The sequence below is a fragment of the Natrix helvetica genome (genome assembly GCF_964273705.1).
Source record: "Natrix helvetica genome assembly, chromosome: 2".
Taxonomy (NCBI): Eukaryota; Metazoa; Chordata; class Lepidosauria; order Squamata; family Natricidae; genus Natrix; species Natrix helvetica.
Window position 1 is genome coordinate 173,867,996 of NC_138552.1, and position 72,089 is coordinate 173,940,084.

The following is a 72,089-nucleotide window of genomic DNA, read 5'->3' on the forward strand; positions in this document are numbered from 1 at the left end:
CTGGTTATGAGTAGAAAGCAGCTAGCAAAGCAAGATCTGAGGCAAAAGCGCACGTAATCATAGATATCAATATATGACCAACTCCCTCCCCCTAGTAACCCCAACCCCCAGTCCAATCCGCACACCCAACAGGTGTCATGTGGGCTGCAGCTTCAAGACCCATCATCAGGTTGGTATGCCGGACGGTTGGCCTTGGCGGCAATTCCACTATCTGCAGCATACGCAGTAGATGGTGAGAAAATCACTCCCTTCTTCATTCACTCCTGTGCTTAAGCTTCCCCTCCCAAATACCATATTATCTCCCCCACCTCCCTGTTTCAATGGCAGCCGAAAGCAAGCAGCAAAGCAGAGGCTGACAAAGAGAGACACAGAGAAGGAGTATTAAAACATCCAAACCTTCCTTTCAAAGGTTAAAAGCGGACAACGTTTCAGAAGTGCTTTAAATACAAACTAAAACGTTTAGATACAAATTAAAAATTTAGCTTGCTAAGCATTATCACTGGATTTTTTTTCCTTCAAACCGGTATCTGTTTCAAGCTGCAAAGAAAGTTGAACATCTTGGAATGATCCCTCACAGCCTGTTGGAGATCACGGTTACTATGTCCTTCAAACATATTTCAGATACCAGTCTATGTAAAAGCAGTTGGATTTGCAGGCTCCTGTCCTGAAGATAATGGTTTATATTAGATTGGTTGCATGCAGACCAAGAAATGTGTCCTATGCACCCACTGAGAGATAAAACCCTCATTTGCTGCAGTTTATACTGTGGGAGTTTTGACACTGAGGATACAGACCTACGTATTCTTGTAAGTCACAGATATACTAAATGCTAAAGGGCAGTCCTCTTATCTGTGGGGGTGAGGGGTGAGTGGGACTTTAACTCAAAACTGCATTTTGCCACATAGGTTACCTAAGATCAAGGACATAATAAAAACGAACTTTAAAGAGGAGTGTTTTGGTTTCCAAAATTCTTGTTGTGACATAGGAACATCCTTCTCAGAGCCATGGAAACTTTTCCTGGGAGATGCTTTTTGAGACTGCTGGAAGTTTCCAGAGGCATGCTCGTGGGCTCATCCTCCTCTTGGGACAACAATACAATTCAGATTAATAACAATTGTGGGTTTATGTTTAAGCCATATGAAGTGTAAAAGGAAACTGTCTCAGTTTTCTACAGGAGTGAATTCATATGAGGCTCTAAAATTGACGAGTCGTGTAATGACAATTCTGTCATTTTGCAGTAAATTTGGGATATATAATTTAATTTAATTCAGACATTTTACTCTCTGAAAATAGACACTTATTTAGAAAAAATGAATGCCAAGAAAGGCATATACATTAGGGATACCTGGAATAGCTGAATATTAAATAACTTTAAGGGGACAGATACATTAAAATAAAGACATTAGGAAAATTTGCATTATTGACATCATCTTTTGGGAAGTGATCTGTGTTTCTCCAAGGCAGCTCAGTGCAATGTGGGTGAGGTGGGGATGTTCTTATTTCAAGCTCAATGGAAAGGCACAGCATGGCCAAAGTAAAGTTATACAGGTGTTTGAAACATTCTCCTATTCGATTAGAATAATCCATTCTCCTGGGTTTGCAGAGTAGCTGGTCACTCCTAGGGAAATAAATATTTGAGGAATATGGTAACAGGATGCAATAACCTAGTTGCTTCCAGTCATCAGCTCCTTAATCTAAATACATATTTTTCTTGGACTGCACAGTTATCACTAAGTCCAGGGGTAACACCAATTTTGAGAAAGCAACAGGTGGCACAGATGCACTCATACTCCCTCCATAGCATCCTTCTACTAGAGAAATGGCTGCATGTAGAAATGGCTGCCTAGCCATAATTTAGAACAATCTGCACACCCTTAGGAAGAATCTGATGGTTGTGAATGGTATAGGATGTTCCCAAAATAATTCCTACGAGATTCTTTATCTCCAGAAGTTTCCTGTTAAAAATTAAAGTACATTTTTCTTCTGCCTGGTTACAATTACATTCCAGAACTTGCAATTTCTAGTAACAGCTTTAACCCAGATTTCTTGCTGTGCATGGAATTGACATGCACTCTTTCTAGCACACCAGCAAGGCTTTTTCGAAAGGTTTGTTCTGGTAAGAGAATAGGCAGGCTCACACCTTTTTCATTACCTTTTTCTTCGAGTATCTTGAATGTATGGAACAGCCATTTCCTTTTGCAGATGTACCGGTCAGATGGATTTACTGCAATAAAAGCAATAAAAATAATGAGAGAAAAAGACAGAGACAAAGAAACTTTTCTTTGTACCAACTCAAACTTGACTAGAGAACTAAGGTGTGATTCAACAGTTAGATTCTCAACTCAAATGTAACTGAGGTTAACTAACCAAATGCTGAATGCCATATGAACCATCGTGTTTCTTAGGATAGCAAGCCAGTAAATATTTTTGTGCCTCTTTTCCACAGACTTCCGGGCCCTAGCAGTGAGCTGGGAATATATCCAAATCACTGCAGCAAGTAAACCTAAATTGGTTCCTTTGTATGTCTCCATCTGTTGCCAGTATTGCATGAAATGAAAGTAAGCACTTAAATCCATAATCTTTCACAAAGGGATTGTCAGACAAAAACATCCATTGTGCTGTTTTTAGGCCCACTTCCCAAATTTATGTGTGCCAAATATGATGGAGGGGGAAAAAATCCATGGAGAGCACTAAATAATTTTGGGGATTTCATGCATTTCAGGGGGTTTTTTGTCCAGCACTTCAAGTGAGAGAAGTTTATCGGGATTGAATCTCATACAAAAGACAGTCAAGCATTAATCAGCTGTTGCTCTGCCTACACCAGAGAAGAGGGAAATTGCCATAGGAATAACAGCCCCGCTTCAAAGAATATGTAGATATTACTCAACCTGTGTTGGTTGCTGTATTTTGATGGTGGCCAAGGAGAATTATGGCATTCCTCTTAAGAATGATGCCTGGGGCATAATTTATCTCAGGATTTGGCTGCTTTCATACATCTTATACACCTCATGACACCATCTTCTATGAGATCAGTTGGATCATTCTGCGGCCTAAATATTTCTGGGGGGGGGGATTTATATTAATTATTAATCTTCAGGGGCAAGGGAAATCTAAAATAGTCATGAGGGCAGAATAACTTTGCATAATAAATAAATGCCTAAGCATTACTAAGGGGTGGGGAGAGTAATCTTGATGAGTATTCCTTTTTCTAATTTGAAGTGAAATGTTCCATGTAAACAACAGGAGGCCAAATTCTATTCAAAATACTTTTTTTTTCCCCTGAGGGCTTTTATGTGATGACATTCTTAAGGAAAAGGGAGATGTGTGCATATTTCTTTCTCATGAATTACTCTGCTATCCTAACTGGTAGGGTCCAGGACAAAAATTGCAGCTCCTGAGTATTGAGTCAACTCCATATTCATAGACATATCTATAAACGCACACACAAATGGTCACCTTCTGGTCCAGTTAGGTAGAATGAAGCAGAAGCTTTGGACAATAGGTGTTCAAAATAATACAACATATTTATCACTATATTTGTGACCATAATTTTTCTATCGTGGCGTCAAAGTAACATTTGACATCTGTGTATGTCAGTGGGATGGCATCAGGGGTGAAATTCAGCAGGTTCTGACAGGTTCTGGAGAATTGGTAGCGGAAATTTTGAGTAGTTTGGAGAACTGGCAAATATCACCTCTGGCTGGCCCCCGAGTGGGGAGGGAATGGAGATTTTGCAGTATCCTTCTCCTGCCATACCCACCAAGCCACGCCCACAGAACTGGTAGTAAAAAAAAATGAATTTCACCGCCTCAGTCAGCAAATGTTATTGGGGGTGGGGCGATGAGGGCCCTGTTCTGTAGGTTTATTTGCTTTTAATCGGGAGCCTATAGCCCATTAGAGGTCTTTAGTATCAGCTTCCTTTAGCCTGTGAAGTCCATCAAGTCCGAGCCACTAAAATCAGGCACCAAACATCTGGAAATGGGTGGTGTAATTTTTTTTAAAGAAAACATTTAAATAAATAAATTTAAATAAATATATATTAAGAATCTGAGAGGCTTCAAGGCCTTTAAAAACCATCCTGAAATCCCAAAAGCCCAAAAAGTATGCCATTCCTTCTCTAAGCCTTTCTGCTTTCAGACGTCAACCAACCATCCCCCCTGTTTTTTTTAAATACACCCTGCAGTCACGAAGTATCCTCTGCTCCTGCTGTATAATTTCTGCTTTCCCTTTCTGATTCAAAACCGCATCTCAGTGGCAGATTACAGTTAAAATAGCAGACTTTGTATACCCATTAGTGTTACACTGTACTATGAGGAAAAACTAGAACACAAGGGCAGAGATTTTGGGGGAGAATTTTGAGGAGAAAGCTGTTCGCCCTGCTGTTCCTGACTATTTATTGAAACATGTTCGGCAATTCTTGTGTTAGCAGGCATTTTTTCACACCTGTCAGAGTGATCCGTGTAAAACAAATCAAATTAGATGATCCTGCTGCTTACACGCAGCAGTCTTCCCCGACATGGTGTTCTCCGAAGGTCTTGGATTACAACCACCAAAATTCAAGACTTTCATACTGGGGCCCCGTTCAGCAAGAAAACTCTTCATGCACGCTGCCCTTCATAACAAAATGTTCCCAGGATGGATTACAGCACAAATGTAGATGTTCTCTTGGATACAGCTATCAGCACTCTGAATGAAAAGCAGGCTTCTGTATAAGTAGCTTTACTTGGAAGGATTGCTATAACCTCACTCAAGGAAATGTCCATTTCCAGGGTTGTGTACAAAAGTGAAAAGTGAAAATGCTGAACTATGGAGAAGATAAATAGTGACTTTAGTCCCCACCAGATGGCTGATATTAGTTGCTTCTAAAGTAGACTTCATAGGCACATCTGTAACAGCTGGATCACAGGGATGAAACATATGCATAGCACCTACATAAGTATGTCCATGTAGACTCCTGATTGGTATTTGTGTTTGCGTGTGTGTTAGCCAACATAGACTGTTGTAATTTGAGGGGATTTATATGTTTAAGTTAATTCATCACTTGCTTCAGTTTGTCTGCTCATCTTTTTACCTAAGACTCTCAGTGATTTACAACAGACCAAGATAGGTAGGGCTAAAATATTCAAAAACCATAAAGCACAAAACATTCCATCCAAACGAATATAATATCATTTAAGTGCAGCAGCATTATACTCATCACTAAGCACTTGTCCCAAAGACAAAGTTTTTGTGTGTGTCTGAAAACAAAGTACTGTGAGGAAGGAATTATCTGGCTTCACAAGGATGCTGCTGCAAGGAGAGGGGCCATCACCCAGAAGGCATTGTTTCAGTGGTAGGACCCTCGATCAAGCTGCATCTCCTTGGCCTCACTGGATGGGTAGACTTATCCAGACCCTGAGCCATGTAGGGTTTTCAAGCACCTTGAATTTTACTCAACAGCTGCCCAATAATTGGGTGTCAATGCAGCTCCCAAAATAATGATTTTACCTGGCCAAACCTCACTGTACTCATAACTATAAGCAAAACAATATCTCTTCCCTCCCATCCCATGGATAAAAGCCAGATGAACTGTTAGTCAAATCTTTCTCCAACATGGAGAGTACACTATTGTAATATTTCCATCATCCTTGAAGGCAGCCGGCTTCAAGGGTATAACCGTTGTCTGCTAGAACCTTGATGATGTTTCCTCTCAGTATTTGCTGTCTGAGGCAACTGCCTCATTTTGCCTAATGATGCAATCATCTTTGACTTTGATAGTGGATCGGGCAGCATAAGTATACCCAATTCAGAGACTATTATGGATCCTGATGTTTCCGGTTCAAAACTTTAGCTGGGACCAATCACTTTGTCCAAATTTCTGCATTCCAATCTAATGTTTGGGTAATTTCCAAGGTGCAACTGTTATTTCATGCAAAGCCCTTGAAACACTTGAAAAATGCTCCAAAGTATCTGATACTATTACTGTTGACCAATATGGTAGGTTGATCAATATTGCTACTGGAGATGATTTTCAAATCTTTCAGTTATAAAAAATTATTATAAAAATGGATTTAGAGGAGATGAACAGGTTGAGCCAAAATGAGGGGTCAAATGTGTCATAAATCATGAGATCCTGCTTTCCTGCAAGAGATTTAAGTCCAGACCACTTTAAATGATTCTCTTATCTCCCGCACATTTCCCTTTGTGTTTAGTTGGCCAGATTCTTGTAGAAAACGTAAGCTTGCAATAAATCTTTATACTCATTTGAACTGCCTTTAACTCCCAATTTCCGGGGAGGGGGGGAATTGACAGGATTAAAATAAACCATTGTTTGGTGGTTAAGAGTTGACAATGATTTGATGGAAAATAATCAACTGGAAAATTAGGCCTATTTAAGAACAAATGAGGAGAAGAAGGTGGTTTTACAAAAGCATAGAATCCCTGAAACAGCTAAAGGCAAATATTGCTTTTCAGCACTGCTAGATCTCTGAGCTAAAATGATAATTAAAACAGTGGATGAAGTAGCCTCTCAAGTCAAATGATCTGTGACAACTCTTATTACAAACTTGGCCCATTTTGTATTTATGCAGTTGTCACCCGTAAGATTGCTTCAAATCTGACTTTGCTTTGGATCAATGCCTGACAATAATTCTTCACAGCATCCCAAGTTTAAATTAGTTTTCCCTATATGAGTGTCTAAACTGTAGAGGATTTCTGCCCTTTTCAAGTTCATATTTTATGTTCTTGACTAGCAGACAAACATAACAGCTGTCGATATGGATGGCAAAGAATTATTGTGACTTTGGATATATTAAAAGGATATTCTACAGAGGGAAGAGGGAAAGGTGCACTTTTCTATCTGCATGAAGATCATGCAGTTTTGCTAATGGAAGAATGAAATCTACTCTGGAATAACTTCTGCAAAATTTAATATCCAGCTCATAACAATAGGCTCAATAGAGCAGGGGTCTCAAACCCTCGATCCATGGATTGGTACCGGGCTGCAGCATGCCAGAAACTGGGCTGCAGAAACAAGAGAAGCCCTATCTGCAAGATGTAGGCAGCACCCGAAACCATGCCTCCTCTGGTCCTGGAAAAAATTATCTCCACGGAACTGGTCCCTGGTATCCCAAAGATTGGAGGCCGCTACAATAGATTAACCTAGAGATTTGGCTCTCCTCAAATAGGGCCACAAAATCTGAACTGCAAGTAGTTGCATGGCCACTAGATGGCAGCAGAAAGGAATAGAAAACTTCTTTGCTGCCATCTAGTTGCAGTCTAGACAATACATTTGTAGGATCATGCTACTTTCACCATTTGCCATGAAACTGTGCTACAAAATTTTGGGTGTACCTACAACCTCTAGACACATGGAGAAAAGGGGCAGGGCTTGAGCTGCAATGCCACAATGCCGCTTTCATCCGTCTGACTCCTTTGTTAATCCCTACCCGTGGATAGTGGTTGTTCAATTGCTTCTGACTCCTTGTAACTTGATATTGCACCAAGAAGTATGTTGTTATACATTGAATTGGTAGAATAAAAATCCAATAAATAGTCATTAAATACGTCTTTATGTTTTTATGAATTCATGCTAATTATCAATGATAGTATCACGCCACCTGATCTTTTGTTGATTTGCTTTTCAATCATCTTTGATTTTTCCAAATATCTGTAATGCCTTCACCTGGCACATGTAAAGTAGCTAAGCTTTGGCTTCATGATGAGGTGAACAAGTTTTGCATAATCTATGCATTGGATTATTTGCTCTTTAGCCTAGCTCAGTGGTCGGCAAGCCACGGCTCGTGAGCCACATGCGGCTCTTTACACACTTTAATGTGGCTCTTCTGTGTGCTGGGCGCCCGCTCCCCTCCCTCCTCTCGGGCACTTCAAAACAAGCACCTCTTTCCCTTTTTTCTTTTCGACCCACAATGATTAGGGAGGATCCTGAAGTCGGGCGGGGACGAGAAGCGAGGAGGCAGAAAAAGAAACGGAGGCTAAGGAGCTTCCCCCCGCCTCCTCCCAGCAAAAATCTAACCGGGGAGCCGGGCGGGCAGTAGCAAATTAGCCGATCACGCCGCATGATCAGCTAATTTGCTACTGCCCGCCGGCTCCCTGATAAGATTTTTGCGGGGGGGGGGGGAGAAGCTGCTTGGCCTCCGTCTCTTTTTCTCCCTCCTCGCTTCCTGGGGCTCCACCAATGGGGGAGCAAGGCCCGCCCAGCGCCAGGCTTTGGGCTAACACAGAGGTCTGCAAAGTTGGCTGTTTTAAGACTGGTGGACTTCAATTCTCAGAATTCTGGGAGTTGAAGTCCACCAGTCTTAAGAGCCAATTTTGCAGATCCCTGCCTGGGCTAATATGATTGATGCCCTTGGTAGACTTCAACTCTCAGAATTCTGGGAGTTGAAGTCCACCAGTCTTAAGAGCCAATTTTGCAGATCCCTGCCTGGGCTAATATGATTGATGCCCTTGGTGGACTTCAATTCTCAGAATTCAGGGAGTTGAAGTCCACAAGTCTTAAAGCTGTCAGGTTTGAAGACCCCTTGGGGTTTTTTCCCTAAAGGGTTAGGGATGCAAGGATCTTGTAACTTGACAGCTTTAAGACTTGTGTGCTTCAAATGCCAGAGTTTATTGAAACTAAAAACAGTGTACCATCCTATGTATTTTCGGTTTTAAAAATGTGGCTCTCAAAATAAATTTCAATCGTGGTTTTGGCGAGATTTGGCTCAGTTGAAAAAAAAGGTTGCCCACCACTGGCCTAGCTAAGAAGAAATCTTGAAAATCTCAATTTCTTAATTTTCCTCATTTCCACTCTAACGGATGTTTTCCCGATATTTTTTGAGCTGATAAAATTGTGTCGTAACTTACACAAATATATAACGTATATAAGCTATTTCCCTTATGTCCACAAGGTACAAAAGTATTAATACAAGAATATCTAACTGTTATTTATAAATACAGATCAAACTGTTGCTTTTCCTCAACATATACATTTCCCCGATGGTGGTTCTTCAAATCTACATGCCTTAATATAAGATCTCTTTTTAAAAATAGTTAGAAATCTTTAACAAGAAAAAATGAATCGCATTGTTTGGTTTGTTTGCAGATTTATATTGCAGAAAGACAAATCATAGTAGTCAGTAGTCTGTTCACTGAAACGTTTTGTGAAAGCAGAACAACTAAATTTGTTTGAAATGGAAATAAGTATTAATATATCTTTTGACAAAACTTTGGCTTCATCCTGGAAATTGAGTGGGTGGAGGGGAGAAGGGAGGGAGGAAGGAAGGGAGAGAGGAAGGAAGGAAGGAGAAAAAGAAAATTGACACAAAAGTTATCTTCTTGGAAATATACACAGATAATAATCACAACTATTGTTTCATTCAGAAACAAACTGCTAAAACCAAACATTAAAATGATACTATTCAGCCAGGAATTCCTTGGCATATCTACCTTCTCCATTGTCTTTCCCTGTGATTCACACTAAAAAAAAAATGATGGCAGAAGAAGGGAAGAAGAGAGCTGCTTACATAAGTTTCTAATTCTAGTCACGAGGTTCTCCAGCTCAGTGAACTCTCTTGCTCAGCTGGCTAAGAAGCCCATCACAAATCAGGCCAGCTATTTATTTTTATTTATTTATCAAATTTCAATGACTGCCCATCATCTCACAAGAAATGACTCCGGGCAGTGTACAGCAAAAAAGTGCAAAAGCAATAAACACATCAAACACATTCATATTTTTTTTAAAAGGAAAGAAAAAAAAAGAAAAGCACACACAGGAAATTTGATCAGCAACGGAGCCGCCTCAAGCTATGCCTGGAGTTTTCAGCAAATGTCAACGTGCTTGAAGGATGGCAGGGAGAAACATTACTGGGACCTCTCCGTAGGCAGGCACAGAGCATTCTCATCAGGAACACGAACCTGATCTCTCCCCTTAAGTTTGATGTGTTGCTGGCAAATACAAACATTAGCAGAGAGAGAAAGAGAGAGAAGGAGGGAGGGAGAGGGGGAGAAGCTGCAAATATGGTCCAATATTTCCAAAGTTCTAGATATTTAATGTTAATACATGTTTTATCTCAATCACGTTTCCAAACGATTCCAAGAGATTCCAAAAGAGCTGTCAAAACAACATCTGAATTTTAAAAGGTCCAAAGGATGCCATTGCATTTCAATTATATCTATAAACTGGAGCCTTCTGGCTTGCACACATAGTTTGGTTTTGCGTTCACTGCTTTAGATTATAAGGAAGTGTGCCTCTGATTACCTTGTGCAAACTATCCTGGAAGTTAAAAAGTCTGACCAATATCTTTTTAAATACACTGCTTAAGAAATTGTAGCTTGATACTCTCCCCCCCACTCCCCACAAGTGGGTCAGGAAACAAGCTCTGTTTCCAGAGAACTTTGGATGGGAAGACTACTTAAGCAGTGGAATAGTAACAGTTGTTATACATTACACAAACACAGTACATAATCTTTCGAAGGCCTGAACATTCAGGAATACAGGTGCTGTACGCTCAACGTACAACCCATTCATCTAGTGATTGTTCGAAGTTACAATGGCATTGAAAAAGTGACATGGCCATTTCTTATGCATATGGCCGTTGCATTATCCCCACGGTCCCCGCGATAGAAATTCAGCCATTTGGCAACTGACTCATATTTATGACAGTTGCAGGGTCCCAGGACCTTCTGACAAGCAAAGTCAATGGGGAAGCCCGAGTGTCTCAACAACTGTCTTACTACTAACTTAACAAGTGCAGTGATTCACTTAACAGCTGTGACAAGCAAGGTCGTAAAATGGGGCAAAACTTTGACACTTTGACAACTGTCTCTGTTGAGTAACAGAAAGTTTGGGCTCAACTGTGGTCCTGAGTCAAGGATTACCTATGATATGTTAGCAGTGCGTAACACTGATTTTGGCCTAGCTGACTTGCTACATGGGAATATGCCAGGACAGAGCACATGCTTCAAACTGAAGGTAACACAAGGAGGATAATAAAATACCTCATAGCCCCAGTGAAGTCTTCCCTAAATTTAATTCCTGGACATCCAATGGTGCAGTGCCTGGATTCTGTCTAATTATCTGCCTGCTGAGAAATCCTTTATTGCTGCCAAACAGCCCTTTGTGGCTAACAGCTGTTTGCTTTTTCTTTCTCCCCTGCTTCCCCCCACCCTCCCCCTCATGTGGAAGTGTTGTTATCTCTTTAGCAGACTTTAGGGATCCTGTCTGTCATTTCAACAGCTCTGCTTTCTTGTGCTTGTCAGATGGGAAATGGGGTTTTCCTTTTGTTGCAAACTCTGGAACAAGGCCAATCCATTTCTTATTTAAGTCTCACCTCTCGATTGGCATTTGAGATGTAGATATACGTACATTCTGTTCACTCATCTTTACCATTTTCAAGTGTACCAAAGTTTTTTTCGATATGATTCACACCGTTGATGTAATCTCACATGTCTATGGCAATGTGGTTTGGATGCTTCTGGTGAATGATTATTGTGAAAACAATGGACAACAGTTGGAACAGGCTTTCAATATATTCAATAAAATTTAGTTTCATCTCCTTCCTTGCAGCCTGACATTCTGCTTGAAAATCACTATTAAAGGTAAAGGTTCCCCTCGCACATATGTGCTAGTCATTCCCGACTCTAGGGGGAGGTGCTCATCTCCATTTCAAAGCGGAAGACCCTGAAGATGTCTCCGTGGTCATGTGGCCGGCATGACTAAATGCCGAAGGTGCACGGAACGCTGTGACCTTCCCACCAAAGGTGTTTCCTATTTTTCTACTTGCATTTTTACATGCTCTCGAACTGCTAGGTTGGCAGAAGTTGGGACAAGTAACAGGAGCTCACTCCGTTACGAAGCGCTAGGGATTTGAACCGCCAAACTGCTGACCTTTCTGATCGACAAGCTCAGCGTCTTAGCCACTGAGCCACCGCGTCGCTGAAAATCACTATTAAGGGCCCTCAATTTTGTGGAATAGATTTGTCTAGATAAAGGACTGCAGGACGGAGGAGAATTGTCTTCCCTATCCATCCTGCTCTTGAGAGTATAGGTAGTCCTCGACTTATGACTACAATTTCTGTTGCTCAGTGAGACATTTGTTGAGTTTTGCTTCATTTTACCACTTTTTTTTGCCACAATTGTTAAGGTGAATTGCTGTAATTGTAAAGTTGGTAACATGACTGTTAAGTAAATCTGGTTTTCCCATTCACTTTGTTTGTCAGAAGCTCACCAAAGATGATCACATGACCCCAGGACACTGCCACCATCATAAATATGAACCAGTTGCCAAGCATCTGAATTGTCAAGAAAACCAGAAGGCACATATGTAGTTTGCCGAAAACCACAAACGTCTGATTATAAACACACCATTTATTCATTTAAGTAGATATGTAGTAAATTTCAATTTGTCCATCGGTGGTTTTAAAAAGGGTATTTGTCATAGCTCTCTCACTTTTATATTCAGTTGTGACTGAGAATTAGTTGAAGTCTTAATTTGCTCATACAGATCAGCAGTGGTCTTTTCTTTCAGGGTCATACAGATGATCCGATTTCTACCACTGAGAATACAGACACTTTCTCTCTCGCGCGCTCTCTCTCTCTCCCTCCCTCCCTCCCTCTCTCTCTCTCTCTCTCTCTCTCTCACACACACACACACACACACACACTGTAAAAGACAAATATAAATGTGATGCACATGCAGTTTGGTTTGAAGCTCTGCTCTTGGGAGAAAATTAACATGCTCACCCTGCATGGTTTTCCAAATCCAGACTAATTTCCTACAATACTGTATAATGTGTTTCCAGTTTTACAGATGATGACTTCATCCGCAAATTGCCGATGGCAATAAACCTTCACAGTTAATTTTAAGTATAAAGAAGAGGTAGGAGAAGGTGACAAGAGTTCTTAACCTTGCCCTAGTAAGCGATATTCTATGATATCCTTTAAAATGCTTCAGATATTAAATGCTGATATACTATAGGTCTGCCTCCAAGCTTATGGGAAAGGGTTGCATGTTATAACTAGCAGGTCTGTCTGTCTGCTTAATCTTCCAATTTCTTTTTAGGAGCTCAAAGGATATTTCCATTTTTTGAAAATCCCATGGACTGTGAGCCTTCCAGGCCTGAAAATAGACATAGACCTGTCCGGCATCAATACAACACTGCAGGTATTTTCCAATATTTTGTTAGTCAGGATTTGATTGCTGTTGCTATTGATGTATTTTTCTGAACTAAAATAATTTTGCATCTCTGAGACCAACCAGACCAAGAAATGAACCTCACAGAAGACTAAAGATTACTTAATTTAGATGGACTGTAGTAACATAATATTGCAAATCTGATTGTGCTTCCTCTCTTTCTCTTTCTATAATCATGTGAATCAGAGGGGTCTGAGATGTTTGCTCGTGCTTTCTAGGTGTCCTGGGATTAATCTACGTTTTTCTTCTTGACTCTGTGATAACAGTTTGCTGTTTCTTCCTGAAGGCCATCATCCTCTTTAATCTCCACAGACCTGACAGATTGCAAATATAGTTTAAGCATGTTTACTGCAACTGATGAGGAACATGGCTGACTTCAGTAGGAATGGAATGAGACATCTCTGCTTGCTTGAATGTAAAATCTGCTACATATCATCTTTTCCTGGTACACTGGACTATGGAATTCATTGTTGAATAAACTGCACCTGGTCAGATTCATGTTCTAATTCAGTGAACCAGGAAAGGATTTACCAGAAATTTTGATTCAGATATTTCTGTTTCCTTGAACTGTAACATAATCAAGCAAAGATGTTACAAACTTCTTCTCGGGAAAATATTCAAGAACTATTTTGGATATGATTTTGTATAAATCTACACAAATGTCTGGGCTTTACTTTTTTGCATTTTAACTTGAGGTTGAGCTTCACTTTCAATTTCATTATTTGCCTGCTGCATTCATTCTGAATACCAAAATACCTTGACTGCTGTTGTTTTTTTAAATCAATGTGGCCTTGGGAAACCATGAAGTGCAATATTTGTGTTGTTATTGATTGTTATTGAACAAGATAGGTTTCAGTGGAAAATGAAAGCATAGCAGCAGTGGAAGCTAGGACATATGTTATGAAATTTCTATTTATTCAAAACAGAGTTGGGGCACATCTTTGAAAGGCTCCCACCACCACCAATACACAAAACTTCAAAGAAATGAATTCTGGCATGACTAGCAAAAAATGTCAGCAAAGCCAATAGGGAACAGACTACAGGGACAGTGTAAGTCATTCAAGTACAAGGGTTTCAATTGGCCTCCATTGGTGGAGCAACATATGGCTGACAGCATGCTCTGGAAAAGCTCCAGGGGAGTTTCAGATTTCAGTTGTCATTTTGATTGTTGAAGAAGCACCCATGCAACATGCCACTTGCATATGCAAAACAGCTCATTTAATTGAACTTTCACTATTCACTAGAGAAAAATCCACTGATTGGGTTGTTTCTGCATCTGCTAAGTAGAATATTAGACACTGATTGACCCACAATTAGGGTAAGTAAGAGAAAATCTCTTGCTGGATTTCCTAAATGAGGAAATCATTCCTCATATACCGTAACACATACTGTTACAGTATAAATGTAATAACTTATTTGAGGCTAAAAGAATGCAATGTTTATCTATATTTACCTTCCTTCCAAATTAAACTCATCCAGGGAATCATTTACATTGTATATTGTGATGCATTCTTTTTCTTCTCTGTGGAAGAAAAAGATTATTTTAGTATTGAAAATGAACTGAAAACTTATTATGAATTGTATATGCACATCTATAATTCATCTTGATATTATCTTCACAAAGCAAGTGGCCAGTTAAGAACAGTTGAACCCTAACCCTAGACAATTGAATTTTCAAGATAACAGCTTATAATATTTATTTATTTGATTTATATTATTACCTGTTTTAAATGCATGACTCTGGGTACTTTACAACAAATAAAATCTGCAAACAGACGAAAGTTTTGAAAGATATAAATAGCACAAATATAAATTAAATAACAGAATCCACCGCTGGTCTGAAAAACAATTTACCATTAACAGAACCATTGTATGCGTTCTACCTGTATCTGGGTAGTTTCTCACCAGAGGCATTGTGCTGTGTACCCATGTTGCAATTATATGAATAAATCCTATGTGTGGGTTTGTTTTAGTGGAGAACGGATGTGCCACACACAGTTATGCAGCCTGCTTCTCTGCTATTCAGCTCTATAAACAGCAATTGTGCACATCTGTATCCTACCTTGTGGGCATATCTACATATGTTTGTACACCTTTGAGTAGTTAAAATTGCACATGGGCCAGAACATTTATATGGGCTGCTGTGCATTGCTGTGTAAACAGTTGTGAGCAGTCATTGCATATTAACACTTTATAAGTAAATGTTTGTTGCCTGGTTTTGTATAATCTGGTACAAATGCTTGTTAAGGCAGACATTGTGCTTTGTGGGCAGTTACAGATATATCTGTGTACCTTTTTATGCATTGTTGTGTGTGTTTTTGCAAGCTGCTCTGAAGGGCATAGCTACAAAAACAACAGTAGTCTTGAATTTTCTGTTATTAGGTGAAGTTTGTGTATTTATACTGTCAGCTACAGTACATAGCTGTGCTTTCTATGGACAATTGCGAATTTGAATTTGTGAATTTGAAAAACAAAAATCCAGTGTGCAGTGGAAAGCTATTCCCTGGGCCAGTGGCCAGGGTCATTAAACAATTGTAACATGGGCTAAATGGTATAAGCCCTTAACTGAAATAAAGATGCAATATAAATCAATGAACTAAATTAATAATAATAATAATTTGAATTTATTAGTCGCTCCCTTTCCAAGTAGGACTCGGGGCGGCGTACAATGGAGCATATAAAACATAGAAGATGTATAAAAACACATAGACATACATACATACAAAACACACATACACATACACGGACACAGACACGGAGGAGGTAACAAATTACATCATATAGACAGTTAAAAATCAGCATTAAAATACCCCAATTGTAAGCACCCAATATGCAATTAAGAATTTAACGTTTAAAAGACAATTTAAAAAACAGTTAGGAGGAATAAGAGAAATTACGATTGAGCCAGGCCAGATAATTGAAAGAGGTGGGTCTTCAGCTGTACACGGAAGGAGCGGAGATCGGAAGTAATCCTGATGTCACGGGGGAGGTCATTCCACAGGGCTGGGCCCATCACAGAGAAGGCTCTGCTCCTGGGTGTCGCCCCCCGGCACTGTTTGGCGGACGGCACCCGGAGAAGTCCCTCTCTGTGTGAGCGAATTGGTCGTAGGGATGTGTGGGGCAGGATGCGATCCTGCATGTAACTAGGCCCTATGCCATGAAGCGCTTTAAAGATCATAATCAAAACCTTGAAACGCACTCGGTAGACCACAGGAAGCCAGTGCAGCTCACGCAGGAGAGGTGTTACAGGGGAGTATCTAGTCCTCCCCATAATCACCCGCGCGGCCGCGTTCTGGACCAACTGTAGTCTCCGAGTGCATCTCAAGGGAAGCCCCATGTAGAGAGCATTGCAGTAATCCAGGCGAGACGTCACTAGCGCATGGGTGACTGTGCGTAGGGCATCCCGGTCCAATAAGGGGCGCAATTGGCGCATCAGGCGGACCTGATGGAACGCCCCCCTTGCCACGGCTGTTACATGGTCATCCATGGACAGCCGGGCATCTAGGAGGACGCCCAAATTGCGCACCTGTTCCATGGGGGCTAGTTGGACGCCCCCAATGGCCAGAGATGGAAGCACCTGGTTGAACCGGGAGGCCGGAAGCCACAGCCACTCCGTCTTGGAAGGGTTGAGTTTTAGTCGGTTGCCATCCATCCAGACCCGTACGGCCTCCAGACACCGGGACAAATTACTAGCCAATTCTGTCCTTGATAAATTATTAGTCCTGCCACTCATTATTATTGTTCTTAAAAAGTAGTTTGCTGTCTTGCTGGATATGATTATTTATTTTAATAAAGTGCCTAAATATTGTAATAAACAAAAAAAACTTATAAAAATGCATAAATCAGCGCTTAAAATAGGTGAACAAGATACAACATAAAAAAAAATAATAAGTATGTGTCATAAACACTTTAGTTCTATATATTCTAATGCAAACATGCAAATGTGTTTGTATACATGTATGTATCTATGGGTATAAGTCTTCAGTCTATTGAGCCTATGCTGCCATACATGTATCTTTTTTTTAAAAGAATTTTATTGGTTTTTACAAATATTTATAGGAAGGGGTAGATAGGTACAAAAATTTTTGATAGCTACATCGTGCGAAACGTAGAAATTCCCCCAAATCTCACAACTTTTACAGAAAAAAATAAAGATCAAAAATTAAGAGATAAACATTGGCAGCTTTTTGTTTTACATTGTATCAACAATATATTCAATCATCTTATATGTCACTTCCAACAATTACATTATAGCAACAGTTGCAATAATGTTTCAGACTTGTTTTTGTGACATGTATCTTTTCAATGCTGCAATATTACTCTTTTATTTATTGTGAGGGCATGGAGCATTCATTTATGTTGTCCAGTGGTTAAATTCCATGTCACTAGGTATATAATTCAAGAGAACATTATCCTCAGAAAATTATTTTTTCCAGGACATATATACAGTAAATGACATCAGGTTTCTCCGCATTGTGTTTATGTATGATTTAATTAGATGACAGGATAGGAGGAGACCTTTATGTTATAATGATCCTTTACAGAGGTGGGTTCCTTCTGGTTTGGACCCCTTTTCCTGAACTGGTAGTGTGTCTTCCAACAGAGAGTGAACCGGTTCTCTGTTTTTGTTAAAATAAGGTCCTCCTCCTGGGTTATACGTACCTTTATTCAACCTTCCAAAGCCTAGCTCAGTGATGGCGAACCTATGGCACGCGTGCCACAAGTGGCACGTGGAGCCATTTGTCAGGGCACATGAGGCGCTGCCCTGTCAGCTGGCCAGAGCGCATGCGCGCGCTGGCCAGCTGAGTTCACCTTTTTAAAAGCCATTTTTCGCCCTCCCCAGGCTCCAGAGGCTTTATAGGAGCCTGGAGAGGGCGAAAAGAGCCTCCTCCACCCCCCCGGAGGCCCTCCGGAGGCTTCAGGGACCGTCCGGAGGCTTCCCTGATGCCTTCGGAGTGCTTAAAATGACCCTCCGAGCAAACCGGAAGTGACTTCCGCTTTGTTCAGAGGGTGGTTTTAAGCGTTCCGAAGGCTTCAGGGACAGTCCGGAGGCTTCCCTGATGCCTTCGGAGCGATTAAAACGACCCTCCGAGCAAACCGGAAGTCACTTCCGGTTTGTTCGGAGGGTGGTTTTAAGCATTCAGAAGGCTTTAGGGACCGTCGGAGGCTTCCCTGACGCCTTCGGAGCGCTTAAAACGACCCTCTGAGCAAACTCGGAGGGTGGTTTTAAGCGTTCCGAAGGCTTCAGGGACCGTCCAGAGACGCCTTCGGAGCGCTTAAAATGACCCTCCGAGCAAACCGGAAGTGACTCCAGTTTGCTCGGAGGGTCGTTTTAAGCGTTCCGAAGGTTTCAGGGAAGTCTCCGGACGGTCCCTGAAGCCTCCAGAGGGCCTCTGGGGGGGGGAGGCTCTTTTCGCCCTCCTCAGGCTCCTATAAACCTCTGGAGCCTGGGGAGGGCGAAAAAAGCATGTAAAAATGAGGGGTCACACGTTGCGCGCGCATGCACACTGGGGGGTGCACATTGCATTATGGGTGCGGCACGCCTGCACATGACCCCCCTGTGCTCCCCCCACTTGTGGCACGTGAGCCAAAAAATGTTCGCCATCGCTGGCCTAGCTGATCCAGGGCGGCAGTCGAATTCCCTCTCCTCAGCTGTTTTCCCTTTTTTCTGACCAATTTTTGTTCAGCTATGTCCGCATGTGCATGCTCAGCAAAACAGTAGTAAATCGGTTAGGAACTCACCACTGATTCTCTAGGATGAATCCACAGTTTAAACTTCAAAGATGCCAAATAACAACTTTCGAAATAAGGCTCAAGAGCAGCTATTAAGCAGAGCTATAAGATTACAGACTGCTGTAAAGGATACAGTTGTCCAACATTTTCTGTGCTGCATCCTCCATTTTGTGGCAGAACTTTTAGATATTTTGTTTAGTTGGAGGTGCGGTGGGGTACAGAAAGCTGCAGAAAGATTTTCCTCTCCTTGCTTGCTTGGTTCTGTTTTTGTCAGCCTGGAGTTCAAGCTAGGTGGAGAACAATGATGGGTTTCAAAAATTTTTAGAACCTCTTCTGTAGGTGTGGCCTGCTTTGTGGGAGTGGCTTGTCAGCCATGTGACTGGGTGGGTGTGGCCAACTTGTAAAATATGGTGAAACTCACTTAACAACGTTCTTGCTTAGCAACCAAAAGGTTGGCTCAGAAACTCTAGCATTTGAAGCACACAAGTCTTAAAGCTGTCAAGTTACAAGACCCTTGCACCCCTAACCCTTTAGAAAAAAAAACCCCAGGGTGTTCAAACTTAACAGCTTTAAGATTTGTGGACTTCAACTCCCAGAATTCCTCCTCTCGCTCTTTATCTTGATGATGTGCGGACTGGCGGGGGGAGGGAGCTGGAACCAGTTCTAAACGGCACTGTAGATTTGTGGAACCTCTTCTATAGAGATTAGAACTGGCAGGAACTCACCCCTGGTGGAGAACCTATGGCCCATGTGCCAGAGGTGGCACGCAGAGCCCTCTCTGTGAGCACAGTCGTCCCAGCTCTGTTTCAGGTCTTTGCCATGCATGCACACACATCTCCCACTGGCCAGCTGATCTTAAGGTTTCTGTGATGCATGCGCTGGGCATGAATGCTCCTGCGCTCACGCCTTGCAGTTTCGGCATGCACATACACTTTGGGCACTTGGTGCCTAAGAGGTTTGCCATCACTGAGCTAGGGTTTTTAAAGGGAATAGAGATTGGAGAGCAGAGAGAGAGTTTAGTTTTATCACCTAATTGGGGCAGGGAGAGGAAAGATCAACAAGTGTGTCCCTCTCAGCTGGCTGGGGAAGGGGGGAGAGGGAAGGTGTTTTAAGCAAGAGAAGGGTTTTGGAAAATCCATCCCTAAAACTGCCTTTTATTCAAAGGACCGGTTTTCCAAAGCCTTGAGAGGCAGGAAAGCTTTTCAACCTCCTGCTTGCCAGCTGATTGGGGTGCAAAAAGCAGAGAAAGCAGTCACCATTTTAAGGGTGTTAAAAATGGCGGCTGCTTCCAGGAGGAGCAGGCCTAAGTGCTGCAGGGATCCCATCTGAGCGGGATGGGGGGAAATAGGAGGGGCATTGCAGCATCCCCGTGGTCTGTTCTAAGATTAAATGACTGCAGGGGTACTGTCTATCATAACTTTGAAACAGAGTCATATGCAGTTTTGGGATGCTAGTGGTTAAGAGGCTAATGGTTTCTCAAGGACTACCTGTATTGATATCTTTTTAGTTTAGTTCCTTTAGGAAGGATAAACAGCTTTCTTTTCTCTCACCTTGAGGAGACAACATTTCAAAATGTAGAAATGTCTTCTGAAGTACATTTATTTATTAATAAATAAATAAACCCATTTTACTATCCAGAGTTTTGGGATGGGTGTGGGGTTAGGGTTACCGTATGCATTTTTCTCTAAACTTTTTTGCATTTTTTTTGCAAGAAGCACTGCGGGCCGGTCCTTTGATATTTCCAGGCCAGCCCCTGAGCCGGATTTAAGCACCCTGGGGGGCCGCATCCAGCCCACGGGCCTTGAGTTTGACACCCGACATAAACTATTCATCAAACATATGGAGAGACAATTCTGTATCAGGAAATTAGGCCTAAATATAGGAAAACTACACATTATTTTTAAGCAATTGATTTAAAAAAAAATCTCTCTCCTTTAGTTTGTGTTCAATTCTTGGACAAGTCCATGCCGTTTTCTTGTCAAGGTTGGAAGTGGTCTGCCATTGCCCCCTCCCTAGGGTTGAGAGACTGTGATTGGCCCAAGATCACCCAGCTGCTTTGTGACAAAAGCAGACTAGAGCTTAACACTCTACTGTTTTCTTGCTTGATGCTTCAGGAGAGGGCGCGGCTTAGAAATAAATATTCTATTCTATTCTATTCTAACCACTATACCAACTGGCACTCTTTATCAATGCAATTTAAATAATAAGAGTTTGGGCTGTTCTGCATGACCAGTTTCTCTCAGCAGCACTATAGGCTACTGATAACTTCTTGAAGGCAGGATTGTCTTTACCAGCCATGAGTTTCATTGCCATGTATTTGTTGGCATTTGAACAACACCCATCCAACAACTTTAACATTGGTTTCCAATGGAAAGCCAAATGGATCATTAAATACCCAGACCAGGGTCAGCAACCTGTGGCTCTGGAGCCGCATGTGGCTCTTTCATCCCTCTGCTGTGGCTCCCTGTCGCTGGTCGGCTCCACAATTGATAGGGCTTTCAATTAGGACAGTTAGAGGAAAAAGGATGTCACACTAGGAGGAGACTCTATGGCGGGGGAACTGACTTCCGGTCGGCTCCAGAATTGAATGGGGGGCTTCCGGTTAGGACCTTTGTGGTTCTTTGAGTGTTTAAGATTGCCGACCCCTGGCCCAGACATATTCAGACATATAAATGACCCCACACAAAAAGGGGTGCGTGAACTATCACGCCAGAAATAGGGAATCCTGAATAGGATTCACACCTCATATGGAGTCTGCTGGGACTCACTGTATAAATTTGGCATAGTATCCTCTCCTCAGTATGACTGCAGGGTCCCATGTCAAATTGTAGATCACATTTTGACCAGCAGTAAGCTGAGAGCACATATAGAAGTCCAGTATCTGATATTTTTTTCATGTAGATGATGCTTCGCTTCAATGGGTAGGCGGTCAAGACATTGGTATTTTAATATAGATCTTTTTAACATTTATATTTTATTGTGTTTTAGCAATCTAGGTGAAATGTTAATATATATTGCTAATCCATGTATATACCATATGCTAATTAAAGGCCATCAAGAAGGGAACCCTTTTTCTGCTATGTTAAAATATAGTGTTTCATTTCATTCATATTTACTATATTCACTATATTCATATTTTTCAATATTCATATTTTTCTTTGAAGATTTGAGGGGTTAATAATTAAAAAAATTAATATACTTAAACTATTTCTCTGATTATTTCTCTAGATTTATTAAATAAATCCGCAGTATCTGGTTGCAAGAATTTCCCCCAGCAGAGAAGGGTTATAAAGAAGATGTTGTGCACGAAAATTGGAAACACTTAATAGAGAAAATCCTATTTCAACTAAGTTTGAACTGGGAAAAAATCTATGGGAAAAGAGAAAAAAATAAACAGAATAAAGTACATATCAGAAATCTGAAGTTGTAGCTGGTGATTGACCACATAAAAGCATACAATAATATAAGAGGAAGGATAAAAGTATTTTTTATGAAAGTAACCCACAGGATTCCATGAAAATCTAAGAGATAAGGGAAAAATTAGACTAAAATATGCTTAAAATACATTCTAAGAGATATGTTAATAATGACATAATTCAAAACATGAAAGTAGAATAGATCAATGTGTTTGTTTATAGTGCTGGGAGACAAAGAAGAAAAATGACTGCAACAATCATTTACTGCAAAATCTAAACAGGATGAAACACAGGATGAATAATCAGAGACTTTCTCCCATTTGCTGAAGGCCTAATCTCTGAAGAAAGAACATTTGGAACAGAGAAATAGGGGTACACTAGATTTAAGCGGTCAAGATAAGTAATAATCTTTGAAGGAAAAAGAACAGAAGACAATAGAGGAGATATACATCAGAGATAAGAGGAGTGAACCAAACCAAAAAGATGGGATTAAAGAAAAAAGCGTTGTGAAGGAGACAAAACAAAGTTAAAACGCAGAAGTATGAAACAGGAAAGATTAATGGATTTTAGTAATATTATGAAAGAATTGTGCAACTATCTGAAACATAAAAAAGGCCATGGTGATTAAATGAACATGCATCTTGCGAATAAATACTAGAAGCAAAAAAATAAAATTAGAGCTAATTAATGCTCAAAAAACCCAGCATTGTGAGAGATATGCAGATGTACTTCTATTACATGGATACCTAATTTGATTTTGTCTGATGTTTTGGGATTACTGATGCTTTTCATCACAAAAGTTAAAATGTTTAGGAACAGCCTGGTAGAATGAAGATTCTTGGTTGTTCCCATAGAAATTGCCAGCTGAAATGTCCCTACATCATTTTTAAAAGCCACTTCTATACCCAACTGTGGTAGGACCTCTTTTTAAATCTATCTTGTAACACTTGCATTGTAGTTATAGTATTGTAGTAACTACACACACTGGAGGGGAAAGACTAAGTGAAACAAACATGCATAAGCGTTAATTTTCTAGTTTGAACTGATAGACAGGTTTCATCCTATCATCACATCTTTTGGAATGAGTTCAGACATGTGGCAAATAGCAGGGATCTGTTGGGAGCTAGTGCAGCCCTGCAAGCCATTCATTCCTGTGCTCCAAATAAAAACCTTGCTGATTGGCTGTCAACATTTGGCTCTTCATATGCCCAACATTCATCATAGACTTCACCTTCAAATGACAACAGGGGACAGATAGCAACAGGTTTAAACATATTAAGAAAACCACTTATTTCTCATTTGTGTCTGATACTCTTCCAAACTGAAATGTCTCCAAGTATCATTCAAATCAGGTGCTGTTTTTTTTTAATTTCAGCATCTTTTATTCCTAAAAAAACAGAAAAGGGCTGGGATGGACATTGAAACAAAAGATACCAGTAACCTCAACCTGAAAGGTTCTTTTCTGATGCTGGATTGCCTTGCCTCTTTGCAACTATCCCCTGGTCCTATCTCCAATCCCTGTAATTTACAGCTGGCTGCATTTATATCCTAAAATAGCAGCATATTGACATCAAATAAGTCTTTACTTTCTCTCCATAGCATATTAAGAGATTCTATGAAAACAATTCAAAGAGTCTTATTCCCAGCTGGGCTTTTATCTTTTAGTACTTGTAAATTCCTTCAAAGAGTTTTATTGATGTTAATATTAAATATTTAAATAATTTACATTCTAATATAAACTTCTCTAAGAAAAGGTGGCATACAGATATTGAGTGAATAATTTGTCTAATTGTCCATGTTTTTTCTCTCTCCCTCTTTAAATACACAGTACTAGAAACCTGGTTGCAGGCTGTTGAACATCAAATTACTTAGTATTGTAGAATCCCAGAGGACAGAAATGTGCATGAAGACACTGCACATTTGATGCCAAATATATTTCTAAATGAAATGTCTATTTCAAACCTTCACCATGCCAGATATAACGGAGAAGTTATGCTGGTATACAGTAAATGCAACACATAAACATAAATGATATTTTGATGACATTACCATGAATGTATTTTTCTAACAGTATTTTATTTTAAAAATTTAATAAAAGTGTTTTAGATATATGCTTTAATACTCATTCTGTAGCTTTAAAAAAGAAAAAAATACAGCAATATGAAATTATAGATATGCTGCTTATTTGACATTGCATTCCATAAAATTGGACTTTATAATCATGTAACGATATTTTAACTACAACAGGAATTGCATTATTTTAAAAAGCTGTTTTAATACAATACAAACTTTTCTATATTTGAGAAACTACTGCTAGGCAGGATAATGAAAATCCAAGAGTTACTGTTATCATCAATTAATATAACCTCAGCAAGTTCAGATGTATCACATTTTATACTACTTGGCAGTATGATTGCAAGACCTCATTTGCTGAAATAGTGGCTTTTCACCTGAAATGTCCCTTAATATAAGAACATAAAACCTGTCTGTTTTAATTATATTAATTCTAAGCTTTTCCAAATTGATTCAAATTTTCACTTCATTAAGATCTTTTACAAATTATTCATCAATATCTCTTAGACAGTTGTTGAAAACTTTTAACTTCCAAATCAGTTAAAAGGATGAGAAAACACACCAACATTTTCAGCATTAGATCCAGAAGCCCCAAATTTTTACTGAAAGAATTTTTTGTTGTTGACAATATTAGGTTTGCTATGTTGTGTTTATGATTCTAAGTAATGGCATTAACACTTGTTTTATAGCAGCATATTATAGCCCTGATGCTTCAGAGGAATCCCACTGAAATAAAAACAGTACAGAAAGGGAACAAGCCAAATTGTTCATTTCGTTGTTTTACAGTGTTGCACTCTTTGATAATTCCTAGATTTACAATCAAGCGGGCAAAAGAATAGATTTTCTAACATAAGAAGCGAACTTTTCCAAACAATTATGTAATATTCGGGTAGAGTGTGCACAATACCGGCCGATAGCTATCGTGATTTTTAAAAATTTGTAAATACTTTGCATTTTCAATATTTCAGCATAAATATGACATAAAACATGAGCTGCTGTCTGAATGAGTCCTACAACTATGTAAAGGGAACAAATGTGTCAAAAACCTTATCCTTGTTCATTTGAGAAAAATGATCCCAAACTATGTATTTATGTGCATAAATAGGTGAATCTTTGCTTTCAGTAACTGATGTGCCACCACCCCACTCACCCTTTGAGGCAGCAATAACTGCAACAAAACATTTCCAGTAACTCCTGGTAAGTCCTACACATCAGCTTAGAATAATTTTAGCCATTCCTCCTTATAGGACAGCTTCAATTCAGGGACACTGATGAACTTCTTTATATGAATTACCCATTTCATGTCCTTTCACATTTCTATTGGCTTACGGTCAGGGCTTTAATTTAGCCATTCCAAAACATTAACTTCTTCTGCCTTAAGCATTCTTTGTCATACAATTGCATATTTTGGTTTTTTGTATTCCTGCATGAACTGCTTCCTCTTGAGCTTCAATTCGTGACGGATAGAATCATTTTCCTGTATAATTGCTGTTACAATTCTATTTCAGTCAATGGCAAGGCGTCCTAGTCCAGAGGCAGCAAAGCAGGCCCATGATACTGCCACCATGTTTCACAGATGGGATAAGGTTTTATGCTGGAATTTCACCACACTTTTTATGTAAGGCACGAAGTTCTTGTTCAATTTCATCTATCCATAGAACATTCTTCCAATAATCTTCTGGCTTATCCACATGGCCTTTTGCAAATTGTAGATAAATAACAACATTCTTTTGGAGAGCAGTGATTTCTCCTAGCGACCATGCTATGGACACCATTATTCAGTATTCTCTTGATGCTCTTTATGGTCTCATAGACATTGACGTTTATCTATGCTAAAGAGGTCTTTAGTCCTTGGATGTTACCCTGAATTTCTATGACACCAAGAATATTACAAGCCCTGCTCTTACTGAGATTCTGATTGACCATTTCTGGAGAAGGTGAAAATGGTGTTGAATTGCCTCCATTTATACACAATCTGCCCAACACTGGACTTGTGGAATCCAAACACTCTAGAAATAAGTAACACTTTCCAGCCTAGTGAACAACTTGTTTTTGAAAGGTCCACAGAAATCTCCTTTCAAGCCATAGAGCTGTGATGAAAAGATCAGACTTTAACAGTGAATACCCAGATTTCTGTTCTTTAAGCAAGGCACGACCTCCCACTCACACCAGTAACATCCCATTGATTGAAACACCTGACCCTAACTCCCTCATCAAATAAACTGATAATTCTAGAAGTTCACAATTCCTGTTATCCAATAATATGTAGCTTGGTATCATTTTGCTCAATAAATAAATAAATGAACAAGTATCATGGTTTTGACTTTTTTGTTTAATTTGGGTTTTCTTTGGATTTCTATGAAAAACAGGTCACATTTAGCTCACATTTTTGCAGAAATATTGGAAATTCAAGAATGTTTACAAACTTTGAAGCATCACTGTGTATAGGACTCCATATAAGTTCCACCACAAACTCCATTGTAGTTTGTTTATATTTCATATTTCTAAATAGCCCATCTCCCTCAAAGAGGGGCTCTAGATGCCTCCCATTCATCAAAAAGTCATTCTTGAACACCAATATATAGTTCAAAGTGGGATAGAAGTATGTAAAGAAACACTGAAAAACAAAACTTTTGACAAACCTATGTTCATATAGAAATCAAGGACAATATGTTGGACCTGAATCTGTATAGCAGACTGTGTCCTGAGAATTCAAATGACTGTAGTTGGAGTTTGGAAATTGGATTCAAAATAAAGAACCTTTATTTTGCAAGTACAAACTGAAATATTGGAGAACTGATACAAATGGCCATTCATTGTACCTATTGGCTCAGATTAGGTCTCTATGTTCTGTGTATAGTATACTGGTAAACAAAAACATAATCATCTTGGATTTTCCCTTGATTTTCTCCAAAATTGTAAGGATTGCTTTTTGGAACATCTGTACTCTGGTCTTTTATTAATAATTATAATCATTCAAATAAATATTTCAGAAAAAAATAAAACCAAGTTTGTTTATACAATGCAATCTAATTCAATCTAATAAAGTTATATTTAGGGGTAAAAATGTTAAGAATTTGCACATTGACGGAGTAGAAAACTTAATGCCGGGGAGTTTTAAATTTGATTTCAAAAAGTGCTTCCAAACACATAGGGGCATGAACTAAGCCCATCTGCAACAATTTAAAAGAACTACATCTCTTTCTGGGATCATATAGCAACTGTATGGTCCTAGAAAAATATACAGATACTTTAAATAGCTGCTGAAATATACATTTACTACATGCCACTTACACATCTTGAAGAATCTTTTTGGAATTATATCTCTAGTAGGACACGTTCTTAATATAAAAATGTTGACAGGTTGGTGAATGGAAGAACTACTAGTAATAACAATGGAGAAAAAATGGACATATTGCAATTACTTTGCTTCACAATATTGTAATTTCAAAGGTCGTGTACATAATTTTTAGGAACTACCACTGAGGTGTGCAGCTTTTTGTATTATACCTGATTTTAATATGTCAGTCCAAATTTGGAAACAATTTATTAATTCAGTGCAAGATGTTGTAACTGGAATAAAGTTCAGATGATCAACAATTATTAAACACCATGTTTTGCTTTTGGTAAATTCAAAAGAAGTTAGTATTCAAGTTTAATCACTTACACTGGGAGAAAATCATGTGAGACTTTTTTTGCAAAAATGGTGTGAAAATATATTTACTGCCTTATTATCTTGAAACATTATCCTCAACAAGAAAGATATAAAAAGATTTAGAAATCTTGCCTTGTTGTGTTTGTAGTACTGTGTTCAATAATTAACAAATAGAAAATCTATATAGAAAATCTTTATACTCTCTTCACATGGAATAAGTGTCCTTTAAATTTATTTTGTACAAAACATTACATATTGCCCTTTTCACTCTATAATTTAGCTTGTCACCACTACATCTGCAATTTGATGCAAAGCCAGCAGATAGTCCTATGTTAGCAATGCATAAGGACAAGAACACAGCACAGAATCAACTGGTACATCATCAAAGCTGAGAAAGAAAATGATTCTGTCTCTTTGTTTTGAAAGCACGATGCAGCTAGATGTCTAGATTAAGTCTAATGAAGGCACACATGTTGGTTATCTCTCTTACAACAGAGAAGTAATGTACGCATTATGACACTGGCTCACTGTATTCAGAATAGTTTGTACACAAACATATAATACGCAAGTACAACATATACATGGTGAAGTGTTTTTTTGTTTCATCTACATCAGAGTTGAGTGTTGTTTTGTTCCTTAAAGAAGGAAACATGTGGGAAAGAGTGCTGGAGGAAATCCTGCTTAATTTGTTGCATATGGCCAAACGTGTTATAAAATGAAGTGCATGCTACTCAGAAACTAAATGGACTATTCTGATAACGAAATCATATTAACTCAGATGCCAGAATCTGTCCAAAAGTTTGCCCACAAGCAAATCAAAAGATTCAATCTAATTTCCTTTGTTGTTATTCATACAATTACCTTACAAGTCATATTAATCACCTTGGCATTATTCAAAAAAAGGGGGGAGGGTATATTGTAAAAAGAAATGCACTGTACTTTTATTTTAGAAGTATTTATCAAACCATATGTGCAGATACTTGAGATGATGACAGTGTTAAGCTTCCTAGGGTCCTAGAGTCAAAGAAATTTTGCTGCCCCCCACTGCTAAGTAAGTGCACTCCTTCTACAGGGGGCAACATCTGTCGATCTGTCATGGTTCCACTTGGTGATGACCCCAAGAAAGTTCCTTGGGAAGAAACAATTTTCTCAGGACTTGCAGCCAGTTTGGGGGAGGTGGAGAAGTTGTATCCATACAGAGCACAAGGACTATGTAGCCTGAAAGTGTTGTAAGAGTTCGGATGGGTCTGATTTGTTGGAAAGGCATTGCCAGATGGAGGAGGTATAATGTACTGGAGTTGTGGAGACATCCCTGAAATTTGCATTGATAATCCTGCCTGCGGACAACTGAATGCATCACCGTCACTACCTGCCACAGGCATATTCACTGCTGAACCATTTGATACGCCAACGTAAGAGGGAGTTGCTGGGGTTGCAAAGGTCTCACTGGTTTGATTTGTAAGCCTGTTGTAGGTTTCAGTCAACGAAGTACTGTACCTGTTAAGGGTTAGACCTGAGCGAGCACAGGCTGTATAGTCAGCTGAAGCAAGGCTGCAGAACTGGTTAGTATTGGGAGTGAGGTGAAAAGCAGGAGGCGAACAAGGTGACCCAGGAAGGAGATGTGGATGAGTAGATGGTACCCCATTGGTAGATCCCTGGAGCAAACTGCAAGAACCAGTGTTTCCTGAAAGGAAATATCAGAATATTACAGAAAGGCATTTAACTATTACTGTTGCATTTTGCCCTAAAGTTCCCGGGTATAAGATTATACCAGGTTAGCACAAAAATGGCTTTTTTTTGTTGCTACCATTATAAAAAAATGAACAGACTAGTAGTTCAATTACTTCAAGAGTGCAAGATAGCATCTACTGCCATATCTCAGGACAGCAAGCCAACATTAAATGCAAGAATGTAACTCTTCCTTCAATAGGAAGTAACAACAGGGCAAAATGGAGAGGGAAGACTTCTCCTGCCCCTTTTATACTCCTCAGCTTTAGCCATCTTACAACAGTTTATAGGTTACATTAAAAAGCAAATAATTGTTTGAGATTGTTAATTAAAGACAGTTCTAAAGAAAGAATGTTCTTTATATTATATATTATAGCTCAAAATTTTATTTATCGTGGGAATTAATTTCCTGTTGGACCACCCCTTGTATTTTATAGAATAATCTTCAAAAAGCATTACAAATAGAAAGGGGAAGAAGTAATGAAACATAACCTGAACTCTATAAACAATATAACAGGTGAGACGGGTAGTGTAGAAATAAATAAAAAAATCTAGAAAATGAGAGCTGGGAATTAAATAAATACAACATTCATATTGGATCATTTAATTAGAAGGAAGGTTAAACTGCCCACCTGTTGCTAAATACAGAGAGCAGTTGGACTTGTGCTTATATTAGCTGAAGTCTTCACACTAATATAACTACTGTGTATTTATAGAACCAAGCACCTATTATTTATCATTAGTGGATCAAACATTTGCTTCACTGTGGAAAGGCATGCACTACTGTAGTTTAACAGCTAGGTGTGTGGCTTGTACAAAAAATCTTCCTCAATCTTAGATCAAAGATTGAAAGAACCCAGATTATAATCTGTTAACTATACAATAACTGTGGGTGATTTATAATATGCATGGTATAGTTTGTAGTGATATGTTGAAGAGCATACTGAAGAAGGGACAGAAAAAAAGTAAAGAAGTCCTGGAAAAAGCTAGAATGCAGTTGGTAATGTCAAAAAATGTATTCCTTTTTTTAAAATGTAGCAAATGTGGATGGGAGGGAAGGAATTTTAATGATTTAATGCTTATTGATGTGGCAACTGTTATTATTATTGTAATTATAAATCATCATAATTACAAGCAAGATCTGCCCACATTTACTTTTGGCTAGCTGTTATACATTAATTATACAAATCACATAAAACGTTTAAACCTAACTATGTTGAACATGTTTTTTTTGTTAAATTCTCTATCTGGACTGGTGTTCTGTCCCATAATATGTACCAAAAGTTTTTCTCTTTTCCTATAGAATCAGTATAGGACTTCATTATCTTTAAAATTGGATTTTAGCTTCAGAACTTACTTCTTCACAAATATTTCCTACACACAACAGTTTTATGTTATTCTGCATAAACTGAAACAACTCTTAAATTTTGTTGCTGGTACTCTTAATTTCAGGAACTTCTGGTAGAAATGAATCTAAATATTTGTATTAAATCATGTTAAAAGAAAAAAGGTACTGCTTTTCTAATCAGTAAATGTATTGGAAGATTCAATCTGGTGGATGACAGTTAAGTACTTTTTATTTTTGGGCTAGAGAATCTACAGGAGGTCTGATAGCAAGGAAAAGTCTGATTCTTAAATAATTGCAATGAAGGAAACTTCTGATTGCTCTCAGATCACTTTTGTTGGGCTGTATTTTTTCATCTTTTTCAGTATCTGACAAAATGGGGTGCTGTATATTTACTAATAATTATTTTTTCCTTAATACCCCTTGCTGAAATTTCTAATATATTTTTATTAGATTTGTTTGATTTTGTTATTAATAGAAAAAATGGATTGAGTCTATCAGTATAACTTTTAAAACAAACACAAGATTTTATAGCGAAATATTTAAGTGAACAAAAGTTATTACCTAAATGAGGGAAACAACACATAGATTATATTTAGTATAATTCAATCCATAAACAAGTTACCTTGTTTTGCAATCCCAGGTATATCTTCAAATGTAAGTGTTCTCAGTGAAGGTCTCCAGAATGCATAAGATTCTACTAAAGCTTCCAGTCCCATCCTAGACAACGTAACAAGAATATTTTGTGAGTTGAATTACCTAAAAGTTGTTCACATTTTCAGCACGGTACACTGTAATTTCACTAAATATGATTCACAGATAAAGCTGAAGTGCACTGCAGCAAATATGGAGAAATGTATATGCTATTAGCCAGCAAAGGAGTGTACATTTTTGTAAACATTGGAATTAGGTTTTCCCAGAACATCCCATCTCATCCTAAAAAATGGGGAATAAGGTTGTACTTTTTTTTAGTTTTGTTTATAACTTTCCAGGGATTTAATATTTTTCCTTCCTTTTTGTCATCTTCATAATTAATTTTGAAGTTATACGATTTTGTTAATGATATATGTATCATTACACTTCTGTCAACCTTTTAAGCATTTTTTAAAAAAATGTTAAAATGCATGAGCTTCTGCAAGCTCAAAGCTTTGAACTTTGAACTCGAGCAATTCTTCTGTACAGTAGGAAGAAACCATGACCCAGTTTTAATTTTTTTTAATTCATGATTTGTCATTCTGTCCCAATGAAAATCATACTTTAAATAGTTGTAGTTTGTTTTGTTTAAAAAGTTAGAGTTTGTATTAAAACAGAGTGTGCAAATCACACTTTCCAAATGTTGTGGAACTATACTGTAATGCTAATTATTTGTTACCAACAGCCATGTTGAGAGTTAGCTGGTAGACCAGATGTTGTATATCTCTATTTTAAACTATGATGATTCCACAGAACATCTTACCCAACAAGGACTTGGAGAAAGCTGTGTCATCTACCAAACAAATAACATTCTCAACTTTGAAGTCTTATTCAGGTTTGAAGAATTTCATGCATAGTCTAATGTTACACGATAACTTATTTTCCTGATTATTTATGTATTTGTAGTATGATGTTCCTATTATAATAATCATATCCACCAGAATAATAATACCAAGACAGCAACCAAGCTTTGGTTCTTTGGACCTCGAAGTCATTTCTGGAGAACGTGCTTGTGACCCATAAAAATGCCAAAGATAAAGGATGTTGGTTTTTCTCTTTGTGACTGCTACTAAATAAAACATTTTAAAAACTAAAAATACATTAAATGCCTCCCAACTATTGATTTTCAGTGTGAACTGTTTCTGCAATTGCTGAAATGTTAATTTGCTTTAAAAAATTTACTGCTTAAATGTATGTAACTCAATAGAATAACACAGTCATGCAAGTAAGTGGGTCAGGGATTGTATTTTGGGATGGACTTGCATGATAACAATTATCAGCATATTCCTGAGATACAGATATATTTTCTCTTAAACTACATATTCTTACCAAAGACATAACACTTAAGCCTACATATAATCATGATTTCATTACTCTGTTCATCTCATAGAACTAAAAAAAAAAATCACAAATGCAAAAGGTATAGAAAATTGCAACCAAAATTATCCCTGAGAAAATACTAAAATAGCTAGGTCCTTTTAATTGAGAAAAAAATGGACTAGCAGTTTGCAAAATGATAAGTGATATGCAGAAAAATACATTTTTTAGTTTGCTTCATACCACTAGAACTTGAAGTCAGCCAATTAAATTGATTGGCAATAGAGTCTGGAGAGAAAAGACAAAGTACTTCTTTTGTATAATACATAATTAACGTATGGAATTCACTTTCTTTGGAGACACAATCAAACCAGAATTGCAATTTAGCTTAGCAATTTGAAACAACCAGTATTCTCCCGTGACATTGCTTCTCTAAGAAAGTGGTGCCAGACGGATCCCAAAAACACTGGTGGAAAGAATTATGAAATAGCATGATATGTGAATTTCAAAAATAGCCTTAATTTTTTTATCCCTGTGGTAATAGGAGCTTTTTTCATTTTTCGCTAAAGTACAGATAAAGCCCATCTCCTGAAGAAATGAAGCCAATGTGATAATTTATACAAGATGCTTTTGAGGATTGTCCTACTTGTTATCACCATCGTAATTTATACATCCAAATGGCCAATTTTATTAACTTATATTTTTTCTAAGTAAGGGAGAAAATATGTTTTACCTCCTGGAGTAAATATTTTTATAATATTCTTTTCCAAAGTCTGTCCAAAGAATTCTATTTTCAGTCATACACAGTATACTTCCCCCACACAAATCTCCTGATTTTTACATACAATGTCTGTAAATAATATGAGCAAAAAAAAAAGGACATTTTTTTTCACTAAATGGTTTTGCTAAGCATCCCAAAAGAAAAACTACAGGAAGTTAAAAGAAAGCGAAATATGTTCAGAAAGGGGCAATAAATCTGACCTAGAAAGTAGTAATCAAGTTCTATGGCTGAAGATTTTCATATTAAATATTAAACAAATTGAGTGGGGATATGAGACTACTCTTCAAATACCTGAAAGGCTATCACATAGGAGACAATCAAGGATTGTTTTCTATTGTTCCAGAATACAGGACACACGTGACACAACTGACAGGAAGGCAGATTCTGAGAGGAAGGCAGATACCAAATTTTAATTCCTAAATGAAACACAACTTAGATATGCTACTTTTGCTCCAAATATTTGTGCATTTTCATGAATAACTTACAGTTTTACTATAAATATCAAAACGTTTACCTGTTGCGCCCTGAATCTCTAAATCCTTTTGCAAAAGGATTTCTATCAATCTTGAGTCTGGTAATCTGTAAAGATAATACGTAGAAAATGTGCAGACCTATAGAATGTAGGACTTTAAAACCAATAATCTTAATATTCATTAATTTTTAAAATCACACACAGAAAGTCTACATAAAAATTGAATTACCACCATTAAATAACATTGCAAGCATATTCTGTAAATACACACCAAAAAACCACTGTATATTTAAAAAATCAAGTTATTATTTGTTCAATGAAACTAATTGAACACAGTTCAATGGAAATTTAATTCCTGTAAAAATCATGCGGGAAAAATCTAAACACCAGTAGCAAATATTTTGATGGAATTGATTTTTCTACCCATTAACTTTACTACGACTTCTTTGGAGGCTAACAGAGATGCATTGATAGGTGGATAATACCCTTGGTATCTACATTTGTCAGCAAAGAGAATTAAATGTAGCCTTCTGATATTTCAGCCAGTTATTTTAAATAATTAACATCTAATATTATGTTCAAAATTCAACATTGTTCTATTCTGTCAATCAAACCTAGCCATATCCAGGTTTAAAGGGTTGTGGAAAGGGCAACAAAGCATTTGCATCTCCCTATTCTTATAGTACCAGCAGATATTATCTAATAGCTCTGTGCATGGTGACTCACACTGGCTGGGAAAGAATGTACAAGATGATAATAACTTCTGTGGCATAATTTTTATTACTAGCAGGTTGGATATGTTTCCCATCTACTTCCTCTGGATAGATATTAGAGGGGTAAAGAATTGATTCAAGAAGTGATTAATGCTTGGGGGGGGGGGGGAATGGACAGATACCAGCAACCTTGAAGGAGGCAGTATTGTGTTTATTCTGTATAATTTTCAATCCTCTCTTTTTATCAGCCCTTCAAAATAGATCAGACTAGGAATTCAATATTATGTAAGTCAGTACTGGTTTTTATTGTAAAGCTATGGTGTAGTTTTTTTCTGCTTGCCAGTATTTCTTTTGTTTGACTTTTGATAAGACATTAATGTCCATCCTAGTAAGCCATCAGCATTAAAACAAAATAAAACAAAAGTTACCTGTTGGTTCTGGTATGCTGTGACAGTAGTGAAAACAGTTTCGGGAAAAGTGAATGCCTTCACACCATCACCAGAAGGAATGGGTTTAACTGGGGAGAGATCATCTCCACAGTCTTTTCGAATGACATGGACACGTGGCTGGTATTTGTGCATAGAATGAAGAATTATCTATATTGAAAAAGAGAAAGAAAGAAAAGTGTTCTAATTTTCTTCCTGTTTCTTCTACGTAAATATTTTAAATATAATAATATGAATTGCCTGTCTTGCTTTATTCTAACTAAAGCAAATATACTGTGTTGAATCTCAAAACTACCCAGCTTTAGTTAAATAGAATGATTTTGGATGATACTTTTTAAGCTATCAAACGCAATTATCAAAGATTTTAAAAATGAGTTGTTGGATTGAAGTAGATTCTATTAGACTAAAGATTACAGAAATACTCTTGAACTTTATGTTTGCTGAATCATGAAGAAATCATATATTCGTCAGCTACTGAATATACAAGGAGTAATTTAATCTTTTATTTATTATAAGTATAGACAATATTTTTTTTAAAAAAAACACATTACCTTATAAGGATATGATAGTAAACTGTGTCATTCTAAAACTCTTTGCATTAGGGTCGCATAATTTAGACCACAGCAAAGGAAATCTTAGACTTTAATTTAATCAGAATCAAAGATATGTCACTGCTACACTATTCATTACAGTACAGATAGTGTTTACCTATACAAGCCAAAATAGAAGGATGTCCAATTGATGCTATGTCAAAGAATGCAGGCAATCCTGCAAAGAAAATCTTAATTTCAAATAATAATTCTGCATACAAATACTCCTGACTAATGTTTCAAACAATCTAGTCATGAAACTAATCCCTACCCACTCTGCAACTATGTTGAATATTCCAGGAATACTGGATTAATCTTTATATGATGATTGTTGTTCTCCTATTCCTACTTGTACATTCTGTCTCCTAGGTCATTCATAGTATCTCAATGTATTCATCCAGGTAGCAGTTTTTTTAAACAAATACTGAAGGCCTGAGCTGGCCTTTCTATATAATGTTTTCTTCACAATGAAGCAATTTCCCCATTTAATGTCACAGAAGTATTCAATCTCAGCATTCATAATTCCCAGTGCATGTTTAAGAATTGTTGGAGTTGAAGTACAAAATATCTATAGACTATTGACTTAGCAAACACTGTTGTAAAAAATTTGAATAGCCACTGTTCATATAGCTACATATATGGATTCATCGTTAACACACTGGTTAACAATGTGAACTGTGAGCTTGGGCAAGACAAAAGTAAATGGAATTAGAGTGGCAAAACTAAAAGCTCAAGGATCTAGTTAAAAATTGAAAATACAACAGGAAGACAAGAAATATTTTTACTTAGTGTATACAGATTCTCAATTACTATTTATTTATTTGGGGGTTTTTAAACCACCCATCTTCTTCAGAAGAAAAATATCTCTGAAAAGGAGTTGTAAAACACAGTCCATCAGACTGTGCAAAGTCTACTACATCTCTGAAATGTCACTTCTTTTTGTTGCTTCCCAAATTCAAAATTGTTCATGTGAAACCTCTAGAAGGAACATGGGAATGTTTTCATAATATCTTATAAACCATAATTTTCAATTATTTCTGGAGTTTCTCTAAAACTTACATGGGTTTTAGGATGCATCTGAATTTATTTCAAATAAAACAATGCACCGGTATTACTTTTGAAAGTTGTTTTGTTTTCTTTTGAAAAGAAAACAACTTCCAACATCTTTTCTTTTCATGGCTATCGGCCAACAGTCTATCAATTTAAAATGAATACAATTTTTAATTTCCTGTTTCATTATTGGCCACAAAATATTAAATTCAGCACTGCATGTCATCATTCCCTGGTTCCCATTTTATGATATCTTATTGCATGCCAAATTTCATAAAAACTTACTGTGCCCCAAAATGGAAGGATTCTATGTTTGAAAAAAATAAAATTCTTGGCTATCATTAGGACACTTTTAAGTGAAATCATTCCACACTTGGGATAGTGACAGTCTTTTGGATAAGCAAAATTCCACATACGTAAACTTCCATTACACTGAACTATGATTTTTGACAGTTTTATCAGATGCACACCAAATATGCTTAGATAAGTCTCCCCCAAGTACTTACCCAACATCTGCATTTTTATCAGAACAAGATATCAACAATCATTCTGGGGAAGCAAACATTTCAAAAGTATTCCAGATATTTTGGGTACTTTGTACTACTTTGGTAAAATCACACTGAAGAAGAAATCACTCCATAATTCTGAAAATGTTAATACACTTCTTTGTGTGTGTGAGAGTAGAGTGAATAAGTGAGTGTGAATGCTTTTGGCACTATCCATATGGAAAGTTATTTATCTATTTTTCCATATAGAGACTCTTTCGCACAATAAGGAGTTATTTTTTGTTGTTACTCATTTTGGACTTCTGCAAAAAATATAACCACTAATTGTCTTACAGAAATAACTGGCCAAAGATTTTGACTTGACAAAATGTCAAAATGTCTTCAGATAATGCATCACTGATGAATGATTTCGTCTCAGTACAAGATAATTCTGGGACTGGTTAGAGAAATTAGAAGTAAAGATAATCTTCCCTTTAAGAACGAGAAGCCAATGTATTGTGGACTATTATTTCCAAGGAAAAAAAACCACTAAAAAGTAAAAATTACTATAGAAATTCTCCCTTCATTTTCATGAAGCAATTCCTAGGATACAAGCTTCAACAAAACAAATAGGGCTTAGACTTTGAACTTATTTCATGTCAAAGCCTTCTGGATGAAATTAATGAACTGAGTTATTATATTTCTTTCTTTTGCTAAAAAGTACTGGGCTTGCCAGTAAATGGTCTGTTACAACTACACAAAGTCACACAGGGTTAGAATAATATTCAACATTAGAAATAAGTGTCTCTCATTTCAATTAATATATTTTCCTGGATGTGTACACTCCTGAATGTGACTGAGGTAAAAAAAATGTGACTGTGAAATAATATTTTTTAAAGTTTACCATGAAAAGCCTAAGAGTATTTTTAATACTATACTCTAGCTTGAATGCTAATTATATTTCAAACTTACTGCTTTCCCTTTCCCATGTTTATAGATTCCTCAAACTCTTTTATTGTTTGATCATGCTTAGAAGTGTTGCAGATGAAACACAAATATATACAGATAGAGGAAGAAATTGGTATAAATAGGCATTGTGATTTTGTTGTATCTTCAAAAAGTAACACGGAGATAAAAAAATCCAACTAAAGTGCAAGTTTTAGTGATCTAAATACTGTAAAACAAGATAAGAAAATAGATTGATAAAAGATCCCAAACTACACTAAATCTTTTTCAAGCAAGCAGCACTTAAGTGTTTGTAAAACAACCAGCATAAGCAGAAACCAGATTTAATCAACATATCCCTGACAACAAAGACCATATCATTGTGTTATATCTGTCCTCCCTTACAGATTTAGAATTTCAAGACAGTGGGTCTGTACAGATAATAACAAATGAATTGCTGTAATTTCTAGCCTTTCTGTAAAAATAAAAAAATCAGTATGTTGATATTTTTGGAGCATAATTTTATAGCTTTCAAGAGATTTTTGAAAACTATATTTGCAACCTGTATTTTGTGTCTCTAATTTTTATTGCCATAATTTTGGTTTGTTAGCAGACATTCACCGTCAATGCAAAAAAAAAAAAGTGTTTATTGAAAAGTATTATTCAGGACTATGCAATATGAAGTTCAATTGGATTCGCTCCAAGGAATTAAATCAGGATTACAGCTAAATCTGGATAATAAATATTACTTTAGGTTTTTATAAAATATATTCAGCTATAAATGATTAACTACAGAACAGTCATCTATACATCTCTACTGTAACCGAAACAATGTAGAGATAGACATCTCAATTGGGGATTATGAGGAATAGAATACCGTACATTAGAGGACTTTTTGGTCTTGTCTATTAGCATTCTATTTTAATCTTTTTATCCTAGACATAATTTTATCCTTGCTCTGCAATTTCTAAATATGCAAATCTGCAGGATCAATACTAGTAATTATTCCATATTTAGATCCACTCAAACAGTACCTGCATACATACATTTTAAGACAATTCATGCCACTGAAAATTAATATTTGTTTTCAAATATTTTCAACTGGAGGCCATCAAGTTGCCTAATTATGTGTTGGACTAAATATTTTTCAGAGTCTTTCCTCACTAGTGATCTTTAGAACAAATCAGCTCTTAATTTGCTGGCATCCTAGTTTGCTGGCACCCAAGATGCAGTCCTGGCTCTAGTAACATCTTGTCTTATTGGTATGAAGAGGCAATGTTATGAATTGTCCAAACTTCTGCCAGGAATTCGTAATGATACATCAAAGCAGAATTGGTCACATGAAATGTCTCCCCTAAAATGGGAGTGGGAAACACAGTAAAAATTTCAAGAGATACAGCAGGAGCAACTGCTTATTTTTCTGAAAGGCAAAGGTAAGTCTGTTTAAAATGTGGGTTATGGTGAAGGAGAAACACTGAGACTGCCAGAGCATTATGGTACTGATCATAACTGCAAGTGAAGAAACGAAATACTTTAATATATATACTAGTATGTTGGTATTTTTATTTGTTTTTGTTTTTTTAAATCAGTGCCTCTTTTATGCTTTCAATTATAATTTCACAACCATGACCGAAACAGGCTCCCCCCCACCCCCCACCTTAAGACTAGAGTTAAAATTTGGGAACTATTAAAGACACAAACAGAATGTAGAAAAATATTTCAATTACAGGTACCGTTATTTTAGTAGTAAGTATGTTAATTGTTTACATTAGTGAATAAACAAGTCATATTTTAATATCAGTAAAATTGTTTTTATGTTGATGGAAGAATATAATAAATCTTAAAATAATTAACAAAGAAATTTAAGCAGAATATAACGGTAAACTTGAATTTATTTATTTATTTTTTGTATATTTGAGAGAAGAAAATAACTTTATCAGTAAGTATTATAAATACAAAGAGACAACAGTATCCTTTGGCTTAGTAAAATAAGAATAACAATATTTACTCTAATTTGTACCCCTTTAACTTTCATTAGTTCAACTATGAATATGCACTATATTAAGAATGCTTCAGATTTTTATTTTATGGAAGTTATAAAATGATATGAGGGAAAAAAATCTTCAGAAATGCCATTTGGAGAACATTTTAGGAAATATGGTTGACATTACAAATAATTTTCAGCCTATATGAACGTGAAAGAAATTCTGTTTACTGGCATTTTACTCCAGATAAAAGAAATAGAATAGTGTACGGGCATACGGGGATTTTAAATGTGATATTATGCTATATTTTCTAAACCTATCCCATGGTGCTAGTTGATAGGATTAGATTGCTTTGTATTTTTTTTATTAAACTCAGCCAACAGGAATTCCAAATATAAAGAGATAAATTTGACCTCTGCAAAAATATCTATGCAAGACACTGCAAAATGTCCTAATTCCCAACACTGAGGAATATATCTTGAAAATATTAAAATTTCATCAAGATGAAATTGATGTAAATGGAAAATCTAAATATTTGAATAAGCAAATTAATCTGAACTATTTTTAATTTAACATGTTTTAGAACATCCCTTGTGATTTGTTCAATGAGCAATAATTCCACCATTTTGAAATAATTTTTTATTCAATCTTGGTGGCTAAATAATCAAAACAATATACTTTTGAATAATCTTTCTCCATTTTATAATTCTGGCTGGGTAACAATCGATAACATTGTTCAAAACTCATTGTTTTTCAATGTCTCAATTTTTTTAGTGATTTTCAATCACTTGGTGTATATTTTTTTCAAATGATCCGGAAGACAGCTACTTGACTTTCTTCCAAATTGAAGTATTCATTAATGCAGGGCACTTCCTTAACTCTAAACTACAACATAAATAATAAATAGCTACGTTTATACAGTTTTAATTATGAGAGGATTTAAGTAAATCCATATAGAAGATTTAGAACATTGTTGGCGAACCTTTTTGGCACTGAGTGCCGATATAGGAGTGAGTGTGCGCGTGCATGCCAGAAACCGTAAGAGCAGCTGTCTGGTGCACATGCCCGCGCAGGGTGTTGCTCTGCTGGTTTCGGTGTGCACATGTGCACCGGCCAGCTTGTCTTCTGGTTTCTGGCACGCATGCATGCATGAAAACCAGCTGGCCAGTGCGCATGTGCGTGCTGGAAACCGGAAGAGCAGTCGGCCAGTGTGCACACTGGGAAGATGATCTTCTGATCTCCAGAGTGCCCGCACGGGTGAAGTCCAGCTGCCTGGAGTGCCAAAACCCAGAGAGATGGCTCTGCATACCACTTCCGGCATGCATGTCATAGGTTCGCCATCATGGACTTAGAAGGTATAGAAAATTTGCTTTCTATACCTTTCATGAGGTGTCAATCCATCTCATAGAGGCTTGAATACCAGCTGCTTCTGAATAATTTAAACTGACTAAAGTAAAGTAGTGTTTGATAAGACCACAGCTTACTTCTAAAAAAGAAATGGTCAAATGAGATTCAGAAATCTAACAGTCTTTCAAAAACAATTGCAATTTCTATTATTGCTCTTTACCCCTTTTTTATTTGATTCTCTTGATTCCTTTGAGGGTCTCACAGAATCACCCTTCTTAATCTAGGAATAAACTATCTTAAAAATGATTTAATTTTAGCTGTCTTACAAAGATGCATTGCCATCTAAAAGATCGTTTACAAAAGAATAAAAAGTTAGTAGGCCAATTTTCAGCCACAATTAAGCTTGCCTAACACTGACATGAAGATACTGGAAATCTGTCAATAATAAAAGGAGGAAAAAACAAGAAACAATAATAATATGAACAGAATAATATCGAAGTTTCACAAGAGATTTTCCAGAATCATGAAAAGATTTTCCAGGTTAGACGTTTATTAAGTACAACTGGAAATTTTAAATGCAATTTAAAATATTCAATGTAATATTAAATCTAAACCATATTTCCCCTAAAATTGCAAGTTAAAGTAGATTTAGGATAACATACAAAAAGAAAGATTGTATTCTGTATTATTAAAAAAGCCTTACGTACCTCCAATATTTTTCTAAGTCCAAGTAAACACCTATTACTGAATTTATGAAAATTATCAAAAAAATACTCAAAACTATTTGTATGTTATTATTATATAACGTGGTATGTATTTTAATCATTTTTAAAGATACTAGTGTGCATCCCTTTGTTCTTGTTTGAAAATGGAAATATCCCTATAGCATATAACATATATTATCAAATGACCTAGTATCATAACTAAACAATTTAGAGCTTTCAAACACAATAGTTAAACTATACAATTCCCTTCCAGTTTTGCAGATGTAATGAGCTTCAGCTGTGAAAAGGTCTTGTTGTGTAAGGTAGGTAATAAATCATTATCAGAGTGAACACAGCGCTCATGTTGTTCCTTTTGAGTATAGCGTACTCAAGGGATCTTTGCAAAAATTATCAAATCATGAGATACATTTTCTTTAGTGCACTATGGTTCCTATATTTTGAGAACACTTATTTTAAGGATTTATAGTCTATGTTTTTCACTTTTTTAAATGACCCAACAACTACAGAGAGAAAAGCAAAGTATACTGTTTGTTCTGCACTTTCAGTTTTGATATTTTTCATATGTTCAATTTTGTTTCTGTCCAAAGGCCCCAAAGAAACATCTGATGGAAACTATTACTAATTCACTGATGTGGCAAAATATGAAAACATTCATTAACAAAGCTGACATAAGCTTTGTTAAATCAATCAATTTTTGTTAACGCTAAGTCCAAAGGTTTATTAATTTATTTTTAAGAGTGGCTGTTGTATGCTAATGTTGCTGAAAAACAAATATATAAAAAAACTCACATGACCCTGGTCATCCAGTTCATTGTTTGTAAGCTTCAGCTTGTCAAAGCTAATCACTTGCCGCATCCAAGTCTCTCCTGAGGCAGGTGAATCCGGATGAATGTACACACGGGCAGGGACGGGTGAGTCAGCATTTCCAGCTACCATCCATTTGGAACTATGATAGACATACCTATGGGGAAAATATTTTGCAAGTTTGCTGTAATATCAGTATACTCTATAATTCCCCCCTCCCCCTTTAAATTTTACTTAATGGTTGTTTTTAAGTAGGGTTTATTATGCATTTTACTTCTGAGCCTACTGAAAATTGCTTCAAAATGCTTTGGCATGGAAAGCAATATAGTAAATAAATAATTATTATTTACTTACTTTCGAAGTCTGCCTATTCTCCAAGAGATTCTGGGTGGCTTACAAGAGGGTTAAAAACATCAAAAAACAAAACACTAAAACATCACAGTAGTAAAACCACCACACCAAGGAAAACAGATTCAAAGTCTGCTATGTGCTATCGAGTTCAAGCACTAAGCCCTGGTTTTTCGAGAAGAATCCCATCTTAAGGCTTTCCTAAACACAACAGAACTGGGGCCATGCAGACCTTGGGGTGGGGGTGGGGGTGGAATGCTGTCCCAGAAAGTCAGGCACAGTAACATATTTACAGGAAAATAAAGAGTGGGACTGTTTCCCTGGTCGGCATTACTTCCTTACCATAAAGAAAAATACTGTTATTATATGATTTAAGCTTAGTGGTCATATTTTAATAAAACAGATTAATTACTGAATAAATTAAGTCAGTATTTTTCTATCAATAAATTGAACTACAGATAGAAATATTTGTTCCAAGTACCTCATGTTACTTAAAGCAATTCAAAAATTATAATTTGAATAAACAAAAACTTTGCTTAGAAAAGCAAAACAATCAGGCTTGTCATCTTATGAAGTGAAAATATGTCCTTAGTACAGGAATAAACTATGTGTTATGTAAGAGTTAATCCCAGGTAAAGGTGTTAAAACTGCAACCCACAAAAAGAAAGGATCTTTTGTTAATGGGAAAGGCTTTTGACCCAGCAATGCTTTTCTCTGGTGAATAAGAAGGGAGGATAGAGACAGCTTTTATCAATGCTTCCTTCTCCTTGCAATCCAACAATATACCTTTATTTCACAACAGATTGTACCCTGAGGTATCCACCAATTCACCACAGTAAGATATGATGATAGCTATTAATCTGTGTGGCTGTAAAAGAGGATTCATGGAGGTAAGGCTACCATAAACTTATTAGTTTGAAAAAAGTTGAGGCAAAGAGCTTCCAGACAGCAGATACAACGGACAGTGGCATGTCTGTTTTATAAATGCATTGAAAAATGAAATGTTGGATTAAGGTGGATTTTAACCTAATCCAGGAGAACAATTTGTATATGTTTTTATATCACTGAGTTGAAAGGGATGAACAAGAAAAGTAAATCAGCAAAATCCACATCCTTTCCTTCTGCCAAGAAAACAGATTCATCAGCTCAACAATCAAAGACAATTGATGTAAAGTATCTATCTACAGTAGAACCTCTGGTCACAACCATAACTTGTTCCATAACTTTGATCACAAACCGATTTGGTCTTAACCCGAACCTAATTTTGGAAATTTGGCACTTACAAAATATTGGTGTGGAAGGGGAAATTGGCTGCAAAAAAAAAAGGTGATTTTTTTTGGTTGGAACCTGATTTGGTTGTGGTCAGAAGCGTTTGTGACTACAGATTCTTCTCTATCTATCATCTATCTATTTATCATCTATCTATCATCTATCTATCTATCTATCATCTATCTATCTATCATCTATCTATCATCTATCTATCTATCTATCTATCTATCTATCTATCTATCTATCTATCTATCTATCTATAACACTAAATTTATTTATTTATTTATATATATTTCCTATTTCTAAATTGCCCATTCGCTTAGAAAAGGACTCTGGGTGGTGTATCCAAACATTAAATCTATATTTAGAACATTTCTTTCCATACATTTCGGTAATCACTTAGCAGAAAGTTTATTCGTAATACATTATTTAACATTCTTATTCCTGTGCAGAATTAAATGTAGATGAGAAATTATCTGCATGAGCTGTAACTTCACCAAAGCTAGTAATAAAAAATAAATATTTTTAAAATTAAGTTTAAAAATTAGGCTGTTATTTTAGAAATATGGCATTTTGTATAATATTTGCAAATATATTTGCATTTACGATGAGTGGAGCAATCTTAAGCAAAGAAATCCTATTGAATAAGATTTAGAAAATTTATTTACGATTTGCAACTGAAGGTGATCAAGTGCAGTTCAGATTCATAAAAAATGTTTTATTAATCTATCTTTAATTATATTTATTTATTTGACCTTTATATGATAACTGATGTTTCTCAGCTGTTTTAATAAATGACTGGGTCAAAGTATTAAAGTATTATCATAATATTATGGACTAGAATAAATTAGAATGATGTTTCAAAACATATAAAATGCTGAATTGGGCTTTTTTTAAATAAATCCAGAAGGTAAATCAGGATTGGAGAAAGGAGAATATAAGAATGTTGCATATATTACATTCAATAACTTGGATTTTTTTTTAAAAAAAGAATACATTAACACATTTTCAAACAACAATGGTTCAAAAGGTCTTCCAATAAATAAAACCACAATCTTTTCCTCAGAATGTATACAACCCACCTAATTTTATAGCAAAGATATCATTTGTAAGTTTCTGAAAGCATTCATTTTATTTTCCTTCCTACAAATTTAGGAATTCTAGTGGGAATTGCAGATATATACCACCTGGCCAAAATCTATAAGACTGAAATCTTACATTAACATAATTAATAAATGTTACTGACAGCCATTCAGTGATTGCATAATTGCACAGAAACAACAGCACACATTAAATAGCTAAACCAAACTTTTCCATTTTTTTCTATACTATGCTTGTCGTGACTTTGAAGAGTCATGAAGCAATCAGTTGTAAGTTGAAGACTACTGATAACCAGCCCAAAGTCACCCAACAAACAGGTTTCATAGCAAAAGTGGAATTAGAGTTCAGTCTCCTGCTATCTAGCCTGGCTTTTCCATATTAAAAACCAGAAAGAAATATTAATTCTATGTAATGTAATTATTTACACAATACGGTTAATAGTTACATTCCTTTATTTAAAAACAATTTAAAAATCAGTACAATGACATAAACATTATTAAATGAAATAAAGGTTTAAATACAGAGGAACAAAAGAGACATAATTGTTTGAATGAAATCAAATATTGGCTTGAATAAAATTATTTTTGCATGTTAACAGAAAGCAATCAACCAGGTTTTCTTCATCTGTGACTTCCAAATGTGGTACAATCCATTGAAAAAGACTCTCCAATTTACACCAAATGTGTACAAAATTTGGAAGAGATAGAGAAAGAGCCTGCTTGGAAGAAGCTGACAGCTGGGCAAGCTCATCTCAGAGAAGACAATTCTTCAATAAACTGACCTTATATTATCTAAGAATTTATAACAATCATTCTGAATTGTACCCATAAACAAACTATGAGCCATATATTGTAGTCAAAAAGTTACACACTTTCTATAACTGGTCTAAGTCTACAGCCTGACTGCGGCATTTTAAGTTAGCTGAAGCTTCCAATCTTCAAAAGCAACCCTACATGGTATGGAAGTAATCTAATCCAGATGTAACCATACTATGTTTTACCAGTGCCAAGTCAGACACCTTAAGCAGGCATATTTGGAGACGAGCAAACAACTCCTATGAAAGGGAAACATCCAAACTATGATTAAATCTAAAGATATCCTCAAATTAAGTATCTGAACCCCAATTATCTTATCTTTTTACCAGCCAAGAGCAGTTGGATGCTTTCATTTTGTTTGCTCTCATCCAATCCATACCAAACTGTATTTCAAAAATACCAACATTATCTTTGGATTATGACAAATCATCCAATTTGTGGTAACACCAAGGTGAAAAGCAGGGGACAATCTTCAAAAGGAAACTATTCTATTTAAAACTGATAAAAGGTCAAGGGGATCACAAAAAAATCATTCTATCAAATGCCTAATGGAAGGGCATCTACTAATACAGTCAAAATAGTTTCGATCCCATAATAACTATCAACCCATTTTCAAGTGAATCTCAGTAAGCTGTACAATACTCTCAAGGAGGAAAGTGTATATTGCATGCCATTATATGCTCCTAAACATTTTTATTAAAATCTGGAAATCACACAACAAAATGGAATTCAAGGCTAGCTTCCTTCTATTAGCTTTTATAAACCAAGAGAATAATATTGAACTATTGAAGAATACATGTGGTGTATGTTAATTTTCCCAGAATTGTATTCACTTCTTCGGGCTATATAAACTGAAAACTATCCATCAAAATTGGAGAATAAGAGAACTCCATTAAACTCCATTAATGATAGTATTCGAATCTAATGGGTATGAATGAATTTATCTGCAAAATCCTTTGTTTAACTGGATTTAATGATCTACTGAGCCAGCCTCATGAAGGCCTCATTTTAGCTTTCAAAGCCCAAGTATAGACCTTTGTATACCAGCAGAAGGTCCATTACTTAACTAGTGCACATACTATGATAATAGAGAAGAAAATTACATTTGTTCCATGTCTCTTTTAAAATATTTTTAAAATAGGCTTTTGTTCTACATTCTGTCAAAGTTTCTCAAGTATTTCACTAATGTCTCTTCAACTTTCATTTTAATTTAAGAAATAATCTATCTAATCTATCTATTTTAAGGCATTTGTTTAGCTTTATGAAGCATACACAAGAACAATTGAACAACTATTTTTGGTATATCTTTGCTACTGGAGATGGCATGAAAATCAACTGCTACACATCTACCCTAACAAAGAAATAAACTAAAGAAAGTAGAACTACCAATATCCTGTGGAATTATCATAATTCTATTAAGACCATGTAGCATCCATCTTGAAAATTTATTCAGTCCAGTAAAACGTATGTAATAATATCCCATCTTGGAATAATTCAAGGCAGATCTAGGGTATTAAAATTGCTGAGAATTTCTTCCATTCCCTTCTCTTTTCAAGCAAAAGACAAGGTATAAGCTTTAAAGGGATGCTTTATCATAACTGCTTCATGAAGCAAACTCCATCCCACCACCTGTAGCTTAAACAAAGCAAGTACATTTCTTCTTTTAGGTTTGTAGTCTCCTCCAGGATTTCCACTAGCTGGAAGAGTCTTCTGTGCTGTCCCTAGTAGACCAGCTAATCAAATGTCAAGATCTCAATAAGACATATCACAACACCTTTGCCTCTTGACTAGGTAAAGATATAGTTTCCATAGCAAAACAGACAAATTACAGCTGCCTTGTATACTTGTAAGTTTAGCCACTGAGTAGTTCCATATTCATGATTTTAATTGGGCTATCGAAGCAATTTGCACACAGTAAAGACAATCCACTTCATTTCAGTCTTACTACTTACAGTGAACCCATTTGCAAGTAAGGAGCTGAAGACTTACAAGATGAGAAAAAAAATTGATAACAGAGGATATTCAATGTGAACCAAATGTATAATGCAACTCAAACACAAAAACAAAAAACAATCACCAATTTTGGGATTGTTCATGGGTGAAAAGAATATAGGAATTTGGAAGGGAATTAAGCACAATCTCTGCTATTTTCCAAGTAAACTATATTTCCCTCATCCCATGTATTAAATATTAATGCTACTTTACCTGTATCTTTTGTTGTCTACAGGGACAATATCCATAGCAATGTAGTACTGCTGATGAGGATCTAGGCCTGAAATTTTCACTCGCATTGCAGGAAACATCCGTCTGAATATAGAAAGAGAATTTAATAAAAAACAGATTTGGACACAAAATCAGGAACATGATTGAAGTAAACCCTCAACTCTTTCTCGTTTAAAGTTATCTGCAGATAGCTTCCCCCCCCCTTTTAAGTCATCAGAGCCAATTGACTCACAAAACAACCCTAACACATTATGTCAAAACAACTTTTACATGTATTTTATTTGTTAGTGAAATTCCTTCAAAAACAAACTCAACCCCATATAAGTATAGATGTGAATTAGCAAGTTATGTTTTGCTTTTAATTTGTTGCTGTTTTAAAACTCACATCCCAGGCTGAAGTAGCAGCTGCAGCTACTCAGAAATACTATTTTCAGTTTGCCATTCTGATCCTCAAAATGTTTTCTCAAAAGTAAATAGGTATACCTCATTTTCATGTCTTAGAGCTCTGAACATAAACATTTTCCCTCTGCCATTACATGCATATATGCACACACACACAAAAATTGATATGTAAACAGATGATCAAAACTATCAGTTCTGTCATGGGAAAAGAAGATCACTTGTCTTATCAGCTGCTTCTAATAATTAGCATACTGAGAGATTATATAGTATGTCACCTTTTCCAGTAAGCATAGTTTCAGAGGTGAATTTTCCAGGACAGGGTTATACTACTTATGTTTTTTTGGGGGGGGGATATGTATGCACAAGTGTGTAGTATACACTCCAAATCATGATTACATCCGAATTATATACATATACTATATAGACACATATGTATCCATAAAGGTTCAAATTCTAAATGTATATTTAGAAACAAATTTCAATAATGTAAATGGAATTTACTTCTGGATGAAGACAATTATGAATTATTTCCCCCCTTTAAGTAAAAAGACTTAAGTACAGTATTTAATAGGTATTATAAACTGTATTTATACTTCATATTTCTAAACTGCCCATCTCCCACAAAAAGAGGAAAAATTAGTTCAAAAATTACTTCATTAAAAGAATAAAAAATCCACGCAGCAATTTTGCTACTGTTTAACTGAAATTTATGAAGTACTGTAATGTATTTCTCAAATTAGCTCTTGAGTAAAAACTGTCTTAGCTTTAAAGGAATTTCATAACAAAAAAATAGTATCTTTTTATTTTCATATGAAGGGCATAAGGTTCTATTTTACTATAATTCTCAGTCTTTTTCTAAAAATCTAAAATCTAAATTACATTCTAGAAATAATAAAATTATTAACATGTTTTTAAAAAACCAAGAAGCAAAACTAGCTGTGGTTAACAAGTTTTTAACATTTTTTAAATCTGTAAGATAAAGAAAAAGTGACAGAAAAATTGTTGCCTTGTGTTTTTTAATACTGAATTTCAATCATTAATAAAGCCTCTCTGAAAATGAAGAAGGTAACATATGGCTTCAATCAGATGTGTTTTTGTCATTTTTAATACATTCAGATACATTTCTACAATGCAGATTTTTATCATACTGTATACATTCTTTAGAAAATAAGAAAAAGTAATTTTTAGGAGAACATAGTTTGTTAAAATAATGGACAGGAAACCTGTCATTCCTCACATTCTGCATCGTTTATTATTCTAATGGTCTCTCCAGCTACATAATTTGATAAATTATTTTCATATATCAGAAATTTGAATTCATAACCACCATTCTTAAATATTATTACACGTTAAGAGATAATTTAAACTTTCTACTTTCACAACAGTAAATGTTTATGTTTAATTAACATAGTGGTGAAAGTTTGAACATGAAAAATTCTTGAGACAATACAAATTATCTGAAGCAGAAAGCCAAAAGCAACCAATGGTCTCTCCTGAATATTTTGCTTCTGATCTAATCTTTTCATTTTCTATCAGAAAAATCTAGATACATTTTATTCATACTTCAGGATGCTAGAAATGGTAAGTGAAATATTTTCACTATTATGAACAAAAAATAAATACAACAGAGAATAACATTTCAAGCCATAACTAATATTAGACTTTTTAAAAATAGACTGATCATTTATTGATAATAAATAATTTCAAACCAATAGCCTTTCCAAGGAATATATTGAAGATCAGTGATTAGCTGGGGGGGAGGGGACTTCATCTTTAGGACTGTTACTAAAATTGTGCCCCTTGTTTTAAAATATATCTCTAAGTCTGGCGATATAAGAACATGGCAATTAATGCAAATGATTTACATACAATCCCTGTAATTCTGAATATATGCGCTTGGAGATAGTTTGCCTTTTGATTTGGTATATATCATTCCAAACCAATATTCTGACTGAGGTTTACTTCCACCTCAACACGGAGGGGATGGAAGAGCGTTTCATAGCTAAAAACACTCCGTGATTGATTATCCATTTATTTGAAAACCCATCCGCCAGCAAAATACGTTCGGGTGGAACGGGGTCGGTTCTCTGAATATGGAAGAGCAACATGTAACCACTATACATTTTAAGGAAATATAATTCGGTCGTAAAAGCTTCCACCCAAACGGGAATTCCACAGTGAATGTCGGAGCTGCGCGGATTCTCCGATTTAGCGGCAGTGCCGACCCCGTATAGTGGTTACATGTTGCTCTTCCATATTCAGAGAACCACTGAGTCGGACGACTCGCCCAGCCTTTACCTTCCCGCCTTGGTAATAATCATCTCGGTGCCGATCTCGTGGAAACGTTTCCAGAGCTCCGCGCCTTGCAGGTCCACCCGAGGCACTTGCGGGGCAAGTAAAGGCGAGGCAGCCTTGGCGGGGCCTGCAGGAGTCAGAGGGGACGACGCGCCGTTTAAGAAACTCTCTTCACACCCACCTGTAGGAATCAAAACAGAGGAGGGGTGGGGGAGATACGAGAGAGCGGTTAGGACAAATAAAACGGCCTAAAAAAGCCTAACCCGAAAGGAGAAGCGACTACGGTAGCTACCTCTAAGCTCCCATGTGGGAAGGGTGAATAATAATAATAATAATAATAATAATAATAATAATAATAATAATAATAATAATAATAATAATAATAATAATAATAATAATAATAATAATAATAATAATAATAATAATAATAATAATATCTCACAGAAACCGACACAAAACCAGCGCTTTGTTTTTGTTTTCAATGGGAAAAGGCGCCTGAAATGACTCGCTTTTTCTACCCTGCCAGCTCCCCCGCGCGCGCTTCATGCGCACGTGCCTATCTTAGAAAAGGGCGAGTACTTTTCGTCCTGTCCCCCCCCACACACACAAACACAGTGTTTAGTGTGTGTTTGTGTGTTTGTGTGTGTGTTTGTGTGTGTTTTGGTACGGCCACAGCTCCTCGAGCCTAAATTCCACGCGGGTGTTTGTAAACGGCCAATTGGGGGGGGGGGGGGGAGAAGCGAGGTGAAAGGCTCGGAAGGAAGAAAAAAAATCTCGCTGGGAAAAGGCGGGAATTCATTCCCTTCCCCCACCGCGCGCGTCCCTATGCAAAAAAAAAAAAAAAAATAGCGCGAGACCCACCCGGGGCGGCGAGATACGTTTAAAGAGCCGGCGCGCTCGTGCGATCTGTCGCCTCGCGCTCCCTTGCAGCAAAAAAGGCATTCGGAGTCTTAAACGTCAATTAGGGGCCGCTTCCTGGAAATAATAAATCGCCTTCAACCAGAAGCAGTCCAGTTGGTTTCACATTCGCTCTTTTTTTTTTAACGGTTATTATCGACAGCCGTCGCTTTTCCAGGGCTATCTGAACTGAAGTCAATTTAAGGAAAGGCAGCCTCGCCATGCTGAATGCTTTACATGTCTTTTAATTGCGGCTCTTTCTTTGGAATGGATTGGAAGCTGATTTTGGAGACTTCACCCCAAATCCTGCTTAAAAGGCGGTAGAAAGGAAGTATTAACTGAAATCCAGACCCCCTTCCTTTCTGCGCTGATTGTATCTAATACCAGGCGTGCAAGGCCACCCTGGGTGTATTGACTTGGAAGTAAATTGAGACAACAAAGAGCCTTAGTATTATTTCATTTTCGGATGTATTGTAAAATAAAGGCTCATGGGTTTTAGGCCTCTATCAGATGCGCCCACAGGAACATCATCACCAAGCAAATAAACAAAAACACCACAATGGACTGGTTATTTTGCAGGGACAGATTATATCAACTATTTGCCCAAACAAACAAATGAATTGAGCAATCCAATCCAAAATACATTTGAAGATAAATCTGTAAATTTCAATTAGCTTAAATACCAAATTCATGTTTGTAAGAAATGTTCACCTATATTTTCTTAAACTTGAAGTATGTATGTATGTATGTATATATGTAATACTGTATCAATTTAAAAGGTAGAAACATTACTATAAATATATTCAGTGTATTTTGTTTTGCATACACTGAATTGGACCATAATTAAATCTAATGCAGCTGTTGAGGGAGTTAAAATATTAAGATCTATGTTTTTGAAGTACTGTAACTATTGAGAAAAAAAATAGGTTTCATTGTCATAAATAACATTTCAATCCAATTAAAAGAGAGAAGCTGAAAAGAAGTAAAATATTATCTGGTTAAAAGTGCATCCCATCCATGTTTAGGTTAATATAAATCATTTTTCTTACTAGTAATTTAGAGTAAACTGAATTATTTTTCTCAGAAATTAAAATGTAATGTCCCAAAATATAAATATCTTGTTTTAAGTAGAACTAACTCAGGTTTGAGATCATGTGCAGTTCATCTGAGAAACCCATAAATGAATAACATTTCTAGACATGTCTATAGGGTATTGAATGGAGCTTGTCCCCATTTAGTTCAATGGTATTCACCACCAGATATGTTTTGAAGACTGCAACCTAAAAACACTACCCTGTCAGTAATGATAATAAACATAATTATTTCCCTCCGTTAAGCAAACCATAAGAATGGATAGATACTAAGCTTAGACAGTACAAAATATTCTGTAGCTTAGCATTGTGGGCCAAAACATCAAGTTTGTTTATGTCTGTATTGTACAAATTCAAAGCAAATGGGTTCGTTTTTAGGATGAAGGTAACCCTTGTGTGATTTTTATTCTCCTTTATTTCCAGTTGGACTTATGCTTTTTTCCTTCTAGATTGCAAAGCTCCAGGGGGCCGAGTCTCCTTCGATTGGGGAAATTTTTCTTCAAAGCAGTGGTTCTGTTGAAACATGCTAATATATACTCAGTTGGAGCAAATCCCACAGAAACCAATTCCGTCCAGAAACAAAACAAAACAGAATAAAAATTACACTTCACTTCTTTTCGTTTTACTGTGTTATTAGTGCTTTACTATTGTTATTAGTAAAGACTGAACGGTGCATTAGAAACTTTGTCCGATTACTTTTTTTAACCCTGCATTTTCTGCTGCTATGACCTGACCCTGTCGATGCTTCGGAAAACCGCAGGACAGCTCGGTCTGATTTATTCGGGGTAAATTGAAGGGAAAGGACAGGCCGCTGAGCCAAGCTACGACAGCCTTCTCTTGGTCCGAGAAGAGACTCAGCCTGGGGATTGGGACCATTGGAAGTCTTTCAATTATGACCAGGCAAGGAAAATTAGGGGGGCGGGAAGGTCTTTCTTAAGCGGAGAGCGCGGGCTGTGAAGGCAAGAGGACGCAAGAACTTACCGGGAGGTATCTCCCGGACACCACAGTTCTTCGCTGCTTCAGGCGCGGCCGAGCAGGTCTCAACGCCGGAGGGCGAAGCGGCGTTCTGCCCGGCGCCTTCTCCGGAGTCCGTGTCGCAGCTATTCCCGTGGCCTCCGCCGCTACCTTCGGACGGCGTCTCTTTCCCGTTGGCTCCAGCCAGCAACTTTCGTCGCTTCTGCGGAGGCGGCTGTTGATGCGATTGCCGCGGCTGCTGCTGTTGTTTCTCGGCTCCGATTAACGCCTCCACCGAGAACGCGTGAGCCTTGAGGCTCAGCACTGTGCAAGACGAGGCTCTCCGCTTCTCTGCCATGTCGGACCGGCCAACTGGAACCCTCCCGTCTTCTCTCTCGCCCCCGCCGGCTGCTTTGCTCTTCCAGGCCGCGCCGCTCGCCTTGGCTTGGCTTCGCCGCTCCTTTTGCATCCACCACCTAGCAGCCTGAAGTGGGTCGCCGAGCGTTCCCCCCTCCTCTTCCCTTTGCAAGCCCACACGATCCCGGTATGCCAAAGCGGGGCTTCCCGTCCTCCCCTCCTCCTTCTCCTCCTGCAAGTTCTGCCTCGTCTGAGTGGCCGGACAGCTCTGACATGGGTAACAAACGCTCTGCGGACACAAATTAGGGCTTGGAATTGAAATTTGTTGCCTTGATCTGTCAGCACTTCCAGGCAGGAGACCGGTGGGAAGAATTCGCTCATTAGTGTCAGTAAAGTGGCTGGGACGGGGCGGAGCCCAGCGAGGAGGAGGGCTGTCACTCAAGACGGGACTTTGGCCAATCAGAAATTAGGAATAGCCTCCCCCCCCCTCAACCCCCCTCCCGTTGCTTCTTCCTTAGAGGGTACTAAAAGTGCCCGATTAGAGAGGCCAAAGTGTGGGCTTCTTGTGTTTCTTTGGCTGGACCCTCCGAGGAAGACTTTCGCTTTCAGGCCGTTACAACCTTTCATTTTTCTCCCGACCGAAACGACAGGCCGACGGGAGAACTGAAAATCAAGTCCTCGCTCTTTCAGGAAATGGGCGAGCTGCTGTTTTATCGTCACGTTCTCAGTTATCCATCTCTAAAATGGGAATAACGCAAACAGAAATATCCATAGTTTTAAGCAAAGAAAGTAAACATTTCAACACGTTATTGATCAATAACTGAGACCAGATTTACTTTGCCTGCCTACTCGAGAAATATAGGTTGCTGTTAATAACTTTATTCCATAGGAGCAAATGAGCTCTTTTAGTAAACGTATCTCCTAAAAACAATGTTTTACTCGTTTCCTATCCACTTATCACATGCCAGATGATAAGAGTATACCGTTGTCTCTATATAAACATTGATGTGCAAATATATTAGAAAACGTTCATCCCGATTGGCTTGAGCATTGAAGATTCCCCCTGGAACCCAAAGCCACTAACAATGGTGATGATGAGTATATGCCACATTAAAGTTTTAGAGTAAGACAACACCTAATTCTCTGTTGTTTCTCTTCCCATTATTTCTGTAGGGATTTCTTTCATCCCAGGTCTCTAATGAGGACCAAGGTGTCCCAAAGCAATAGGGACGGGATGTCATCTGTGGTCTTCCAAGCATGTCTTAAGTCTTAAGATCATAACTGGTGGCTACATTCCCTCTAACCCACCTGCATACTTGTGCATGAAACTTGCTGACCTGCTATCTGAGCTAACATGCTCACCCCCCACCCTTGCAGCTGAGGGTCAGCTTCAGGTACCGTATTGTGAGCAGCTGCTGCTCAAGAACTGCTTTTCTGCTGAGCATAAAACATAAGAAAACACTCTGTCTGTGTCTGAGAAAGAGATATATCAGGATCCCTTTTTATTGACTCCCAAATATGGCAATCCAAGCTGGGGAATTTGATGTTGGGAATATTAACCAACCACAACTTTGGAGGCCTGCAATACTCAAAAAGCTCTTCCTATGCTACTTTCCAGTATCTATAAACAGAGAAACATTCATGCTTTCCCCCACTACCTCCACCCATCACAGAAGAAAGCCACAGCCTCCCCCAAGAGCCACAAAGGTAAGGGGCTCCAGGGAACCTCCGCAGCACCCAACCCTGTCCCATGCTGATAAGGTAGCCTTCCCAAAAGAGTCCTTGGAATCTTGAGCTCCGCCTATAAAAAGTGACTTCCTATATTATTCTAACAAGGCTGGGTCTTGACTAGGGCCAGAATTGGGCTAGATCACCTGCTTGCAGAAGCTGCTAGCTGATAATACTTGCAGGAATATCATCTGCAACTCAAGAGCCCAGGAACGTTGCTCTGCAACTGTTATCCAGAGCTGCTCCTGTACACGGAAGATCAATTCACCTAGCAAAAATTAGCATTACAGAGAGGCCTCTCTACACAAAATTTATTTTTCATTTGGTACACCCAGTGCTTGCATGTATTTTGTGCTCACCGTACTTCTGGCCTTCCCGTATCTTTTCTTGCCCTGTTTAACTCCAGATGATCCAGAATGTAGAAACAATGTGGGGGGGGGAGGGGAGAGAGACAATCCAGTTGCTGCTCAGAAGACATACTTTGTGCAACTATTTCTGCAGCTGGGAGGAAGTATTGATTGGTGATGTGTTTCATTGAATGTTCAGTATTTGCCTTCATTTCTTGGGTCTTTTGACAGCAATCTTTTCAGTGATGATTTCCCAGGTGATGGGGATACACATCTAGCAAAACAAACAAACCAAAAACAAACAAACCCAAATATGCCAGATTGTAAATACTTTTGCTGAAATGGAATGGTGGAGATTTTGGTATTTACTTGAAATCGAATTCATTATGTCAGCAAATGTTCTCAAAATAAACATGTACATCTGTTGCCAAGTTAATTTACCTAATGAACTGATGCATCACTTGAAAGAAAGTCATCAGATCCAAAGCAACAAGCAAAGAAATAAAACCCATCCCTTTCTAATATTAGACAGGCGGGGCAATTTTGCTCTGCTCTGAGGGGCTCTGTCTTTCGTTCAGAAAATGAAGTTTGTTTATCATTAACAAAAGATTTTCGCTGGCATAAAGCATGAACATCAAAGCTTCATCTCAATATCCATTGTATCATTTTATAATTTCACCCCACCCTAATATTTTCCTTTTGGTTTTTCAAATAAAAAATATTTTTGAGGGAATTGAAATTTCAGAGTTGTCATTTCTGAGTTGTCACTCCAAAAGAGCCCTTTGAAATAGATTCCTCCAGAATAAGTAATCTGATTCCAAACAACCAACTTGAATATACTCAACTTGGTTGAACTTTGAAATAAATGTCATAATTCAAATTCTATAAATGTGAATAATTTCAGAGAGCCACTTGTCTTAATATATTGCAGCCAAAAAAAAAGCCCAAAAGATTTAACAGCAATTAAAATTAGCAGCTTATGGTGCCATAAGACATTTTAAATGTGAATATAATAATGGTCTCTTAAAATTCATTTTATTCTGTAATGTAGCTCTTCATTTGTATATTTCAATATAGTTTCAGTGCTGGTCCCCTTTGTAAATCACTGATTTTACTCTCGTTGAATAAGGAATCCCTTTGCAAGGTGAATTTAAAAGTCAGTAACCAATTCAATTTCATAAGTTTTACATGCTTGTTTTGCTTTTTGTTTTTGTTTTGGGATTCTGGCAAAAAAAAGTGCTTTTTCTAATATCATGCAAAGGAGAACTTTAAAAATTCAGGAACAGCATTGAACACCAACACAACTCATTTGCAGCGTCGGTGGCAACAGTGACAGGACTAAGAAATATGCTAAGAAAAAGAATGTACTAGGGGGAAAAGAATCAAGTGTTTGAAGCCCATTGCTTTTGTGTTCCTCTTCATTTTACTCGCGGGCAAGCTCTCTTAACCCACCTTCCTATTTTGGCAACAAGGACAAAGCAGCGTATGAGTCCAAAATCAAACAAACCAGCCCCAATGCTGCTCCCCCCCACCTCACTCAGCCAAAATTTTTTTTAAAGCTATTCAGAATCCCACCACACAAAGCTAGGAAACTTTATAGAAAAAGAAGGAGACATCTGGAGTCATTCCAGCCATTCTATCTCACACATTCCCTTAGCCTTACAGACAATCCTCTGTAAGGTCCAGCCACCTTCCTCTGACCCTTCCACAGATACCAGGTATTGAATTTAAGGAATGGGGTGACCTGTCCACAGGTGAGCTGTTGGTTCCCTATAACCCCCTAAAAAAGAAAGGAACGTTTGCTCTTTGGATGATGATAACTTCAGTGAGGGTTCCTTGGTGCCCCGCTGAGCTTGGCTATTTTCTTGCAGATGTTTCATTATCTAAACTAGGTAATGAAACATCTGCAAGAAAACAACAAAACTCAGAGAGAGTAGCAAGGACCCCACATTTCAACTCGGAGCTACAAATATTCTCTTCTCTCAGTAACTTCAATGAGTTATCCAAACTCTTCCATCTATGTAGAGATGAGTGACAAGAAAGATTGTTCTAATGAATTCTCAGCTGAATTTAGTTTATTCTCGTACAAACCATCTGCTTACTATAGATTTCATTCTGAGAAAGCGAGTTCAGTTTAAAAAAAATAAATGGCCAGAATTACCATACTTGAAATTGTGGCATATGTGCAAGCTATTTACCTTCCCTTATTTAAATTTTATGTCCCACCCAAATTCTGTATTATTTGGGGACCAAAGCCTAGGACGGTGAGAAAGAGAAAGGATTTACTTCCATTTACATTTAAGCTTTCCCAATCTGGCATCCAATATATTACAGATGTATTACAACTATGACTCTTATCCCCCCAACCACTATGTTACTGAGGACAATGGGCTTTGTAGTACAACGTCACCATTAAATATCTTTCAGTGTTCATTTTTGGTTGTCTTGTTCAAACATGTACATTGCCATGGGGATCTCAATGAAACGGCAGTAGAACATGTTATGGTCAATAAATAAATATATTTCTTAAGGAAATATGTTTCTTCAGTTTGTGTCTAACTATAGAAATGCCCTAGAGAAAAGGTAAGGCTATTAAAGAAAAATGTTTCCTTTTTTTCCAGAGGAAAAAAAACCCTAAAATTGGAAACTCTGCACAAATTTAAAATAAGCCTAATCCAATACAGGGAATCTTCCAGATCCATTAGATCAGTTCTGAATGCAAAATTGTGTGAGGATTACAAAGATTTTCTTGGTGTCATCAGCAAAATTTTGTCCCCCCCCCCCCCCTGTGTGTCTGGATTTCATTGGGTTTTTGCAACAACGCATCAGTACTGCTCATTGATTTTGTTTCACTGGAGAAAGAAAAAGAAAAGTGTTCGTCAAATATTGGTATTGCCACAACTTTGTACACACACAATGGAAGTGAATTCCAGCCACTGCTAAGTAAGCAAGTGTTAAAGATGCTAAAATAATAGTTAAAAATAAACAAGAAAGGATATTTGTTGAATGAATTTAGGATCAAAGCATTGTAAATTTATTGATGGAATTTCATGAAGAAAATGAATTAAAAAGTTTCACACTGGTTTAAAATGATTTCCCACGGACAAGGCAATAGGAGAGATATTTTAAGAATCATTCTTGATCTCTCTTCTGCTAATAAAGACCAATGTTCTTATGTCCCTAGAGAGGTACATTGTTGTTGGTGTGGAACCTATTGCAAAAATGCATACTGCTCCAAATTAAGGACCTTTGAGCTCTAAATGGTTGCCCTAAGTGGCTATATAAAAACATATATTCATTTATTTCATCTGAAAGTTGGTTCAGCTGTCATCAAGGATTCTCTGCCTGGGAAAAACCACCCAATGCTGTTTCTCCCCTTAGTGATCGCTTTATTCAGTTGTCTGGCATATAATTGTGTGAAGGACAGGAGACTAAAACAAATCTTTGTAAAAAAAATGATCTATCCTACGTTGAACGATCCCTTTTCTTCTACTTCCCATTTTGTGTGATTGGTTTCTTTCTTTGATCCTAAATAAATTCACTTGGAAGTAGATTTACCTTGGGAAGTTTACCTTCAAACCAATATTTGTGTTCATCTGATGCATTTCTAGAGGAACAGAATAAGCCGCCCTTGACTCAAAGGGAGGGAGGAAAGAAGGAAAGTAGAAAGGAAGGAAACCACTTCAAAAGATAGTTGTGTGTTTTCCTGAGGTAGCTTGCAGGTAAACCGCCTTTGCTGTAGCCTTTAGGGTTTTATTTAGAGAATATTCCACATTAGCACCATCTATTTTGAGTTTAGCTAAAAATGGAGAGAACTCTTTTATAGATCGCTCTCTAGTTTCCCTCGGTTTGTTACCATAGGAAAATAAATTTAGCCGCTGAATGCCTGGGAATAAACCCCATTGTGACACACACCGAGCATTGCTAGCAAAATCTAGGATAAGAGAGGATATTTTTTCCCCGCTCTCCTCATCCAAATCTCACTCTGTATTCAAGTAAATATGAAGACGGTTCCTTCTCAACCACTGTAATCCTCCCCCCCATCCCGTCTGTTTTCCAGTCCCTGTCACCGCTTCAAAAAAAAGGGAGGGGGATTTTAAATCCCTCAGTTAAAAGGTACCGGGAGGGGGGGGGGAAACAGGCGATCAACATTTTAGAAAGGAAGAAGAGGCAGAAAAGCGATTTTTGTTCTCTCTGGTGGACTGTTCTCCCCCTAAAGACGGACAAGTGGAGGGGAGCGCCTAATTTCAAGAACTGAGGTTTAGTGGAGCATATTATTCCTTCGTTGCTAGATCGCGGTTTAACCTCCACCCCAAACCTATCTCCAGTTTGTAAGCCGGCTGAGTTGCGCTGGCTCGCGGAGCAGCTGCATCCAAACTGCGCTGCGCTGTGCAAATTTCTCTGGGTAGTGAAAGTGTGCTCGGCATTCGCCAGCGCCGGAAAACTTCTCTTTCAGGTTGGTTTCTATTTGGGCGTCCTATCGTTTCCCTGGAACTCGGCCATTGCAACGCGTAGATTCGTTGCAATTAACACTTCAGGCTAGAAGAGAGTAAGGTGAGAGAGTAGGAAAAGGAAAGAGAAGGCTATCTTGTAGCGGTGGCTTCTTCCTTGAGCAAGTTTTCATCCGAATTGGACCGTTTCTGACTAACGTTGGGGAAAGTAAAAGCGAGCTTCCTGAATATCACCATCGCCTCGGCTCAAACCGTCTCCTCTGCAAAATGATTTAACATAGAGATCGCCCCAGCTGATCCATTGTCCGGTTGCTTTGCACATATTCACTTGGGCATAACTTTATTGAGAATTGGCTACTAGTTTCACTAGTAACATAAATATTCTCTCCCCCCCCCCCATTCCGAACATTAAGAAGTAGGTAACTTGGCGTCCTTCACATATTTTGGATAGCAGCTTCCATCAATCTCAGTCTGCATAGCTATTAGCAATGAAGTAGGAAGCATATAGAAAGGGCTTTTTCCTGACCAGATAATTCAAAGTGCCCTGACCTGTCTGTGGGCTAAGGCAATTCTAAAAGAGCTTTTGTTTTTTAATGTGTGAATGTATATTTGCTATACAGGTAGTCCTCGACTTACAACAGCTCACTTAGTGACTGTTCAAAGTTACAATGGCACCGATAAAAGTGATGCATGGCCGTTTTTCACACTTATGACCATTGCAGCATCTGCGTGGTCATGTGATTTACATTTGGATGCTTGACATCTGACTCGCACTTAGGACGTTTGTAGTGTCCCAGGGACCCCCGTTTCGCGACCTTCTGCCAAGCAAAGTCAATGGGGAAGCCAGATTTGCTTAACAGCCGGGTTACTAGTTTAACAGCCGCAGTGATTCACTTAACAAAGGTGGCAAAAAAAAGTTATAAAAAGGGGCACGGCTCACTTAATGCATGTCTCACTTAGCCGCATAAATGTTGGGCTCAATTGTGGTGGTAAGTTGAGGACTACCTGCATATGCATTTGAAAGCATTTCTAAAATCTCGGTTTGAATGCCCAGCGCCATTTAGATAGCAGTTACTCTAACTTGATCAGAAAGAAAACCAAGAGGCATGCTATAGAGATAAGGAGATAGAATAACCGAGTTGGAAGGGACCTTGGAGATCTTCTAGACCATCCCCCTGCTTAGGTAGGAAACTGCACCATTTCAGACAAATGGTTATCTAATCATTTGTCTGAATAACTTCCGGCCTTTTCTCCTCGTTTGTCATTTCACACAGACCACGGGGATTATTGTAGATAAGCAGAAAGTCACTTGGTGAACTTCAGGGTTAAGTGGGGAGGGGGGGTGATGCAAACTAGAGTCTGATTCTAACATTCAAACTCTTCCCATAAACTAAGTCATTTTTAGAGATCCAGGTGGCAGAGGGAACCCACTTCGTTTCCAGCAAAGTTCCACCTGCAGCTCAGGACCTGAAGTGTCATCTAGGCATTTCCTTGAGTGTTTTGTCCCCGGTCGGTACGCCTAGTATACACGCACAAGTACATATGGTAGCTTAATGTTAACATAAGGCCTTTGATTTAATGACTGCTGGGTCTCTTTAAAGGGCAGATGTGAGCGCGCTGGTTTTTCCTCCCATTGAAGTCCTTGCACAATTCTCCCGCAGTAAATAGATGGCAAGAAACGTGGGCCAAGACTTCTTGTGTCCCGTACTTTGATCTGCGTCAGACTTGGTACGTGAATATTTTGTTTGCTTCCGTTTAAAACGAGCCCCCTGTGGATCTCAGTCTTTGTGGACAGAGCACTGCGGAGGTCACAGGTGGCCATGGGAAAAGGAGAAAGGGCTAAGTCAGGCGCTAAGGAACACCAAGTAACTGGGCCAGACAGCTGACAGTTAGAAGCAGAAGCAGCCCAGTTTTTAAGCAAAAGGGAATGTGAGTTCATGCTCTTCTGAATCCTCGATTTCCTAAATAAAATTTGTCCAAATTTGGGAATAACGTTGAGCTGAGATATTTGGTAGGATTCAGTGGGCCTTCACTTCTAACTTGGTCCTACTTCCTGGTTCTCATCAAAATGAATGGAGCGAAATGGCGTTGGCCCACCAGATTTCGGATATGCAAAAGGAAAGGTAGAAAGATCAGAATCTACTTCTCAGGATCTGGCCAAGTTGAATTTGAGGGAAAGGCGGCTTGCACTTCCTCAGATGCACTCTTGATTTTTTCATATATCCCAAGATCCCTGGTTCAAATAAAGTTGGAGCCTATAAGAGTGATGTTTTCCCACAAGCTCATGTCCAGCACTTTGTAGCAACCCCAAACTCTGGGATGAAGGGAGATAAGAAAAGGACTCAACAGAAGTAATGTGGAATAATAATCAGAGGGTCCTGCTTTAAGTCCATTCTCAGTTATGAATGCAGGTTGAGCAACTTTGGGTGAATCGTTCACAGGCCAGCCTTCTTCATAAGGTTATTGTGAAGAAAAATAGGACAATCAGTTATGTTCTCCACCTTGAGCTCTGTACAAAAAGGCAGAATAAAGTCAAGTCCATTGGACATTTCCCAAGGGAGATAAAGCACAGGCCCCCTCAAGCCGTATTATGTTTTTGATTTCTTTGTTGGTGGAAGTGTGTGTGAGTGTGTGAGAAAGAGGAAGGTGGAGAATTGGACATGATTGGTAGCATTTCTGTATTAGGAGGCATTTGGGGATGGGAAGTGGGGAGTGGGAGGCATTGGGTCTCAAGGGAAGGGGCTGCAAGAAGCAAAGAACATTTGCCAATCTCCTCTTGAACAAATTTATCTCCTCTCTCCTAACCTCATCGGAAATGGACATTTTCAATTTTGGGCCCTCTTAAAAATGAAGGCTTTGCAAGCCAAGTGAGCTTGTTTGAATTCCAGAGTGGGCTGATTCTGCTTCTATGCCTTGAACTAAGAAGATAGTCCAAATTCTGCTGAGTTCCTGGTGACTTCATGGATCGGTAATTTCCTGGCAAATTTATGGAGATGACTTTTACCATTTTAGCCTATGAGCTTTGGCTGTTTAAATTATTGCCCATATCATAGCATGTACATCTTGACATTTTGACCATCCCCTGTGAACACCCCCCAGTTGCTTTTTTAAAAAAGGAAGCACCTGTCCCCCCCGGAAAAAACCTTGCTGCTATCTCTTCCTATATAGGTATCCAACCGGGCTCTTGAGCCATGGTCAAGCATGATAGATGGACAATGATGATGTGTGGAGTCTCTACAAGGTGGTACTCTAAATTTCCTGGCTTGGAAGGACTGGAGTGATCCCCTCTGGCTGGATGGCCATTAATACTGGTCAACAGGTTTTGCCCAAAGCTGGTAGAATGGCATCCAAGGCAAGCCCTTCCTGGCTCAATACATTTCTGAGTTCCTCGGGAGCAGACATAATCTCCTTCATTTGCCTTGAGCCAGATGCTTGGGAGAGGCTGGTCACTCCATGTACTTTGTTATAGGGAGGCTTGGCATATTTCCTCATGGTTAGTCTGGCTGTCAGCAGTCTCATAGCATGCACCGCCAACCCAGCTGTGCCAACTGATCTATCGATCCACCAAGAGTAACAGGGCTTACAATAGTGCGATGGTCGAGGTGGTGGCACCCTTGGATTGTTCCATTTCACACATCTAGGCTGCCAGAAGCTGTGACAGCTAGTGAGGAATGATGCAGAATCAAAGGGCATCTCAGAAACAATTGAACAAAGAAGGGCTGTTTGTGTTTCTTTCAGTTATCAGGGCGTCAAAGATATATTGGTCAACCTACCCTGCTCCCCCCCCCCAATTGGAATTCTTGAATGGCAGTTCAGAGAGAGAGGGTTTCATATCTCGTATTTATAATAGAATAGAATAGAATAGAATAGAATAGTATAGTAGAATAGAATACAATAGAATAGAATAGAATAGAATAATGTAATGTAATGTAATGTAATGTAATGTAATAGAATAGAATAGAATAGAATAGAATTCTTTTATTGATCAAGTGAGATTGGACACACGAGGAATTTGTCTTTGGTGCATATACTCTCAGTGTACATAAAGAAAAATAAAATAGAATACATTCATCAAGAATCATAAGATACAGCACTTAGTGATAGTCAATGGTTACTAATAAGCAATCAAATTATGCTAGGGAACAAATAAAACAATATACATTTTAAAGATACAAGCAACATGGTTATAGTCATAAGTGGAAAGAGATAGGTACTAGGAAGGAAGAAAAGAATAATAGTAATACAGTCTTAGTAGATAATTTGACAGTGTTGTGGGGATTAGTTGTTTAGCAGAGTGATGGGATTGGGGGGAAAACTATCCTTGTGTCTAGTTGTGTCTAGTTGTCCAACACCTTCTCCCTTGAAAGTTTGGCAATGAGTGAGCACAGAAAAATCTCATTGACCTGAGCCTAAAGTTGTGGAAACCCCTTTTCTGTTTCTCCTTCTCTCTTAGGTTCCTGCACCAAACACAACGCACTTGATCTGGTTACGGAATCCATTCTCTCTAGCGTTCACAATCCATCAATCTGGGAACGAATTTAAACAAACTGCCTTTATGCAACAAGTTGAGCCACCTTTCCCAAGGCTCCCTAGGTTTTACACTAACCAAATGTACTATGCTGTGTGCCTAGGTTGTGTCAAGGTTTCTATTTTATCTGGTTAGGCATATTGTGTAAATACTGTAGAACTTTTAAGGAACAAAACACCTCAAAAACTGGGTTTTAAAACTGAGATATGAAAATCTACATCATTTATTTAAGTAGGTATCAGTTTGTAATTATTTTTCTCTCTCTTTCTCCTTCTTGCTACCTTCAAAAAAAAGCCAACAACAGGCGTTGACCTGCAAGCTGCTCCAGAGGAAAAGTAAATGAGACATTCGGTAGCCAGTGGGATGAGTATATCTCCATTCACTGGAGGTGTATCTGAGTTTAATGGAAACTTCAGTCTTCTGGGAGGGTTTTTTTTCCTCATATTACATGGAATATTCCTTTAGGAAGCCCTATCTGTTCCAGTTGTCTCAAAAGGAAAAGAAAGAACAGAACAAAAAGTGAACAAAAGAATTGAACTAGGAACGGAGGTTGCATATTGCACTAAAAAAAAAAAAACCTGTACTAATGCTATAAATTTTGTTTTTAAAGTAACTATTGTCAACAGATCTTAAAGGCTTTCCTTTGCAATAAGGACACCTGCAACTTTAATTTTTTACCTTTTTTGAAAGATATGAAGTCCCAGGTGGGTATGCGTAGATGGGAGAATGGAAAGAGCACCTAGTTAGAACAAGCGAGTATATATAAACCCTTCCTTTTTTTAAGTTATGGGGGGAAACGGGAGGGTAGTTTTAATCCCAGGTTTTGCCACAGGGAGACGGTCATCGTGTGCCCCCTATTGGCTAAATAATTATTTGCAAAAGCGATGGGGACAGACTCTGAAGACTCTCTCTTGGCTCTATGAAAGGCAAAAAACGGGAACCATTCTGAATCTGAAGCAACCCCAGTTAAAATTAGGGTTGAGTCCCAGGGATTGTGCAATCACTTGCTTATGAGTCACCTTGAATTTACTCGAGGTATTTCGGCATAGAGATTCCATGCGAAAAAACTGATTTAATAAAGAGAGGCGACAGTTGGTTTACCGGGAAGTAAGTCTCACTAAATTCAATGCTAGGATTGCAGAGTGAAATACTCGCCTAGTGTTTCAAGTGTAATTCCATTCTATTTGGTTTTGGTTTTTTTTTGTTTTCAAAATGGTTAAAGGATCAGTCGTTTGGAAGTTGCAGAGCATTTTTTTTAAAGAGCCAGAAATGCGGAGACAAGGAATATTATACGCAAGTTTCTTCTGGTTTTACCAAACTTCTCGCATTACATGCTACGGAACTCCCGAGAGAGCAGCTTAAATCACAATGTTTCCAATTTTAAAAAGATGGCTTGAGGAGGGGCATTCTGTCAATGTGAATAACAAACTGCTTTATATTAGGCCTTGCCGAGTTACCGGTACCACGGAGAGTTAAATTAGGACAGTTTAGTTTTTGCATTGCCATATTCCCAGCCCCTTTGAATCCCTATTTGACCATATTTATGACATGTTTAAGTCTAAAAAGTTTCCTTTCAACTATAAAGTTTTAAAGGGAAAAAGGCTAGAGGAGTGTTTCTTGTTACGAATTTGTCCCACCTTGCGATTTAGTTTTGTATAGGAATGATCCTTCCCATTGAAATAAATTGTGGGTATCTGTTCAAGATCCTTGTCAGGTTTCTGGGGAGCAATTAATTGCTTTCGGGCTGGGGTGTCATAATATGTTTTTCCGCATTTTCTGTTCACCCAAAAAGGAATAGAAGAATGTTCTTTTCTCTTGGTCAATATCTCTGTCTTTGCATCATCGAGTAACCTGTTCCCCACAAGCAAAAGTCACCTTGAATTCACCTGCATAGAGGTTCCATGCAAAAAGCTGATTTAATAAAAGGGAGGAGCAGGGCCGGATTTTCCTATAGGCTAACTAGGCTTCAGCCTAGGGCCTCAAGATCAAGAGGGGCCTTTTATTTTTATTTATTATCCGTGCCACATTTTTATAAAGGTTAGTACCAATTACAACATGTTTCATTTAATATATTGATATATATCACAGTAATGATGTATTTTATTATCTCTCATGTAATTTACAAACTTAAAAATGGGAGGTGAAAGGGCCCCATAAGTGGAATAGCCTAGGGCCTCTTTTCATCTAAATCCGGCCCTGGGGAGGAGAGAGTCCACAATTCCGATTTACTCGGAAGAAACTCTCACTAAGTCCAATGCTAGGATTGCAGCCGCGAAACAATCGCCCCAATCAAAAAGGTCGCTGAATTCATCCGAAGCGAGAGGCTGGCAACTGGCTTTGCAGGAAACAATTACTTAAGCTGCGGTCCTTAAATTTAACTCGGGGTCGTCCGTCCCGGGCGGAAGAGCGAACCAGGCGCTGCCGGCAGAAATGTGCGAGGCTCCATTCAGGCTGAGAAGCGAAAGGAAAAGACCGGACTTTGTGAAAGGCGGGCGACGGGTCTGGCGCGGGAGAAAAACCAGACGCGCGGCGCAGATGGGGAAGGCGAGGCTGGAAAGCCCGGATCCCGCGCATAGCCCGTAGACGGTGCCAAGCGGAGTCACCCGGACTCCTTGGCTGAAGCAGGCGGGACGGCTCTTTTTGCGCGCGGGGTCTGCCAAGTTGGTCCACGCAGATCGAGGCGAGAGGGTCCTTGGTTGCTCTCCCAGCTTGCTGGTTTCCTTGCAGCCGTTTCCTTATCCAAATCGAGTAACCTCAGCAGCGCCGGCGGCGTCACCTACTTTGGGCAAAGGAAACGTCCCGCAAGAAAACCAGCAAGCTCAGAGGGCACCAAGGACCCGCTTCGTTTCAATCCCCAGCTACAAATAATTCTCCTTTATTGAGATCGGCGAGCGCTCGGCGCTAGCGCTGGGAAGGGAAAGCGACTCGGCTGGCCAGAGGTTAGGCGGAAAATCGGAAGAACTGCGAAGGACCTTGGCAGTTGCTGGCGAAAGGCTGCTGCTCTGTATGTATGGGTCAAGGGATGGGTGGCTGGGTGGAAGAGTGACCCAGAGGCCTGTGTGTGTGTGTGTGTGTGTGTGTGTGTGTGTGTGTGTGTGTGTGTGTGTGTTTCGGGTGGGTGTCCGTGGCTGGAAAGGGATTACCTGGGAGCAAAACTCGAGATAGTTCTGAAAAGAACCGGTGATTCGGAAGGTGATTCGGGCAGGGATGGGTTTCCTCCCCCTTCCTTCACCGTGGCCAGAGCTGCATTTTCTACCAACTCCTCTGAAAGTGGCCTCCGGGTCACCAAGTCAGGCAGAGAGGCTGGAGGTGCCTTTTGACGGGAAAGGGTTGCAAGCATCGCTGATTTGAGAAATGTTTTGGGGGCGGGATCGCCCTGTTATATTGTGCCTTGATTTCAGGCAAGGGAATAATCTAGTTCTTACTGCTCCCTGGGAGGGAAAGCGAGGCCAGAAGGAAGAGGAAGAACCCCCCCCCCCCCAATCTTCGGTGTTTTTGGTTTCTGTACCCTGCCAACAGAAAATCTATTCCCCCCCCAAAAAAATTACCATTCAACACCATAGGTACAGCAATAACCATACCTACAGCAGGACATCGAAAGCCTGCCCACACTACAGTGCCTACCTCTTAATCTGACTAAGTGTTGTGGGTTGGTCCTTCTCTATTCTTCGGTTAACTCTTGGAAAAGAGCCGCATGGACACTCCTTAGTCACCTATCGAGGGTGGAATTCCTGTTGGATTCTCATCATCACCATCCCGTGTTCAGCAGCCTTCTGGACTCGTTTCTGCTCTTCATTCAGGGCAACCTACTTTATTGAGCATGTTTTTCTAACTCGTTTGATGTAAAGATCCATCGGGCGTCTTTAGGAGGCCTGGAATTCTCTTCTCAACTTACTGTATATACTAACCCTGTGTAGCCATGGGTGCATGCTTCAGTGATGCCTACTTAAGCACTTCCCAAAGGTGAGGCAACTAGAGTTTCTGTTTCTTCTTTGAAGACATTTCACTTCTCATCCAAAAAGCTTCTTCAGCTCTGAAGCATCTTCAAAAAAAAAAAAAAAAAAAAAAACCAACCCCAGAAACTCCAGTTGACTTTTGAAAAGAATGCACCTTTGGGACAACCGTGACCTGGATGACTGATAATCTCCATAGACATTTAACTACATTAAGGACAGACTACATTAATACAGTGTATATATGAATATTATGTCACATCATACACACATATAAATACACACCACATACATACATAAAATAGGTGGCATACAATTTCTCTACCTATCTAATCCATCCATCCATCCATCATCTATCTATCTATCTATCTATCTATCTATCTATCTATCTATCTATCTATCTATCTAGATTAGATCTATATTGGATCTAATAGATCTAATAGATTTATTAGATATAGATATAGGTGATATATACTAGATATATAGGTATAGATATAGGTATAGATATAGATTATATATAAATTAGATATAAAATAGATATAGAATAGATATAGATATATGCCGCCTATATATTGCCTTATAACCAATCTCATCTGTGCTCAGTATTAAGCAGTACTGGATGGATTAGGATTTGGATGGGAGACCACAAGGATTGAAATCCAGATTTGAAAGGCCCAACAAACATCTTAGAAGAATGTAATGGCAATCATCTTTGCCCATTGCCAAGAAAATGAAGTGTAATTCCTGGAATTCTACAGGAATTACACTTACATCCATCACATCTGGCAGGCACCAGGTTGGCCAAAGCTGCATGGAAATAGACATGGGTGGAAACATACTGAACACACCGCCAACACAGACCAAAGGGGCAGTGTTGGAAGTCATCTAATCCAACATGCCTTTGGAAGAGTGAACTCGCCACCCAGAGTGAGCTGGCATTTGGGATCCAGAGTTTTGATGCTGCCTGGGAAGGAAGGTTCAAACAGCCCCATTGTCTCCTTAATTGGAGAATTTGTCCCATAAAATGGAACAGGAATCATGCATGTGTGTGGGCGTGTGGAGAAAGGGGTGAAGCCAGGAAGACAGCAGAAAAACAGGAAAGAAAAAAACTCTGACAACAAAGGCAAGCATCTCAGCTGCAGGCCCCAGTAAACAAGGAAAACTTCAAGCAGTGGTGAGCGTCTGCAAATCCCACATGGCCAGGCACAGAGCTCCACAAGTCATCTTAAGAAAGGGAGAACTATGGGTGCTGAGGTGGGGAGAGAAAAGGCCGTTGGTACTCTTTACTAGAAAAGAGTGAAAAGGTTTTTCACATGCAGATGGACTGAGACTGGCTACAAGAGCGGAAGAGGGGGGAAAAGGAAAGACTTACAGAGCCAAGACATATTGTAGTTATGTTATAGTGTACAAATAGAGGCTAAAACATATGAAGACCGGTTACAGGAACTGGGCATGGCTAGTCTAGTGAAGAAAAGGACCAGGGGAGACATGATAGCAGTGTTTCAATATTTGAGGGGCTGTCACAGAGAAGAGGTGGTCCAGCTATTTTCCAAAGCACCCGAAGACCAGACAAGGAATAATGGATGGAAACTGAACAAGGAGAAATTCAACCTGGAAATAAGGAGAAATTTTCTGACAGTGAGAGCAATCAACCAATTGAACAGAAGTTGCCTTTGGAAGTTGTGGGGGCTTCATCACTGGAGGCTTTCAAGAAGAGTTGAAGGTCCCTTCTTACTCTGTTAATCTATATCTAAAAGAGACTGGACTACCATTTGTTAGAAATGGTGGAGGTTGGACTAGATGACCTACAAGGTCCCTTCCAACTCTATTAATATGTATCTAAATAGATAAAACA

General features: G+C 38.1%; 1 protein-coding gene across 1 annotated transcript; it reads right to left on the bottom strand.

Annotated features, from left to right (window-relative positions):
• Positions 1-24,440: 24,440 nt before the first annotated feature.
• TBX18 (T-box transcription factor 18) lies at positions 24,441-56,151 on the bottom strand. The gene is made up of 8 exons (XM_081941934.1): positions 54,898-56,151; positions 51,932-52,109; positions 49,214-49,315; positions 43,461-43,632; positions 35,527-35,694; positions 34,428-34,492; positions 31,748-31,842; positions 24,441-29,733 (listed from the first exon to the last, which is right to left on the bottom strand). The coding sequence occupies exons 1-8, from the start codon at positions 55,337-55,339 to the stop codon at positions 29,009-29,011; spliced, it is 1,947 nt and encodes a 648-aa protein (XP_081798060.1). The 5' UTR covers positions 55,340-56,151; the 3' UTR covers positions 24,441-29,008.
• Between the last annotated feature and the right edge of the window lie 15,938 nt (positions 56,152-72,089).

Excerpts from the sequence above, each read along its gene's own strand:
- TBX18 (XM_081941934.1), bottom strand. The coding sequence starts at position 55,339 with ATGCAAAAGGAGCGGCGAAGCCAAGCCAAGGCGAGCGGCGCGGCCTGG. Across the intron at positions 34,493-35,526 it reads CAGCATACCAGAACCAACAG|ATTACCAGACTCAAGATTGA; the intron begins GTAACTTTTGTT and ends TTATCTTTACAG. Across the intron at positions 31,843-34,427 it reads AGAGATTCAGGGCGCAACAG|GATGGGACTGGAAGCTTTAG; the intron begins GTAAACGTTTTG and ends TACGTTGTCTAG.